At 71.0% G+C, this 67,033-nt stretch overlaps 2 protein-coding genes across 2 annotated transcripts; one reads left to right on the top strand and one right to left on the bottom strand.

Moving 5' to 3' along the window:
- Positions 1–11,357: 11,357 nt before the first annotated feature.
- MUC2 (mucin 2, oligomeric mucus/gel-forming) lies at positions 11,358–35,250 on the bottom strand (the record flags this gene model as incomplete). Its single annotated transcript, XM_084249791.1, has 51 exons — positions 11,358–11,571; positions 11,699–11,825; positions 11,985–12,024; positions 12,110–12,238; positions 12,534–12,680; positions 12,861–12,983; positions 13,124–13,164; positions 13,264–13,368; positions 13,477–13,654; positions 13,776–13,807; positions 13,906–14,003; positions 14,102–14,171; positions 14,282–14,460; positions 14,720–14,942; positions 15,090–15,273; positions 15,592–15,839; positions 16,127–16,301; positions 16,558–16,775; positions 16,861–17,307; positions 17,599–17,699; positions 17,868–21,698; positions 21,832–22,305; positions 22,386–26,553; positions 26,671–26,946; positions 27,149–27,192; positions 27,373–27,520; positions 27,837–27,968; positions 28,103–28,259; positions 28,654–28,893; positions 28,974–29,153; positions 29,230–29,340; positions 29,501–29,639; positions 29,715–29,866; positions 30,028–30,128; positions 30,358–30,410; positions 30,502–30,757; positions 30,840–30,966; positions 31,055–31,149; positions 31,325–31,489; positions 31,560–31,697; positions 31,781–31,850; positions 31,940–32,050; positions 32,134–32,272; positions 32,379–32,496; positions 32,847–32,972; positions 33,091–33,301; positions 33,378–33,484; positions 33,559–33,649; positions 33,744–33,858; positions 34,356–34,626; positions 35,175–35,250. 51 exons carry the CDS (start codon positions 35,248–35,250, stop codon positions 11,358–11,360), a joined length of 15,501 nt encoding a protein of 5,166 aa, XP_084105917.1.
- On the top strand, positions 35,249–53,968 carry MUC6 (mucin 6, oligomeric mucus/gel-forming; the record flags this gene model as incomplete). The annotated part of the gene is made up of 31 exons (XM_084249749.1): positions 35,249–35,348; positions 35,828–36,073; positions 36,287–36,366; positions 41,932–42,017; positions 45,123–45,367; positions 46,479–46,541; positions 46,716–46,956; positions 47,035–47,161; positions 47,819–47,909; positions 48,002–48,111; positions 48,233–48,440; positions 48,577–48,699; positions 48,972–49,092; positions 49,191–49,329; positions 49,405–49,509; positions 49,619–49,691; positions 49,765–49,902; positions 50,003–50,164; positions 50,265–50,359; positions 50,434–50,566; positions 50,652–50,901; positions 50,982–51,034; positions 51,106–51,212; positions 51,534–51,685; positions 51,773–51,914; positions 51,987–52,097; positions 52,256–52,441; positions 52,520–52,759; positions 52,874–53,030; positions 53,104–53,247; positions 53,679–53,968. 31 exons carry the CDS (start codon positions 35,249–35,251, stop codon positions 53,966–53,968), a joined length of 4,518 nt encoding a protein of 1,505 aa, XP_084105875.1.
- Between the last annotated feature and the right edge of the window lie 13,065 nt (positions 53,969–67,033).

The following is a 67,033-nucleotide window of genomic DNA, read 5'->3' as shown; positions in this document are numbered from 1 at the left end:
TCATCGGGGGCTCAGGGGCCGGATCTGAGCACTGCTCCGTGGGGCCGTCCATCTTCTGCAGGTTCCCGAACTCCACAGGGTTCACGCTGATGTCTGAGGAGGCACAGCGAGGCCGCTGCAGGCCCTGCGCCCCACCCCGCCCCCTGTGCCCTGCCCCGCGCCCCATCCCGCACCCCCTCCCGCCTCGCAACCAGGCTAAGCTCCAGGACACACAGGGCAGCTTCCCCTAGGGCGGGAGAGAGCCCAGGGGCTCCCCCAAGGGCCTCGCGGTCTGCAGAGTAGGGCCAGGGGCTCGGACGGGAGGGGACGGGAGCCAGGGCCGGAAAGGGAGCTGGGCCGGCGGGGCGCGTGTGGGGTCAGAGGGGTTGCCGCCCATGGCAGGTGTAAGGGTGCACAGCGGTGGAGGGCGCTGCGTGGGCCTTACTGTGGGAGAGGAGCCCCCCGAGGCCGGGGGCCCCGTCGAAGTCTCCACAGAGCCCGCAGGTCCGGTTGGCGTATTTGGCGTCCAGCTCCAGCTGGAGAAGACACGCGTCAGGGGCTTCCCGGACGGGAAGGACAGTCCCAGACCCGGGGGACTCGGCCCACGGACCCTCCATCCACCACGGGGCCCTGAGCCCACACCGGCCGGTCAGCAGCCCGCCCCCCCCACCGCCTGTGCTCGCCGGGGCCCCGAGCCCCCACCTGGAGGCTGTCGTCCCGGTTCCACATGAAGACGAGACCCAGACGGGCCACCACCTTTAGGCGGCTGCTGCTGCGCTCAATGGCCACCCCCGACCGGCTGAAGGGCAGCTGGACTCTGCAGGCAGGGCCGGACGTCAGGGAGGGTCCCCCAGACCACGGGATGGGGCCCCGGAGTGCTGTAGGCTGCCGCAATCCCTCCTGCCACCCGCTGGCCAGGCCCTGACTCACGGGCTGCCGTTGACCAGCACGGAGGTCTTGGTCAGCTGCACGACCACGCCGTCCAGCTTCAGGGTGACCCCGCTCAGGGAGGCGGCGCCGTCCAGGCCGCGGCGCAGCTGCACGTTGAAGTCCTCGTAGGCGGCCCCGCAGTGCGCGGAGAACACGTAGTTGCAGCGGCCGGGGAAGCGGAAGACGTCGCCGTCGAAGGTCTTGTAGTGGAAGTCGCCCCAGGCGCTGCACACCCGGCCGTGGTGCGCGGGGTTCAGGGCTGCGGGGCACGCAGGCATCTGAGCCCCAGCGCCAGGCAAGACCCCACCTGCACCCGAGCCCGCGGGAGGCCCCGGGCGCCCAGGCTGGGCTCACTCACCTCGCACCACGGGCACGGTCCTCAGAGGCGGGAGGAGGGTCGCCCCGCGCACAGGGTCGCCTGTGGGCACAGGGGCAGGTCATGTGTGGGACCCCCCAGTGCTGCCCCTTGGGGCTGGCAAGGCTCCTCGAGCTCCTAGGCAGGGCTCCCCGAGGGCCCGCGTGGCCTCACCCACTGCCCGGGGCTGTTTGCCCCTGGGGGTCAGGGGTTCCAAACTGGCCGATGGGGCACCGGGCAGTCCGGCCCGGGCGCAGGTGGCCCCATGAGTCGTGCCTGGGCTGCCCCACCCTGGGGGCCAAGGAGCCTCCCGCCCCGGCCCAGCAGGGTGGTTGCGATGCTCCTGCCGCAGCACCCAGAGCTCGGCCGGGAGCACAGACGCCTGCCGGGCCGGGTCTCCAGCCACCGCCCCCCCCGCCCCACCAACGGGGCACCTCGGGCAGCCTCCAGGTGATCCCAGGCCCCAGCCCCAGTGATGACCCCGGGGGTGCCAGCTGGGAGTCATCAGTGCCCCTTGGGGGCTCCTTGCTCTGTGAGGGCAGGGCGGCTCTGACGGCCGCGGACTCACCGCCAGGTCTGGGGGGCGCGGGAGGGAGGTCCGGGTGGCCAAGGTCCGCGGTGCCGAGCTGGGCCAGGCCTGCGGGCGCAGAGGGTGTGGGCTGAGCAGGGGCCGCTGTCTCTGGGCTGAGCCGCCCCCCAGAGTGTGAGTGGGGCCCTGAGCAGCTGGGGTGCCCAGCCCTGACCGGACGGGGGCTGTTCCCTGACCCATCCAGACGTGGTTCGGGTGGCCGCGGCCTGGTGAGGTCGAACGGGGCAGCGCAGGTCACCGTGGCCCATGAGGAGGGGCCGGGCTCCGGGCCGAGGTGCGTGGGGCCAGGCCGGGGCCGGGACCAGCAGGAGAGAATGTCTGGGTCCTCAGAGGCAGGGCCAAGGATGGGGCAGCCCCCGGCACCTGCAGGGCCCCGGGCCCCACTGCCCCGGGCCTCCGGGAGCATCTCCCACCCGCTCTGACCACCTGTCCCCCAGGAGGGGGGCAGGGAGCCCCGTCCCCCTCCAGCTGAGGCTGAGACGCCCCTGAGGCCCAGCGAGGCCCAGTAGGCTGGGATCCTGAGGAAGCCCAGGAGCAGGTGGGCAGCCCCGATAGGCTGGCTGGGTCCTGGGGCCCCGGAGGGCAGGGCCAGAGGACAGTGAGTGGCAGAGGGGCCCAGGTGGACCAGACCCTGGAGCCAGGGAGCAGGCAGGCCCGGGGCGCTTAGCCGCCTGTGTACCCCAGGGCCGGGCCTCGGGGCCTCACCTGTGTGCTGGGCACAGGCCAGGGCCAGAGCCAGGACCCAGAGAGGGACCGGCGTCCTCCGGCCGACACCCATGGTGGGAGGGCGAGTCCGGGCAGCCTCTAGGAGGGCCCTGAGAGGGCAGGGGCCTTTTGTAGCCAGCGCTGTCCCCTCAGAGCACGCCTGGAGGGTGGGGCGGCCCAGCTCCCCTCGGCAGGTAAACAGTGGGCGCCGCTCCCACGAGGAGGGCAGGCTTGCGGGTGGGGCCTGGCCCTGGGCCCATCCTGCTCCTGCCCAGGGTGCACCCCTTCCAGCCTGACCCCACATCCCCCGGCCTGAAGGGCCACAGCACCCTGCGGCCGGGGGGCCACCCAGGGGCCTGGGGCAGCCCAAGGCCAAACCCCACTGTCAGTGGCCCGTGGTCACAGGCAGCTGAAGCCACTGGCCTCCGGCCGCCGTCTCATCACCCTGTGGGGTGACCCCTGTGGGTTACCCATCGCCCCATGGGGTCCCAGCTCCCCGGCCCGAGCCAGTGCCCACACTGGAGAGGCGTGGCAGCTGGGGGCCCAGCAGAGCACCCCAGAAGCAGGGCCTGGGGCATGAGCTTTGTCTCTGCCTCTTGGGGGCCAACCCCAACTTCCTGGGTCCCCTGATGCAGGAACCTTCCCACCCTGGCCCCCGCCCAGGGCCTGAGGGGTGGCTGCACGTGGCACGGGCCACCTGGGGGGGCAGTGAGGGCTGAGCATGGGGTGGCATGTCTCACAGGGCAGTGGATAGCACGGGGCAGGTGGGTCCCCATGCCCAGTGTCCAGATGTGTGTCCCCAGACCAGGTGACCCCTTTTCTGATGAGAAAACCAAGGCTCAGAGAGGCAGCCCCCGGCCAGCCCGGTCCATGTGGCCCTCGTTGAGGATGAGGGAAGCTGCCTAAGGGGGACGCCCCAAACTGGGGCCTGGCCTGGAGGCACCTCATGGGGGGCCGCGTGGACCAGCAGTGGGCTGGTCAGTGGACACTTCCTCGCCTCCAGGCCCCTGCCCAGCCTCAGCGCTGGACACCAGATCCCGGGGCAGCGGGGTAAGGCGGGTGCCAAGGGCCAGGTTCCTGGGCCCAGACCCTGTGCTGGGGAGGCCTCGAGGGTCAGCAGGTGGGTCAGCACTCATCCCAGGTGAGGCTGGGTGATGGGACGTGTCCCCAGAAGGCTGGCAGGACACCCCCGTCCGCCCGGCCTGTGCCTGCGGAGACCCCGCTGCTGTTGGCCTGCATGTGGGCCCTCTGCCCCCCATGAGGGGCCTCCAGGCCCCTGCCCCCCAGGCCCCAGTTTGGGGCGTCCCCCTTAGGCAGCTTCCCTCGTCCTCAACGAAGGCCGCGAGGACCAGGCTGGCCGGGGGCTGCTTCTCTGAGCCTTGGTTTTCTCATCAGAAAAGGGGTCACCTGGTCTAGGGACACACAGCTGGACACTGGGCATGGGGACCCAACCCAGCCTCCCCCCAGATCTGACAGCAAATGTGCTCATGGGAGACCAGTGCAGCCCTGGGGGGCCCTGAGGCCTGAGGGGGTCACCAAGGCCAGGGGGACACTGAAGCCAGAGGGGACCCCAAGGCCCTAAGGGGGGCACTGAGGCCTGAGGGGGACACTGAGGCCCGGGGGGGGCACTGAAGTCCTGGCAGCGCCCCAGGGCTGGCTCCAGCGGCCTCCAGGTTATCGAGGGCACTGACTCACTCAGCAGCGCAGATTGGGAACAGGAAGTGGCATCTGATAACCCTGTTTGTCATGGCAACCGGACCAAAGCCAAGGCGGGCAGGATGGACAACTGGCCAGCCCAGGGCCGGCAGCCCAGAGCACTGGGCGGGTGTCCACACACGGGGCAGCACCTGGCCCTTGGGGTCTCCCCGTCTGGGCAGCGCCGCCGGCCAGCACCCCATGTCGTCTCCCTGCTGCCCCAAGGGGTGTCGTGGGCAGGCGGCACTGCGGCCCGTGGCTGGGGCCCTGCCTTCCCGCCCCAGGCTGCAGGCCCAGCCCTCCCTCCACCGACAGAGGGAGCAGGGACAGCCCTGCCAGGAACCCGCCCAGACCCAGCAGTGCCCTCAGGCACCTGGAGGGGCAGCTGCAGAGTGGACGCGGCCCCCGTCGAGCAGCCTCCGGCCCAGGGCTGACACCTGCACCCCGAATGTCACAGGCCCCGACTGCCCAGCCCCGCAGCCCTACGGCCCCTGCTGCCCTCCTGCGTCTCAGGCTCCGCTCTGGGAAAGGGGTTACGGCCCCTGGCTCAGAGCTGTCACCCCAAGAACACGAAGGCCGGGGGCTCCCGCCCCCCCAGACCTGGCCTGCTGGCAGGGTGGGGGCCCGCATACCCGGCGGGAAACACCCGGATGTCCAAGGCGGGCGGGCGGGCAAGGAGGGTCAGAGGGCAAGTTTGGTTTTACGGCGGGGCCCTGAGTCAGGCTCGCTGTTTGTCTACTGAGTCACTGGGCAAACGGATTCCTCCCAGGGCTGCAGCCCGCGGCCCGGCGCGCCCGCGCTGACCCCGCGCCCAGCCTCCAGGCCGCCCCGACCAGACCCTCTGCCCAGGCCAGGGTGGGCACCAAGACGTCTCTGCCCGGGCCCGAGTCCCGGGTCTCCCGGCTCCTGCCGGGCTCTCCCCACGGGGATGCCCTCGGGGGCTTGGGCCTCTGGAGTCAGTTTCTGCATCAGATGCGTGACTTTCTGTCTCTGCTTCCCCAGCAGCGTCGGCGCCGCCCGCTGAGTGGACAGGCCGCCCGCAGAGCCTCGATTCTAAGTCACCCCCGCCCAGATAGAGGCCCAGAGCCTGTGCGCCCCCAGGCCCGGGCAGCGTCTCCACCGACCTCCCCCTCCGCCAGCCGCCGCGAGCGTGTCCTCTGCGTCCCCAGGCTGTCGCCTCGGGAATATTCTCTGGCCTTTGCGGCGGGCTCTGTCCCCTGGCACCACTCTGGCACCCCGTCCCGTCCGCAGAGCGACCCGTGCGGCCCACTCAGCTCGCGCCCGGGAGGCCAGTCTCCGGCCTCTCGGGCCTTCCGAGAACCGCCAAGGCCAGGCTGCCAGGTCCCCAGGGCCGTGCTCTGGTGCCGGGGCTCCTCAGCTGCGTCCATGCCCGTGTGCTCGGCTCCCCCCGAGCTGACCCGTGCTCTGTGCAAGACTGGACAGGCCAGCGGTCCAGCACCTCGGCAAGGAGATGGCTGCTGCCCACTGGCCTGTCTGCGGGGGTCCCCAGGCCCTGTCAGCCTTGTCCTTCCACCCCAGAGCCGGGCCATCGTGGCCACACAGGACGCTCGGAACCAGGCACGTGCTCTCGCCCTGCCCTCACCCTGACCCCTGACCAGCTCCCGGGGCCACTTCCTGGAGTGCCCGTGAGGACGGTCTTGTCTGCGTCGGCAAATGCCGTCGCTGGGGCCTCAGGCACGGGGCGGCGGGCATGCGAGTCTAGGGCACTGACACCCTGGCTCCGGCCTTCTGCTGGGTGGGCTCTGTGACCCCTCATGTCAGGGTGCCCATGGCTGCCCTAGGCGGCCCGTCCCTGCACCTGGCACCCCCTTCCAGGTAAAGGCACCCCGCGTGGCCCCTGTGGGCATCTGCAAATAGGCCGGCTTGGTCCCTCCCGCGGGCGCCTGTTCCCTGGTCCCGCCTCCTCCGGGGCCGAGCGGCTGGGCCATCTTCGTTGCTCTGGGGCCGGAGGGGCGCCCGCCTCGCACTGCCAAGGTGGAAGAGACAGGCACACCCGGCCCGAACCCCAGCCCCCTGGGCCTGGGTCCCCACCAGGGGCTCAGGACAAGCAGGGGACGTTCGCGAGAAGCAGACCTGCCCGAGGCGCCCAGGCCTTCGGACCCAGCCGGAGCGGGGCCAGCGCAGCCTGAGTGTGGCCTGGCCTGGGAGCCCGGCTGAAGCGCCGTGGGCGGCCTGGGGACACCCCCACCTGGCCCGCCAGCCCCGCCTGGAGCGACATCCTGGCCGCGACGCTCATGACCCGCTTCTCTGAGGGTCGCCCGGACCCCCAGCCTCCTGCTGCTCTGCCAGGGACTCCGCCCGCAGGACACCGTGGGCCCTGCTGACCACGCAGGGTCCTCGCTCACCCACCTCCACCCACCCACCCACCCCCTCCCGCTCCAGCCTCCTCCTCCTCCTTCACCCAGGTCCAGCCGGGCCTGCTCCGGCCCTGCGTGTCCCGGCCCGGGTGGTGCGTCACAGGGCGGCACCGCCACCACCCTGGAGGGACAGTCCAGGGCCGACCCGGAGTCACGAGCTCTGAATCCAGGAGCTTATGGCCACGGAGGGGCGGGGCAGGCGAGTCCTGCATCCCGGGCAGGTGAACCCTCCGCCCTAATAAGTGAGTCCTCCACATCCAGGAAGGTGAGTCCTCCCCCCCGGACAGGTGAGTCCTCCACCCCTGGGCAGGTGTGTCCTCCCCCCCGGACAGGTGAGTCCTCCATCCCTGGGTAGGTGTGTCCTCCCCCCAGGCAGGTGAGTCCTCCCCCCAGGCAGGTGAGTCCTCCCCCCAGGCAGGTGAGTCCTCCCCCCAGGCAGGTGTGTCCTCCCCCCAGGCAGGAGAGTCCTCTGTGCCCTCCAGGAGGCTGGGGGCAGCCATCGCAGCCCAGGGCCCGAGCAGAGGCCGTCTCCTCGGAGTGCCCACCATGCCCAGCAGGCAGGCAGCATGAGGGCCTGGCACACCCGGCACCCAGACCCTTGAAGACAGTGACTACGGTCACCGAACCCCAGACCTCGGGCCGGTGTGGGGGTGGCCCGGGGGACTGACCCGAGTGTGCTGGAGAGGGCGGGAGATGGCGGGAGATGGCGGGAGAGACAGGCGGGGCGGGGGGTGGTGAGGGGGCACAGTGCTGGCTCCTGGCACAGGACAGGGCTGCGTGGCCCAGGGTGAGGGGCTGGGGCCTTTCTGGGGCTCAGAGGACACGCCCGGCCCGCGCGGTGGGCCTCCCCTTCTCGTGTTGGGCCGGGCCCAGCCCACCGACGCCCAGGGTCCAGGCAGCCCCGCTGAGAGGCCCGGGACGAGCGGCCTGCAGGCCTGCGGATTAGTGGGCAGCCGCGTCCCGAGGGCGCCTGAGGACGCCGCGGGGGACAAAGGCCAGGGTGGCCGCCCCGCGCTAATCCAGGATGTTGCCGGCAGTTCCGGGTTCTCAGGGACGCCTGAGTCACGCTGGGCAGCGCAGCGGCGCAGGGGTCACGGCCTGTGGCTCGGGGGTCAGGGAGAGCCACGCTCCCCACAGGAAGGGGCTCCCCCTCCCTCCTCCCTGGGAAAACACCGCTATCGCAGCTGGGGCCCGGTGACTCAGCCCGCCAGCCCCCAGCTGGGCCAGGAGCCCGAGGGGACGGCCGCAGCCCTCAGGCACTGGGGCCGCCGCCGGAGCCCCTCGTCTGCCCCTCTGGGCGCCCGGGCTGCGCTGCAGAGCCAGGGAGCGGGCGCCAGGCTCGGGCAGGGTGTTCGCTGTCTGTGGGGTCTCAGGCCACTCCCAGGCCCGCGGTGCTCCCGGGGCCTCGGCTGGCTGCTCGGGCTGTGGGGCTGGGCGGCAGCCACCACGTGGGGCAGGCGTCTCTGGCCTCCGCGCCCCGGGCTCTGCAGGCTTGGGGGTGCCCCCCTGGGACCTCTCCGCTGGCGCACAGGGGCGCACCCTCCGGGACACTGGCACCGGCGGGTGGCAGACAGGAGGCGCCCACAGGGGCGCTGGAGGGGAGGGGGGCTGCGCGTGGGGTGCGGGGAGCAGAGGGAAGCCAGGTCCTGCAGGGCTGTGGCCTTCACTGTCCACTGAACCCACCCGTCCACAAGAGGCGCCTACCCGCCCCGTGCCCCACACCAGCGGGACCCCCCGGAGGGCAGGAGGGGGCCTGGGGGCAACACGGGCCCCCCTCCACTCGCTGCCCAGCAGACCGCGAGGCCCAGGCGGCCGTCTCCCTGTGCCCCACAGCGGCAGGGCACTCTGGGGGGCCGCCGGGCATGGGCAGAGGGGCGGCGGGCCGCAGTCGGGGCTGCCCGGCTCCCTGCCAGAAGCATGTCTGGCTTTAGCTAAAAAGCAAAAGCTAGAAAACTCCAGGGCATCCTCCCCGGGGGCACGTGGCCACAGCCCCTGCCCCTCAATGGAGGGCGCCCCGAGTCTCCACGCGGCCGCCCCCAGGGCCTGTGTGTCTGCGGCCACGGCCCCCGCACTGGGATCTGGCAAGTCCCCGGCATCCCAGCCCGCAGCAGCAGGGCCTGCCCGCCCGGCGGGCCCCCGCGACCCCCAAGGCCACGCCCCTGTCGCCCCTCCCCCACGCCTGCCCCGCGACCGGCTCCCCTCCCCTCTGGCCACCACGGGGTGGGCAGCAGAGAGCCTAGGAGGCCTGGGGCTTCAGGGCCCCCATGGCCAGGCTGCTTCCATTGCCCCTTGGGGAGGACACAGGGTGGAGACACATGCCAGGACGCGGGTGGCCTGTGCCCTCACAGCCCCGCTGCCCTGACTGCCACGGAGCCCTTGGGCGCTGCTTGCTGACATTTGGGGCTGGCCGGGCTGCCCTGTTTAGTTTTGGGGTTCATGGGGTTGTGATGAAGCCCCGTAACCACGTGCTTCTGCTGAGCACCTGAAGGGGACGTGGCCAGAGGCAGGGGCGGCCACGGGCGGCCTCGCAGGGTGCCCGGGCAAGGCAGCCAGCGAGGCTAGGGCAGAGTCCACCTCGCGGGCACAGCTGGACAAGGGCCAGGCGGCCTCCGGTCTCCCCCTCGCCATGCTCCTGAGCCAGAGCCCTGAGCCCCCAGCCCGGAGCCCCCAGCCCAGCCCAGGGCAGGAGGGGCTGGGGACGTCCGCCGGTCAGGGAGAGGGTGGGAGTCCTGGAGCCGCGCGGAGCCGAGGGCAGAGGTGGCCAGCAGGGGCCTGTCCTGGTTCCAGTTGATCAATTTGTTGTTGCTGTTGTTGTTTGGTGTTTTAAGGTTTTCTGTCTTGTTGACCACATTTATTGGACGGGCTGGAGAAAAATACAATTGCCATGTGGCTTGAGACCGCGCGCGTTACCTGCCGATCAGCTCGGCCCAGCAGCGGAAGACCCCGCGGGCATTTCTTCCGGTCAGAGCCTGCGGGGGCCTCCCGCGCGCGCATCCTGCTTGGGAGGCGCAGGTGGGCGCCCGCGCCGCGCCGGGGAGACTCTGCCCCAGCAGCGCCCAGCAGCGCCCGGCGGCGGCACCGCGCGGCGCCCCCGACCAACAGCGGCGGGATGTGCCCTTGTGCTGACTCGTGGATTTCTTCACAGGTTTCCTCATCCGTTCCTAGCGCGGCTGCGGTTTCTTCACGTCTCCCAGCAGCGCGTTTACATGCAGATCATGAGCCTGGCACCTGCTCGAAGCCGTCATTGCTCATTTTCACAGAAATTCGCTCGTCCAAGCTGAGCCTGACGAGGTCGGGGGTTCTTCTACAGCGCGCGCCGCCGTTTGTTGCTGGTCCACCTCGTCCGCCGTGTTTCCAGTTTTTCAAGATTTCTTTATTGATGCACACAAGAGCTGGGGCGCAGGCCAGAGTGCGGGGGTTTGAGAACTCCCCAGAGCCAGAGCGGGGAGCAGAACAGGCAGACTGAGTGAAACACACTGCTGAGGGGAGCAGCGGGGAGACGGGAGAGTCTGCCGCACCATGTGGGACCCTCGCCGGCCGGCCGGGATCGAACCCGCGCTGCAGAGGCTGCGAACAGCTTCCCAGTGCGGCGCTCAACCCGCTGCGCCACCAGGGAGGCCCTTTCAATTTTCATTTTTATTTATTTTATTTTTTTTTAAAGATTTTTATTTATGTATTTGTTTGTTTGTTTGTTTGTTTGTTTATACATGCACTGGGCACAGTCAGAAGCGCGGGAGGGGGAGAGAATCCACCAGAGCCAGAGCGGGGAGCAGAGCAGGCAGAAGGACCGAAGGACACTGCTGAGGGGAGCAGCGGGCGGCAGGAGAGGTCTGCGCGCCATGGGGGACCCTCCTCCGGTGGCCGGGGAGCAGCCGGGGATCGAACCGGCGCCGCAGAGGCCGCGGGCAGCTTCACAACCCAGCGCTCAACAGCTGCGCCCCCGGGGAGGCCCCCTTTCAATTTTTAAACAGACTTTAATGGAGAGAAAAATATTAACGTGGTAATGGAGGTAATTTTCCACAAGACCAGTCACGTGTCCTGAGTCTGGTGACTCTGGGGGTGCCCCCCACAGACCCCCTCGCTCACCGGCAGGGGGAGGGGCGTCATAGCTGCCCAGCCTCAGAGCCACGTGGCCGTGTCCCAGGCCTGTCCCAATCCCCGTCCCGGTGCCGGCGGCCGGGCCTCCCCTGAGGCCTCCGAGGCTGCTCACCGGCCGCGTGACGGCCTTTGGGGTCCTCTCCCGGGCGCGGGGAGCCCCTGCCCGAGTCTATGAGGCCCCGGCCCCTTGCCCCGGAGACGCTTGCTGCCTGGCGGGGCCAAGACTCTCCCTCCTCCCCGCGGCAGGCGCACTCACATGTACGTGTGCACACGCAGCTCACACGTGCAAACACGCCCACGCGCACCCACAAGCGCACACACAAACACCCCGGCGGGAGCTCGGGCCCCGGGGAGGCTTTGCATGGGGGCCTGCAGGCTGCCCTGTGGGGGGCCCGAGCAGGGGGCACCCACATTCGCTGAACTGGGCCAGGCCATGAGGGCAAATTCCTGTGGGCAGAGCCCAGTGGCCAGGCCATGGGGCCCTCTGCCCCTCTGCCCCCGAAGCGCCCCCGGACCCCGGCCCGCAAGCACACCAGCCAGCAGTCTCTGCACACGTTTATTTTCAGAAAGCGAGGAAATGAACAGTTTCAGAAATAAATATTGGCGGCGAGAAGCGGCTGCGGCCTGCTCAGGCCTGGCCGGGCCCCCTGGCACCGCGGCGCGTGCGGCGGGCCGGCAGGGGCGCGCAGGACGAGTCCTGGCACTGGCAGCTCTCGATGTGGGTGAAGGTGTGGGCCAGCAGCCCGCCCGTGGGGCAGCGCAGCGTCACCTCCCGCTGGCGGGTGCGCTCTTCCTTGCAGCACGAGCAGCGGCGGTCCAGAGCCTGCGCCTCGGCCGAGTACCTGCCACGGGCACCGGGGGTGAGGGCTGGGGGCGGCCAACGGGGGGCGGGGGGGCGGAGGAGCCGGGGGCGGTGAGGGCGCCTGTGGGGTCGCCCAGGCGGGGAGGGAGGGGTGCGGGGGGCCTCACATGGCGAAGGTGCCGCAGGACCCGGCGCAGTAGTTGGTGGTGACGTTGGCGACGCAGCCGGCGTGGGAGATCTCCTTGGTGACGGGGATGGTGGAGCAGGGGACCCGGGTCTCGTTGCGAGAGGTGCCTGGGGAGGGGCGAGGCTCGAGGACCCTCCACGTGCGGGGCCCCAAGTGGCGCCCAGCCGTCGGCTCCCTCCCGCCTCTCCCGCAAGGGGGCGCGCCCCCAGGGGGCCAGGGGCGGCCGGGGACACCCCCCAGGACACCACCCCCTGAGCTGTACTCACAGGTCTTGCAGCAGCCATTGGGCGCGAGGGTAATCGTGCCCTGCGGGGAAGGGGAGTCAGCAGGAGCCGCCCCGCGCCCGCCCCGCGCCCGCCCGGGCCCCCCAGCCTGCACCCTGGGCGCTCACTGGGACGCAGTCGCTGGGGTCAAAGCTGGGACAGGTGATGTTGGAGACGGACGAGATGAGCTGGTTGTGGATCTTCACGCAGCTGAAGAAGGTGCAGTTGCTCCCCGGGTCGCTCTTCACTTCCCCGGGCTGCGGGGGGGCAGCGGGTGAGCCGGTGCGCGCAGCCCCTCCACCAGGGCCAGGACGCAGGGCCCCGGCGCCTCACACCCTGACCCCCGCACGCTCGGCCCTACTGGGGAGGCGGGATCCCCGGGAGGCGGTCACCGAGGGGTCTGAGGCAGGCCCTGGGGGGCGGTGGAGGGGACGGCCGCGAAGGGGCCCCCAGCCTTGCAGGGAGGAGCCCGTGAGCCCTGGGGTGGGGCACGACATCCCGCCGTGCCTCGGGCCCAGGCGGCCCCCAGGGTAGCACCCTGGCCCAGCGCACCTTGAGGACGAGGTACTGGCCCCCCGGCCGGTGGATGACGCAGCGCGTCTGCTGGCACTTGCCGCAGCACTCCCCGGGGACAGCCACCAGCTCGAAGCCCTGCAGGCAGGGGAGGCGGTCAGCGGGGTGCCGGGGTCCAGGGGGAGGCTGGGGGCAGGGGAAGGCGGGGGGGGGGGGGGGGGGGGGGGCAGGGGGGGGTCAGGGGAGGTGGGGGGGCAGGGGTTTGGGGGAGGGGAGGGGGGAGGCCGGGTGTGTGTGTCTGGGGTGGGGGCGGGCGAGGTGGGGGGCAGTGCGGCCGGGCAGGTGGGGGGCTGGGGCGGCGCTCACGGGGCTGCAGGTGGCGGTGCAGGGCACGCGGCTGCAGGCGACCACGTGGAGCTGGGTGGTGCTGTTGCGCTGGCTGGTGCACTGGCAGCTCATGCACTTGGAGGAGTAGACTGGGGAGCCGGGCTGCAGGGGCGCGTGTGAGCCGGGGGTGCAGAGCCCCCCCACCCCTCCAGCCCCCGCCCCTTGCGGACCCCGCCCCCGCCCGCCCCTTGCGGACCCCCGCCCCCGCCCGCCGCCCGCCCGCCGCCCCCGCCGCCCCGCACCTGGTACTCGGCGCTGTCCACGACGCACACGCCCTTGGGCACTGGGGGGGGGAAGGAGGGCGCGGTCAGGCCCGCCCGGCGCCCGCGCAGGGGGGGGGGGCCGGGGCGCCCCTCTCGCGCGGACAGCCGGGCGCACTCACCGCAGGAGTGGACCGGGCAGCACCTCCCGGGCACCATCTCGCTCTTGGCCTCGAAGCCCAGCGGGCAGGAGCGCGGCGGCTCCGGGCACAGGCTGACGTTGCACTCTGGGGCGCAGGGGAAGGCGAGGTGACTCGGGGCGGGCGGAGGGCGCCCCACCCGGGTCCCCGGAGGCCGGCCGGGCGGCAGGCTGGGGGGCGGGCGCCCCGGCTTACTGCAGGTGGTGACGTTGCAGCAGGGGTCCGCGGGGTCCACCTCGGTGGCCGGGTAGGTGCCGTCCTCGGCGCAGGTGGGCGCGGACGGCCCGCGGCACGTCTTGGGGTGGCACACGATGCCGCTGCCGCCCTCCAGGCACACGCACTCCTTGCAGTCGAACTCGAAGTGCTCCCCAAACTGCAGGGGCGCGGGGTGAGCGGGGGCGCGGCCGAGCCCCAACCCCAGCAGCCCGCCCCCCCAGCCTCTGGGGTCGCGCCGGCCCTGCCCGCCCCGAGCCCCGGCTCCGGGCACGACCCACCTCTCTGGGCACGTTGTCGGGCCCCACGCATCCTGCGGGGAGAAGGAGAGCGTCAGCCGGCGGGGGGGTGGGGGGGGGTCCGCGGGGGGAAGGGCCGCGGCGGGGGCCGGGGTTCCGCGGGGGCGCCTACCGCAGGCCTCCACACACACGTCGAAGCCGGGCGCGTAGCTCGTCGTGCCCTCGGGGCAGAAGCAGCCCTCCACCGCGCTGCCGTTCTGCGGCGGGGGGCTGCGGGGGGCGGGGGGGGCGGTGAGACGCTGCTGCGGGAGGGGGGCCGCCCCCCGCCCCCCCGCGCCCCGCCCCGCCCCGCCCCGCCCCGGGCCTACCTGGTCTTGCAGGTGGGCTCCTCCGCGGGGCCGCAGGCCCGGTACTCGCGGTGCGACGGGCAGGTCACGGCTGCGGAGGGGCCGGGGCGTCAGGAGGGGGGCCCCGCGCGCCCCGCCCGCCCCGCGCGCCCCGCGCCCCCGCGCCCCCCGCGCCCCCCGCGCCCCCCTGCCCGCGCTCACCGCAGGCGCCCCCGGTGAGGTTCCGCCAGTCGACGCAGACGCCCTGCTGCGCGCACAGCGCCGCGTAGGTCTGCAGGCTGGCGCACTCCAGGCCCGCGCCCGGCACGAAGCAGCTGTCGAACACGCAGGCCTCGTAGTAGTGCCGGGGCGGCGCCGCGGCGTGGCAGGCGGCGAACGGGCTGCGGGGGCGGCGGGTTAGCGGGCGCCCTCTCCGGGGCCCCCCACCCGCCGCAGGGCCGCGCCCCCAGCGCGCACCCCGTGGGGTCCCCCCAGCCCCCCAGGCGGAGACCAGACCGCACAGCCCGGGCCGCCCGCGCGGAGCGCACCCCTGTGGGCGCCCCAGCCGCCTCCCGCCACCCCCAGCCGGCGCCCCGCCAGCCCTCGGGGGCTCGCGGAGGCCGGGCCTGCCCCCCACCCAGGCCGAGGGCCCGGGGTCACCTCTGCAGGATGAGCTCGCACAGAGGGGACCCGCAGCTCTGGCCGGGGGGGCTGCTGCCCCCGGGCGTGGTGGTGGCCGGGCGCCTGGTGGTGGAGCCCGCCTGCGGGCAGTGCGGCTTGGAGGGGTCGTTCACCACCCACTGGTCGGCGGCCACCTCGCAGTCGGCAGCCAGCTCCCCGCTGGGCAGCATGCAGTCGTCGGCCGTGCTGTTGCTGCAGGTGCCTGCGGAGGAGGCGCGTTGCCGCCAGGCCGCCCCCTACCCGCCCAGGCCCCCGCCCGCCCAGGCCCCCGCCGCCCCCAGGCCCCTCAAGGCAGCAGCAGGGGGAGGGGGCAGCAGGGGGCCGGCCCGCCAGCCGCGGGAGCACTCACCGCACTGGCCCTTGGTGTTGTGGCCGAAGAGGCTGAAGGGCAGCCGCACGGAGAAGGCCAGGCCGTTGTAGTTGATGACAGCACCCAGCTCGGGGATGCTCACCACGTAGTTGATGCCCGACGCAGACACCTCCAGCCCGTACTTCCTGTAGGGCAGCGCCACCGCCTGCCCGTTGACCTGCACCTGCAGCCCCAAGCCAGTCAGCTGGACGCGGGAGACCAGCCCCGCCCCCGCTCCAAAGGCGCCCCAGGCGCCCGCCCGGCCGCCAGGAGAGCTGGCCTTGGCCTTGGAGAGCCGCGCAGGCGGCGGCGGCAGAGCCCGGTACCTGGCGGCCTCCACCCACCCCTCCCCGCTGCCCCCCACTGCTCTGGACGGCGCCTCGGTGCCTTGGAGCCCGGCAGGGCCGCCCCGGCCCGGCCGGCCTGTCTCGGGGTGGGGCTTCTGCGCCGGGTCAGCGGCCCAAGGGCCCGGCCGCCTGCAGGAAGCTGGGCCCGCGCCTACCTGCACCCGCAGGGGCTGCATCTGCACGGTCTTGAGCAGCACCTCCTGGGTCTCGTGGCGCACGATGATGGTGCGCGGGCAGGACACCTGGTCACTGGGGTCGCAGTGGTAGTTGTCGATGTACACCCCGAAGTTGTCCACCTTGGGGGTGATCTCCTCCACCAGCACATAGGTGCAGTTGCCCTGGTAGCTGTAGTAGAGCCCGTCGAAGGTGACGAAGTGGGGGTCACCCCAGCCTGAGCAGTAGCCTGTGGGGGGAGCGGGCTGAGCTGGCGCCCAGGGCCAAGGGCCAGGCGGGAAGGGCCAGCAGGGCTGAGGGGACGAAACGTGGGCTCCGGGCTCCAGGCCCAGGGGCGTGCAAGCGGGTCTGCGTCCGCTGGCCGCGTAACCCCGGTGCCCCTCCTGGCTTCAGACCCCAGCTCTGCTCCCCGGAGCCTGGAGGCCGCCCACCCCACTCCCCTGCCGGGCTGGGAGGACGGAGGGGCGCCACAGGCCCAGCGGGGAGGGGGTGCGGGAGGGGCGATGGGGGGCTTACAGTCGCACTCCCAGTGCCAGCAGCAGCCGTCGGGGTCCATGACGCGCACGGGGGCCAGGTTGTTGGAGCAGGTGGGCATGGGCGGGGGCTCGCACTCCACCTCCACCAGCTCCACCGTGTTCCCGTGCTTGCACACGGCCTGCGTGCAGTTGCACAGCCACCACGTCTCGTTCTCCTGCGGAGGGCCGGGGTTCAGGGCGCCACGGGGGCACCTGGAGCCCTTGGGGGAGCCGGCAGGCGGCAGCCCCGCCTGGCAGGGACGCCAGGGCCTCGCCCACCCGCGACCCGGTGGTGGGAAGGGGCGGGTCCCAGAGGGGCTGGGGCCTCCCGGGGCAGGATGGCCGCACCCGGCCGGACCAGCGGAGAGGGGCCCCGAGGCCTGGGACGCCCCCGGAGGGGCCGCCCGGGCGACAGCCACCCCCGCCCCTGACCTGTCTGGGAGGATCGAAGTCGGGGCAGCCGGGGGGCGCCGTGCCGGGCGGCTTCGGGGGCGTGGGCGGGCTGGGCGAGGACGCGGGGGTGGGCGTCGGGCCGGGCGTCGGGGTCGGCGTGGACGGGCACGACCAGTTGAAGATCTGGATGGCGCAGTCCAGCGAGCAGTTCACGTAGTAGCAGGTGTTGCCGTGCGTGCCGTTGTACACCAGCTCACCTGCGGGGGCCGCCGTCAGGGCCCGCCCCCCGCCCCCCGCCCCGCCCGGCCCGGCCCGCCCCGCCCGCCCCGCCCGCCGCGGTACCCGGCGCGTAGTAGGTGCCGTTGACCTCGCAGCAATGTATCTGGGTGGCGGTGGAGGGCCTGGTGCCGGTGCTCATGCTGATGCTGGGGGGGGGCACGGGGGTGGGGGTGAGCGCGGGCGCGCTGGAGGCCGCGGTGCTGGAGGCCGCGGTGCTGGAGGCCGGCGCGGTCGTGGAGGGGCGCCCCGGGGTGGGGGCCCCGGTGGTGCTCGTGTGCACCGCGGTGGGCGTGGGTGTCGACGAGGCGGGCCCCGACGTCGGCGGGCCTGGAAGGAAAGGGGCGCACTGAGGGCTGGCGGCAGCCGGGGGGTGCCGGCCCTGGGGCGCGGCGGTGGCACAGAAGGGCCTCTTGCCCACCAGGCTGGGGGCAGAGCCAGCAGGGCTGCAGTCTGCCCGGGGGTCCCGGGACCGCGGCGTGAGGGCCGCCCAGAGCCCCAGAGCTCGCGGGCCTGGAGGACGGGCACCCCGGACGAGGGCCCATCCGCGGGGTCTGGCCAGCGGGTTCCAGGGCAGGAGCGGGGAGGGCGGCGTGGGGGAGGAGGGGTGCCCCCTCCCCATGGCCCACGGGCCCCGGCCGCCCCACAAGAGCCCTGGGCGGGGCGGGCACAGCTCTGGAGGGGGACGGGGCGGCCGGGCTGGCCGGCGAGCAGGCAGCGGCCGGCAGCGGGAGGCAGATCCGGGGCCCTGGCCAGGCAGAGCAGGGGCACCGGCCGGGCGGGAGGGGCTCGCGGGGGGCATACCTGGAGGGGTGCTGCCGGGGGTGGGCGGCGGGGGCGTGGAGCCCCGCGTTGTCACTGGCGGGGTGCTGGGCGTCTCCTCGCCGGCTGGTGTGGTGGTGGCCCTGGTGGAGGAGGGCGAGGGGGATGGAGAGGTCGGCGGGGAGGACCCCGGCGGGGAGCCGGGCACCGTGCCCGTGGGGGTGGCACTCTCCGGGCGGGTCGTGGTGGTGATGGTGGGGGTCGGGCTGGCTGTCTCTGTGGCGGTGGTGCTGCTGCTGCTGGGGGGCGACGGTGGGGTCTCCCTGGTGGTGGATGATGGAGTCGGGGTCTCGGTGGAGGTGGTGGGGGTGGGGCTGGGGGTCTGGGTGGATGTGGTGGTGGTGTAGGTGCTGGGGGTTGGCGTGGGGGTCTCAGTGGTGGTCCCTGTGGAGGTGGATGAGGCCGTGGGCGTCTCCGTGATGGTGGTGCTGGTGGTTGGGGTCCCTGGGGTGGTCGAAGTTGGCATTGGGGTCTCAGTGGTCGTCCCTGTGGAGGTGGATGAGGGCGTTGATGTCCCCGTGATGGTGGTTGGGGTCCCTGAGGTGGTGGATGATGGAGTTGGGGTCTCCGGTGACGTGGTGGTTGGAGAGGTGGTGGTTGAGGTGCTGGAGGTTGACGTCCCTATGATGGTGGACGTTGGGGTTGTGGTCTCTGTGCTGGTGGTGCTGGTGGTTGGAGACCCAGTGGTGGTGGATGATGGAGTCGGGGTCTCAGTGGAGGTGGTGGGGGTGGGGCTGGGGGTCTGGGTGGATGTGGTGGTGGTGTAGGTGCTGAGAGTTGGCGTTGGGGTCTCAGTGGTGGTCCCTGTGGAGGTGGACGGAGTTGATGTCTCCGTGATGGTGATGCTGGTGGTCGGGGTCCCTGAGGTGGTGGATGACGGAGTTGGGGTCTCTGGTGACGTGGTGGATGGAGAGGTGGTGGTGGTGGTGGCTGTTGAGGTGCTGGGGGTTGACGTGCCAATGATGGGGGAGGTTGGGGTTGTGGTCTCTGTGGTGGTGGTGCTGGTAGATGGGGTGGTGGATGATGGAGTTGGGGTGCCTGAGGTGGTGGATGATGGAGTCGGGGTCGCAGTGATGGTGGTGCTGGTGGTTGGGGTCCCTGAGGTGGTGGATGATGGAGTTGAGGTCTCCGGTGAGGTGGTGGTTGGAGAGGTGGTGGTGGTGGTGGTTGAGGTGATGGGGGTTGACGTCCCTGTGATGGGGGAGGTTGGTGTTGTGGTCTTCGTGATGGTGGTGCTGGTGGTTGGAGTTCCAGGGGTAGTGGATGATGGAGTTGGGGTCTCAGTGGAGGTGGTGGGGGTGGGGCTGGGGGTCTGGGTGGATGTGGTGGTGGTGTAGGTGCTGGGGGTTGGGGTCCCTGTAGTGGTGGATGATGGAGTTTGGGTCTCCGGTGATGTGGTGGTTGGTGATGTTGTAGAGGTGGTGGTTGTAGAGGTGGTGGTAGTGGCTGTTGAGGTGATGGGGGTTGACGTCCCAGTGATGGGGGATGTTGGGGTTGTGGTCTCCATGATGGTGGTGCTGGTGGTTGGGGTCCCTGTGGAGGTGGATGATGGAGATGAGGGCGTTGGCGTCTCAGTGATGGTGGTTCTGGTGGTTGGGGTTCCTGTGGTGGTGGATGACGGAGTTGGGGTCTCTGGTGATGTGGTGGTTGGAGAGGTGGTGGGGGTGGTGGTTGGTGATGTTGTAGAGGTGGTGGTTGGAGAGGTAGTGGTGGTGGCTGTTGAGGTGCTGGGGGTTGATGTCCCAGTGATGGGGGAGGTTGGGGTTGTCTCTGCTGAGGTGGTGGTTCTGACGGTGGAGGCCGAGGTTGGGGTCTCCTTTGTTGGGGTGGTAGGTGTGGTAGTTGGTGTCGGGGTGGTACTGGAAGTCAGGCTTGTGGTCTCGCTGGTGGTGGTGCTGGTAGTTGGGGTGCCAGGGGTGGTGGATGATGGAGTTGGGGTCTCTGAGGAGGTGATGGTGGGGGTTGTGCTGTGTGGCGGGGTTGGCGTCCTAGTGGTGGTGGTGGTGCTCGAGGTTGTAGACTCCGCACTGGTCCCTGTAGTGGTGGATGATGGAGTTGGGGTCTCAGTGGAGGTGGTGGGAGTGGAGGTGGGTGTCTGGGTGGATGTGGTGGTGGTGTAGGTGCTGGGGGTTGGCGTTGGAGTCTCAGTGGTGGTCCCTGTGGAGGTGGGAGTTGACATCTCAGTGATGGTGGTGCTGGTGGTTGGGGTCCCTGTGGTGGTGGATGATGAAGTTGGGGTTTCTGGTGACGTGGTGGTTGGAGAGGTGGTGGTGGTGGTGGTGGTTGTGATGGGGGTTGACGTCCCTGTGATGGGGGAGGTTGGGGTTGTGGTCTTCGTGATGGTGGTGCTGGTGGTTGGGGTCCCTGAGGTGGTGGATGATGGAGTTGAGGTCTCGGGTGAGGTGGTGGTTGGAGAGGTGGTGGTGGTGGTGGTTGAGGTGATGGGGGTTGACGTCCCTGTGATGGGGGAGGTTGGTGTTGTGGTCTTCGTGATGGTGGTGCTGGTGGTTGGGGTGCCTGGGGTGGTGGATGATGGAGTTGGGGTCTCAGTGGAGGTGGTGGGGGTGGGGCTGGGGGTCTGGGTGGATGTGGTGGTGGTGTAGGTGCTAGGGGTTGGCGTGGGGGTCTCAGTGGTGGTCCCTGTGGAGGTGGATGAGGGAGTTGGCCTCTCAGTGGTGGTGGTGCTGGTGGTTGGGGTCCCTGAGGTGGTGGATGATGGAGTTGAGGTCTCCGGTGAGGTGGTGGTTGGAGAGGTGGTGGTGGTGGTAGTTGAGGTGATGGGGGTTGACGTCCCTGTGATGGGGGAGGTTGGTGTTGTGGTCTTCGTGATGGTGGTGCTGGTGGTTGGGGTGCCTGGGGTGGTGGATGATGGAGTTGGGGTCTCAGTGGAGGTGGTGGGGGTGGGGCTGGGGGTCTGGGTGGATGTGGTGGTGGTGTAGGTGCTGGACGTTGGCGTGGGGGTCTCAGTGGTGGTCCCTGTGGAGGTGGATGAGGGAGTTGGCGTCTCAGTGATGGTGGTGCTGGTGGTTGGGGTCCCTGTGGTGGTGGATGATGGAGTTGGTGTCTTTGGTGATGTGGTGGTTGGGGAGGTGGTGGGGGTGGTGGTTGGTGATGTTGTAGAGACAGTGGTTGGAGAGGTGGTGGTGGTGGCTGTTGAGGTGCTGGGGGTTGATGTCCCAGTCATGGGGGAGGTTGGTGTTGTGGTCTTCGTGATGGTGGTGCTGGTGGTTGGGGTCCCTGTGGTGGTGGAAGTTGACGTTGGGGTCTCAATTGTCGTCCCTCTGGTGGTGGATGAGGGTGGTGGTGTCGCAGTGATGGTGGTGCTGGTGGTTGGGGTACCTGGGGTGGTGGATGATGGAGTGGTGGTCTCCGGTGATGTGGTGGTTGGAGAGGTGGTGGGGGGGGTGGTTGGTGATGTTGTAGAGGTAGTGGTTGGAGAGGTGGTGGGGGTGGCTGTTGAGGTGCTGGGAGTAGACGTCCCTATGATGGGGGACGTTGGGGTTGTGATCTCTGTGGTGGTGGTGGCACCGGTGGTTGGGGTGCCTGGGGTGGTGGATGATGGAGTCGGGGCCTCAGTGGAGGTGGTGGGGGTGGGGCTGGGGGTCTGGGTGGATGTGGTGGTGGTGTAGGTGCTGGGGGTTGGCGTTGGAGTCTCAGTGGTGGTCCCTGTGGTGGTGGATTCAGGCGTTGGCGTCTCCGTGATGGTGGTGCTGGTGGTTGGGGTCCCTGTGGATGTGGAAGTTGGTGTTGGGGTCTCAGTGGTGGTTCCTGTGGGGGTCGATGATGGGGTCTTCCGTGGTGTGGTGGTTGGAGAGGTGACGGCGGTGGTGGTTGGAGGTGGGATCTCAGTGGTGGTGGTGGTGGTGGTGGTGGTGGTGGTGGGTGTCGTGCTTGGGGTCTCTGTGGTAGTGGGTAGACATCGATTGCAGCAGTAGACATTGATCTCATAGTTGAGGCAAAAGGGCATGTTGACTACTCCCCCTGGCTTCTGCTCTTGGTTTTTGCACTCCAGGCCGATGGAGAGGTTACACGCCACCTTCTGTCCCAGGTCCTGGAGAGGAGTGTCAGGAAACTTGGCAGCTCTACAGGAAATGTTGACTGGAATGCTGCCAGCTTCACAGGCGTTGTCAATAGATTCTTTGTCACCTCCTCCTGGTTTGCCATAATTTGGTTTACCAGAATCCAGCCAGCCGGTCCACTTGCAGTCATCCACACATGGAGTGGTCAGTGTGGAGATACCAGGGGTGGTGGCTGATGAGGTGGTAGTGGTGGCTGGTGAGGTGGTCAAAGTGGAGGTTGGTGAGGCGGTCGAGATGGTGGACGAGGTGGAGGTTGGTGAGGTGGAGATTGGTGAGGTGGTGGTCTTTGAGGAGGTAGAGACCGTCGTTGGTGAGGCAGTTGAGGTGGAGGCTGGTGAGGTGGTCGAGGTGGAGGTCGGGGAGGTGGAGGTAGGTGAGGTGGTGGTCGGTGAGGTGGTGGTCTTTGAGGAGGTGAAAGTGGTCGTTGGTGAGGTGGAGGTTGTCGTTGGTGAGGCTGTTGAGGTGGAGATCAGTGAGGTGGAAGTCGGGGAGGTGGAGGTAGGTGATGTGGTGGTCGGAGAGGTGGTGGGGGGGGTGGTTGGTGATGTTGTAGAGGTAGTGGTTGTAGAGGTGGTGGGGGTGGCTGTTGAGATGCTGGGAGTAGACGTCCCTATGATGGGGGACGTTGGGGTTGTGGTCTCTGTGGTGGTGGTGGTGCTGGTGGTTGGGGTGCCTCGGGTGGTGGATGACGGAGTCGGGGCCTCAGTGGAGGTGGTGGGGGTGGGGCTGGGGGTCTGGGTGGATGTGGTGGTGGTGTAGGTGCTGGACGTTGGTGTTGGGGTCTCAGTGGTGGTCCCTGTGGAGGTGGATGATGGAGATGAGGGCGTTGGCGTCTCAGTGATGGTGGTTCTGGTGGTTGGGGTTCCTGTGGTGGTGGATGACGGAGTTGGGGTCTCTGGTGATGTGGTGGTTGGAGAGGTGGTGGGGGTGGTGGTTGGTGATGTTGTAGAGGTGGTGGTTGGAGAGGTAGTGGTGGTGGCTGTTGAGGTGCTGGGGGTTGATGTCCCAGTGATGGGGGAGGTTGGGGTTGTCTCTGCTGAGGTGGTGGTTCTGACGGTGGAGGCCGAGGTTGGGGTCTCCTTTGTTGGGGTGGTAGGTGTGGTAGTTGGTGTCGGGGTGGTACTGGAAGTCAGGCTTGTGGTCTCGCTGGTGGTGGTGCTGGTAGTTGGGGTGCCAGGGGTGGTGGATGATGGAGTTGGGGTCTCTGAGGAGGTGATGGTGGGGGTTGTGCTGTGTGGCGGGGTTGGCGTCCTAGTGGTGGTGGTGGTGCTCGAGGTTGTAGACTCCGCACTGGTCCCTGTAGTGGTGGATGATGGAGTTGGGGTCTCAGTGGAGGTGGTGGGAGTGGAGGTGGGTGTCTGGGTGGATGTGGTGGTGGTGTAGGTGCTGGGGGTTGGCGTTGGAGTCTCAGTGGTGGTCCCTGTGGAGGTGGGAGTTGACATCTCAGTGATGGTGGTGCTGGTGGTTGGGGTCCCTGTGGTGGTGGATGATGAAGTTGGGGTTTCTGGTGACGTGGTGGTTGGAGAGGTGGTGGTGGTGGTGGTGGTTGTGATGGGGGTTGACGTCCCTGTGATGGGGGAGGTTGGGGTTGTGGTCTTCGTGATGGTGGTGCTGGTGGTTGGGGTCCCTGAGGTGGTGGATGATGGAGTTGAGGTCTCGGGTGAGGTGGTGGTTGGAGAGGTGGTGGTGGTGGTGGTTGAGGTGATGGGGGTTGACGTCCCTGTGATGGGGGAGGTTGGTGTTGTGGTCTTCGTGATGGTGGTGCTGGTGGTTGGGGTGCCTGGGGTGGTGGATGATGGAGTTGGGGTCTCAGTGGAGGTGGTGGGGGTGGGGCTGGGGGTCTGGGTGGATGTGGTGGTGGTGTAGGTGCTAGGGGTTGGCGTGGGGGTCTCAGTGGTGGTCCCTGTGGAGGTGGATGAGGGAGTTGGCCTCTCAGTGGTGGTGGTGCTGGTGGTTGGGGTCCCTGAGGTGGTGGATGATGGAGTTGAGGTCTCCGGTGAGGTGGTGGTTGGAGAGGTGGTGGTGGTGGTGGTTGAGGTGATGGGGGTTGACGTCCCTGTGATGGGGGAGGTTGGTGTTGTGGTCTTTGTGATGGTGGTGCTGGTGGTTGGGGTGCCTGGGGTGGTGGATGATGGAGTTGGGGTCTCAGTGGAGGTGGTGGGGGTGGGGCTGGGGGTCTGGGTGGATGTGGTGGTGGTGTAGGTGCTAGGGGTTGGCGTGGGGGTCTCAGTGGTGGTCCCTGTGGAGGTGGATGAGGGAGTTGGCCTCTCAGTGGTGGTGGTGCTGGTGGTTGGGGTCCCTGAGGTGGTGGATGATGGAGTTGAGGTCTCCGGTGAGGTGGTGGTTGGAGAGGTGGTGGTGGTGGTGGTTGAGGTGATGGGGGTTGACGTCCCTGTGATGGGGGAGGTTGGTGTTGTGGTCTTCGTGATGGTGGTGCTGGTGGTTGGGGTGCCTGGGGTGGTGGATGATGGAGTTGGGGTCTCAGTGGAGGTGGTGGGGGTGGGGCTGGGGGTCTGGGTGGATGTGGTGGTGGTGTAGGTGCTGGACGTTGGCGTGGGGGTCTCAGTGGTGGTCCCTGTGGAGGTGGATGAGGGAGTTGGCGTCTCAGTGATGGTGGTGCTGGTGGTTGGGGTCCCTGTGGTGGTGGATGATGGAGTTGGTGTCTTTGGTGATGTGGTGGTTGGGGAGGTGGTGGGGGTGGTGGTTGGTGATGTTGTAGAGACAGTGGTTGGAGAGGTGGTGGTGGTGGCTGTTGAGGTGCTGGGGGTTGATGTCCCAGTCATGGGGGAGGTTGGTGTTGTGGTCTTCGTGATGGTGGTGCTGGTGGTTGGCGTCCCTGTGGTGGTGGAAGTTGACGTTGGGGTCTCAATTGTCGTCCCTCTGGTGGTGGATGAGGGTGGTGGCGTCGCAGTGATGGTGGTGCTGGTGGTTGGCGTCCCTGTGGTGGTGGAAGTTGACGTTGGGGTCTCAATTGTCGTCCCTCTGGTGGTGGATGAGGGTGGTGGTGTCGCAGTGATGGTGGTGCTGGTGGTTGGGGTACCTGGGGTGGTGGATGATGGAGTGGTGGTCTCCGGTGATGTGGTGGTTGGAGAGGTGGTGGGGGGGGTGGTTGGTGATGTTGTAGAGGTAGTGGTTGGAGAGGTGGTGGGGGTGGCTGTTGAGGTGCTGGGAGTAGACGTCCCTATGATGGGGGACGTTGGGGTTGTGATCTCTGTGGTGGTGGTGGCACCGGTGGTTGGGGTGCCTGGGGTGGTGGATGATGGAGTCGGGGCCTCAGTGGAGGTGGTGGGGGTGGGGCTGGGGGTCTGGGTGGATGTGGTGGTGGTGTAGGTGCTGGGGGTTGGCGTTGGAGTCTCAGTGGTGGTCCCTGTGGTGGTGGATTCAGGCGTTGGCGTCTCCGTGATGGTGGTGCTGGTGGTTGGGGTCCCTGTGGATGTGGAAGTTGGTGTTGGGGTCTCAGTGGTGGTTCCTGTGGGGGTCGATGATGGGGTCTTCCGTGGTGTGGTGGTTGGAGAGGTGACGGCGGTGGTGGTTGGAGGTGGGATCTCAGTGGTGGTGGTGGTGGTGGTGGTGGCGGTGGTGGGTGTCGTGCTTGGGGTCTCTGTGGTAGTGGGTAGACATCGATTGCAGCAGTAGACATTGATCTCATAGTTGAGGCAAAAGGGCATGTTGGCTACTCCCCCTGGCTTCTGCTCTTGGTTTTTGCACTCCAGGCCGATGGAGAGGTTACACGCCACCTTCTGTCCCAGGTCCTGGAGAGGAGTGTCAGGAAACTTGGCAGCTCTACAGGAAATGTTGACTGGAATGCTGCCAGCTTCACAGGCGTTGTCAATAGATTCTTTGTCACCTCCTCCTGGTTTGCCATAATTTGGTTTACCAGAATCCAGCCAGCCGGTCCACTTGCAGTCATCCACACATGGAGTGGTCAGTGTGGAGATACCAGGGGTGGTGGCTGATGAGGTGGTAGTGGTGGCTGGTGAGGTGGTCAAAGTGGAGGTTGGTGAGGCGGTCGAGATGGTGGACGAGGTGGAGGTTGGTGAGGTGGAGATTGGTGAGGTGGTGGTCTTTGAGGAGGTCGAGACCGTCGTTGGTGAGGCAGTTGAGGTGGAGGCTGGTGAGGTGGTCGAGGTGGAGGTTGGGGAGGTGGACGTTGGAGAGGTGGTGGAGGTGGAGGTCGGGGAGGTGGACGTCGGAGAGGTGGACATCGGAGAGGTGGTCGAGGTGGAGGTCGGGGAGGTAGAGGTAGGTGAGGTGGTGATCGGCGAGGTTGTGGTCTTTGAGGAGGTCGAGATGGTCGTTGGTGAGGTGGTTGAGGTGGAGATCGGGGAGGTGGAGGTCGGGGAGGTGGACGTCGGAGAGGTGGACGTCGGAGAGGTGGACGTCGGAGAGGTGGTCGAGGTGGAGGTCGGGGAGGTGGAGGTAGGTGAGGTGGTGGTCTTTGAGGAGGTGAAAGTGGTTGTTGGTGAGGTGGAGGTCGTAGTTGGTGAGGTGACTGAGGTGGAGGTCAGTGAGGTGGAGGTCGGGGACGTGGAGGTCGGGGAGGTGGTGTAGCTGGTGGTGGGCGGCGTGGGGCACTGATCCATCGGCAGACAGCAGTTGACTCGTATCTCGTAGTCATAACAAAGCCCGAACAGTCCGTTCGCAAACTGGGCTTCGTTGTTGCAGATGAACCCCACGCTGACGTCACACTGGGCCACCTGGCCGAGCTCCTCCCAGCTGAGGTGCGGCTCCGTGGCCGACCTGCACTCGATGTCCTCCGGGGCCTGGCAGACGCTGGCAAACGTCTCCCGGTCGCCACCGTCGTTGCCGACCGTCGGGCGGTCGTCGTTGATCCAGTCAGACCAGAAGCAGCACAGCTCTGGGGACGGGAGGGCGGCGCGTCAGCTCTGCCCGAGGCCGCCGCCGCCCAGAGGTGTCCGCCCCAAGCGCCCTGGCCCGCACGCTGCCAGGCCAGGGCAGGTCCGCGAGCGCTCACCTGGGCCGTGGCTGGTGGTGGTGGTGCTGGAGGTGGCGCTGGAGGTGGCGCTGGAGGTGGCGCTGGAGGTGGCGCTGGAGGTGGGGGTGGGGGTGGGCGTCGAGCTGGACGGCGGCGACGGGGTGGACGTACAGACGTTGAAGTGCTGGTGCACCGTCCCGTTGGGGCCGCAGACCTCCCAGTAGCAGAAGGAGCCGTCCTGGGTGTAGTTGAGAATCTTGCCTGGGGGCAGGGAGGGCGACGGCGGGTTGAGGCGAGCCCACGCCCACGCCCACCCTCACGCTCACCCTCACCCGTCGGGCAAGGGGCGGCCCGTGTGCCCCCCCACCCGTGGGCGCAGCCAGTGCCCCAGGGCGCAGGCCGGCCAGCGCCCGCAGCCGCCCCGGGGAGCGCAGACGCGGCCGGCTGCCTTCCCAGGGTCTGCCGCCCCCCAGAGGCGTCCTGGGCCGGGAAGGGCCCCGGCACCCGGCCTGCTCACCGTCATCCGGCTGGCAGACGACCTTGGAGTCATTGGCGCAGAGGCTGCAAGGAAGGCAAGGCTGCAGCCAGGCCCCGCCCCGGAGGCCCCGCCCCCACCAGAGGCCCCGCCCCAGCAGAGGCCCCGCCCCCAGCAGAGGCCCCGCCCAATCAGAGGCCCCGCCCAATCAGAGGCCCCGCCCCGGAGGCCCCGCCTTCCAGAGGCCCCGCCCGCGAGCCCCGTACCAGGCCTGGCAGACGTGCGCGGGGGGCACGGCCGCCCCCGGCGGGTAGTGGGTGTCCTCCACGTAGCAGCCGCACTGGTCCGCGGGGACGCACTTCTTCTGGTCCTCGTCGTAGATGGGCTTGCCCTCGGGGCACCGGGGGTAGCACCCTGGCGGCACAGGGCACAAGCCTGGACCCCCACGGAAGACCCCGCAGCACCAGGCCCTGCCCCCCGGCCCAGCCGCCGCGCCCGCCCCGCCCCGCCGCGGGGACACTCCCGGGAGAGCCGGGCCCGAGGGGCAGGGGCCGCCACCCCTGAGGGACAGCCGGGCCGCCCTCCGGGGGCTCTGGGCAGAGGCGCCCCCGCCCTCGGCACCTCCCGCCCCCCTCGCTGGGTGGGGCCCGCGGCTCGGCGAGTGAGGTCATTCTGCAGCAAGGTGAGCCTGGACCTGGCGCTCGGGGTCCCCCACAGGCCCCCCGCTCACCCTCCAGGTAGGACACGGAGATGTTGGAGTGGAGGCCGTTGACGGAGCGGCAGGTCTCGAAGCTGCGGTTCCCGCAGGGCTCGTAGTGCCACTCGCACTCGTCGGGGGGGTTGTAGTAGTCGCAGAACACGGCTGTGGGGGGAGGGGAGGGCCGTCAGGGGGCCGCCGGCCACCCCAGGCGCCGGGCCCCCCAGGGGCGGGGCGGCCGCCATGGCCTGGGGACGGAGCCGCCCGCGCCCACCCGCGGCCCCGGACGGGGCACTCACGGCACAGGTCGGGGGTCCTCCAGAACACACAGGCCCCCTCCTTGGTGCACTCCTGGGCGTAGGCGGCCACGGCCGAGCAGAAGCACTCGCAGTCGCCGCCCGAGTCACAGGCGCAGGAGTCGCTCACGCAGGCCTCGAAGAAGGGCTTGGGGTCCACCTGGGGAGGAGCCATGGTGGGCCTGGGTCCCGCCACCCTCTGGGGCGTCCCCGGGGCGCCCCCTGCTCCTGCCACAGGGTCGGGTCACAAGGCCACTGACAGCGGAGGCCAGAGCCCGCCGGGCAGGGTCTGCCCGCCCCCTGGAGGCCCCGGCCCTCGAGAGCACAGTCCCAAGCCTCGCGCCTCGCCCTGCCACCGCCTGGGAGGGAGCAGGGCCGCGGGTCCGGCCAGGGGTCTTAGAGGGGAGGCTGGCCACCCGGTCACGTGTCCAAAGGACATAGGACGGAGGTGAAACTTGAGGACAGTGGCCTCGCAGTGATGCAGCAGGACGGCTGGCTCAGAGAGGCCGCCGGGCCCGCACCCACCTCGCCGGCCGCCCCGCCCCGATGCCCACCTTGCTGTGGCAGACTTGGAAGATGTCACTCTTGATGATGCTGCACTGCTTCTCGGCCCAGGCCCGGCGGTGCGGGTTCTTGGAGCAGGGATCGGGGGTGCTGCCCACGTCGGGGCAGGTGGGGGCCTCCTTCCAGCTGTTCCCGAAGTCCAGCTCGCTCTCCACCACCATGTGGTCTCGCGTGGTGAAGTCGTTGTTGGAACGCTGGTCGAAGTTCCCACACAGGCCACACACGGAGCCCTGCGGAGACCAGCGCGTCAGGGAGGCCAGGCCGGGCCTGGGGCGGGGGGGCGGGGCGGGGCGGGGCGGGCGCCGCGCACCTTGTAGGAAGGCGCCAGCTTGATGAAGATGGTGGTCCTCTTGTCCCAGATGACGATGACGCCCAGGCTGGCCTCCACCACCAGGTACTGGCCCACCTCCCGCGTGGTGTAGGTCACGTGGTGGCCCTGGTCGCGCTGAATCACCATGCGGTGTTTGTCCTCCAGCTTCAGCTCGGTCCTCTGCCAGAGGAGAGGCCCCGTCACCGGTCGGCTCCGAGGGTCCCTGAGGGCCCCGCGCCCGGGAGGGCCCGCTCACCCCCAGGAAGATCTTGATGGCCTTGGAGCAGGTGACGCCCGTGGTGCCGCAGGGCACGTTCTCGGTGACGATGCTGAAGGAGCCCCGCGAGGCGTTCTGGCCGCAGTAGTCCTGGGTGGGGTCGTGAGCCCGGTCATCGGGCGCCCGGCAAGCGGGGCCCCCTCCCCGGAGCGGGAGAAGGCCAGCGGCGCCTTCCCGCGCCACCCCCAGGCCGCGCTGGGCCTCCGCGCTGGGCGGAGGGGACGGGGCAGGCCCCAGCCCCTGGACCCACCTGGGCCGCGACGTAGGAGCAGTGCCCGTCGAAGTCATAGTGCTTCCCGTCGAAGGTGACGTAGTGGCCGCTGCCGTAGACGGCGCAGGTGCCGTGGCACGCGAGCTGGGAGCACGCCCAGCGGCCCCGCCGGCAGGTGCTGGGGCGGACACGGGCAGTCAGGGGAGCCGCCCGCCCCGAGGCCGCGCCCACGCCCGGCCGCGCGCCGCCTCACCAGGTGTTGCAGTCCACCTTGACCTCGTCCCCGGGGGCGAACAGCTCCTTGTTGTGCACGCACGGGCAGGCCTCCTCCCGCACGCAGCCCCCGCGGCCGTCGTCCATCAGCCCGTCCGGGCACACGCAGCCGCTGACGCACTCCGTCTGGTACTGGGGCGCGCGGGGGGCGGCGTGAGGCCCCGGGAGACCTGCCGCCCCGCCTTCTCGCCGGCGCGCCTCTGCCCCCGCCCCTCCCCGAGGCCCCCGGTGAGGGCGGCCGCCCAGGGCGCCCGCGGGCGGTGGACACCCCCCCAGCCCAGCCCGCCCCGCACCTGGCTGGCGGCCAGCGTCTGGCAGCTGAGGGGGCGCGGGGTCCGCACGGCCAGCGCGGTCAGGTTGTTGCAATCCACGTGGACCTTCGGAGCGGCGCAGCCTGCGGGGGCGGGGCGCTCAGGGGGGCGGGGCGCGCGGGGGGCGGGGCGCGCGGGGGCGGGGCGCTGGGGGTGCTGGGGGGCGAGGCGCTGGGGGGGCGCTCGGGGGGTCGGGGTGCTGAGGCCGGGCGCTCAGGGGGGCGCGGCGCTGGGGGGCGCGGCGCTGGGGCGCTGGGGGGGGCGCTGGGGCGCTGGGGGGGGCGCGGCGCTGGGGGCGGGCGGGTCACTCACTCTGGCCGAGCAGCTTGACCTGCGTGCAGCGCAGCCTCCCGCTCCGGCACACGCTGCGGGGAGGGAGGGGCAGGGTGAGCGCGGCCGGGGGTGCGCGCCCCCGCCCCCCTCGCCCCCCGCCCCCGCCTGCCCCGCGGCACCCACCAGCGCTGCTCCTGCCGCAGGACCACCTCGCCCGGCTCCAGGTAGAGGCCGCGGTGGTAGCAGGAGCACTTGGCCAGCGGCACGCAGCGGCCCTTCTCGTCCAGGAAGGTGCCGTCGGGGCAGCCGCAGCCGTCCACGGGCGCGAAGCCCCGCAGGCAGTGCGCGTCGGGCTCGGCCAGCGAGCGGCAGGTGCGCTGGCAGGCGGTCAGGTTGTACAGGAAGACCTGCGCGCCCGGGCAGGAGCCCACGTCCTTGTCTGGGGGGCGGGGCGGGCGGCGGTGAGGGGGGGCCGCGGCGCCCCCGCCCCCGCCCCCCCCCGCCCCCGGCGGGACACTCACTGCAGACGCGCTCGCGCCAGCCCCACAGCATGACGCCCCGGGCGGCGCAGGCGCGCGCGTAGGAGGACAGCGCGGCGCACAGGCAGGCCTCGTCGCCCTGGCAGTTGCACGTGTCGTACTTGCAGCGCTGCGGGCACAGGCGCGTGAGCGGGCGCGGCCGGGGGCACCGGCTCTCGCGGGCACCGGCTCTCGGGGGCACCGCGCTGGCCACCCACCTTGTAGTACTCCGCGGGGTCCACGGCCGAGTGGCACCTGCCGAAGGGCGTCTCCGCCTTCCTGAGCAGGGAGCACCAGTGCTCCGCGTAGTTGGCTGGAGGGGCGAGGGCCTCAGCGGGGCGCCCCATCGCCGGAGCAGGGCCCCCCTGCGGCCCCCGCCCAGGCCCCCCCCTCCAGGTCCGGGGGGCACTGGACCGGCCCCGCCCGCCCTCGCCTCTGGGGCCGCCCGGCAGAGGGGCCGCTGCGCCCCAGCCCGCACCCCCGCTCACCGCTCTCCACGTTGAGGGCGCAGGGGTCGTCCAGCCACTCGCGCTTGTCGTGGCAGCTGGCCTGCGCCTTCCAGGTGTTGGCGAAGCCGGCGCCGGTGGCCTCCACCAGCCCGCCCGCCGTCCTGAAGTCGTCGCCCTCCAGCCCGTTGAAGTTCCCGCACAGGCCTGCGGGGAGCCAAGCGTTGGGCAGGGCCGGCCGGCTCGCGGGGCCCCCGGGCGCCGGTCGGTCACTCACCCTGGACACGGCCCTGGGCGGCCTGGTCCATGGTCACAAAGAGCTGCATGACGGGCACCAGCTGGACCTGCAGCCGGAGGCCGAAGGCGGTGCTCACGATGATGTGGTAGGAGGAAGGTTGGAAGATGGAGAAGCTCGCTGCAAGACAGGGCCGCTGAGCACGGGGCACCCCCCCACCCACCCCTGGGCACCCCCCCCACCCCGGCAGCCGCGGGACTCACCGGTCACGTGGGGCAGGTTCACCTCCAGTTCATTGAGCAGCACGCTGCCGTCGGACTTGAAGGCCACCACCTGCAGGACAGGTCAGCGGACGCGGGGCTCAGGGGGGCTGCAGGCAGGGCGGGCGCGGGGGGGCAGACCAGGGGCGGGGGGGCACCCACATTCTCCTTCCGGTCGGCCAGCAGCACCACCGTCTTCAGGCAGGTCTGCTTGTCCGTGGAGCCGCAGGGCGCCAGCTCCCCCAGGAGGGCGTAGGAGTCGTTGTGCTCGCCCTGTGGAGAGCGGGAGGTCATGCTGTGCCCGGCCCCTGCCACCGGGCGCACCCCCCCGCCCCCCGCTCGCCGCCGGGCCCCACCCTGGTCAGCAGGTAGTAGCAGTCCCCGTGGAAGGTGTACTTCTTCCCGTCGAAGGTGGTGATGTGGGAGCCGCCCTCCAGGGCGCAGGTCCCCGGGCACGGCAGGTCCTTGCACACCCAGCGGCCGGCTCGGCAGACGCTGTGCATGGGCAGGGGGAGGCTCAGCCGCTCGCCCCACCCACCCCCAGACACCCCCACAGCCCCAGGCCGGCCCCCAGGCGCCCCACCGCCCCCCACCAACCTACCACTGCTCGCAGGCGGTGGTGACCTGCCGGCCGGGCGCGTACAGGTGTCCGTGCAGCTTGCAGTGACACTGGTCGGCGGGGACACAGCCGCTGCCCGCGATGTCATCATACACGGTGCCTGGCAGAGCACAGGTGACGTCACCCGCGGGAAGGGCAGGGGCACGCGGTGCCCCCGGTGTCAGCCCGGGACTCGCCTCCAGGCTCAGGGCCGGTGGGGCAGGAGGTGTGTCCAACAGGGGAGAGGCCCCCAGGCGTCCTCGCAGAGGCCCCTCTGGAGCCACCCCTGAGGGCGTGGCAGGCCGCCCTGCCACCTGGACCCGGCCCCCGATTCGGGGGGCACTGTCCCTCCCTTCCCGTGCCATTGCCGTCCCCCAGCCTCCTGGGGGGCACGCTTGGTACCGCCGCGAGCCCAGGCCCAAGGCGTGCAGGCCACGGCGGGGGCCACAGCCCGGGCCCCGGGACACTCACCTTCCGGGCAGAAGCAGCCGTCCATGCGGTGCTCCTCGCACAGGCTGCTGACCGCCAGGTGGGAGCAGGTGTCCATGCAGGGCGAGCCGCTCTCCAGGTACACCATGTTCCCCGGGCAGGTCTTGGCTACAAGGACCGAAGCAGGCACTGAGCCGCGGGAGGGGCGGGGGCCGCGGGACCCCCCAGGTCGAGGACCCCACGCGCGGCCGCCCGAACGGCCCCCTCCGGCCCGCCCCGGGCTTACGGCAAAGCGAGGCGGTCCTCCAGTTGCCGGGCCGCCCCCCGGCGTGGGAGCACTGGCGGGAGAACTCGGCCAGGGTGCTGCAGGCGCAGGCGGTGCCGTGGGGGCAGCCGCAGCGGTCCTCCACGCAGGCCCTCACGTACAGCTCCAGGGGCAGCAGCCCGCGGCAGCCCGCGAAGGCCTCGGCCGACAGCAGCCGCTCGCACTCCTCGCGCTGCGGGCAGAGGGGCGGTGGGGACAGGCTCCGGCCACTCCCCGCCCGCCCGGCCAGCGGGCGCCCAGCCACTCACGTGCTGGGAGCAGGACTTGGGGGGCTCCTCCTCGGGGTCGTCGCAGGCTGCCTCGGGCCTGTTGATCTTCTGCAGGTTCCCGAACTCCAGGGCGCTGAAGGCCACGCCTGGGGACAGGCTGGTCAGGGGCCGGCCCGCGCCCACCCTGCCCGCCCCCCGCCGCCGCCCGCCCGGGCCTCACCGTCCGCGAGGAACTCGGAGTAGGTCTGCAGGCCGTTGTAGTCCCCGCACAGGCCGCAGGTGTGGTTCCGGAACTTGCTGTCCAGCTCCAGCTGCGGGCGAGGGGGCCGGGGCGGGAGGGTGCGGTCAGCGGGCGCGCAGGGGCTGGCGGGGCGGGGCGGGGCGGGGCGGGGCGGCGGCACCCACCATCAGAGAGTCCTCCCGGTCCCACATGAGGGCCAGGCCGGCGCGGGAGTACACCTTGGTGTAGGCCTCGTTCTTCTCGATGAGCAGCCCCGGGCTGTAGTGCGGGGTGCTGACCCTGGGGTGGGCAGGCAGGTCACCCACGCGGCCGCCGCCTGGCTGGGGCTGGCGGTGTGTGGCGCCGGCCCGCTCCCCTGCCCTCAGGGCAGCGCCACAGCCCCCCACCCCGGCCTCTGTCCCGGGGGGTGCCCCGCGCCCGAGAGCGTCCGCTCGGCCCTGCAGGCTGCGCCGTGCTCACGCTGCTGGGCTCCCCGGCCAGGTGGGGGCTGGCCTCAGCCGCCTTGTGCAGGAAACAAAATCCCCCGCTCAGGCCGGGGAGCCCCGCAGGTGCCCCCACCCCCCAGGAAGGCCTCAGTGCCTCATTGTTCCCCAGACAAAGCCGGACAATAGGGGGGGCTCCCGTGGCCCCCCCGTGGCTTCTGTAACCCGAGCCGGCCCGGCCTCCTCACCCGCACGGCCCCGCCCACCCACCCGGCAGCCCGCCCGCCCGGGGGTCCCCCGCCCGGAGTCCGCCCGGGGGTCCCCCGCCCGGAGCCCGCCCGCGGCCCCACGCACATGGCCCCGTTCACCACGGCCAGCTGGCGGGTGAGGTAGATGGTGTCGTCCTTGATGGTCAGCAGGATGTACTCGACCCGGGGGTGGCCCCCCCCGCGGCCCGGGCCCCGCCGCAGGTGCACAGCGAACTCCTTGTAGGAGTCCCGGCAGTCGGACGCCAGGTTGTAGTCGCACAGGCCGGGGAAGCGGAAGACGTCGCCGTCGAAGGTCTTGTAGTGGAAGTCGCCCCAGGCGCTGCAGACGTTGTGGCCGTGGTCTCGCGTCCTGCCTTCTGGGGGGACGGTGTGAGCAGCCCCGCCCATCCCCGCCGCGGACCCGCCCGACCCCCCCACAGCCCCCCCACCTTCTGCAGCTGTGCCGGGCCTGGCCTGGGGGGCCGCCCGGCGCCCCCCCCGGCCACTGCCACCCGGCCCCTCGGCCCCCCCTCACCGTTCTGGCCACCCCTCACCCGCAGCAGGACGAGAGGCCACGGGGCCGGGCCCCCGGAGCGTGGCCCGGACGGACGGCCCTTTCCCCACCGAGTCCCGCGGTTCTGGCCACAGTGGCCCCCCCGGCAGGTGGCCGCCCACCTCCGAGCCCGGGGCCGTGCTGGCCTCGACCGTCGGGCCGGCCCCCCGCCTCCCTCGGCCCACCGGCCGGCCGTCCTGCCTGCCCCGGCCGGGACCGCGGCCCTGGCGTCTGCAGAGCGCCGCGGCGCCCCCGGGAGGACGCGGCCAAGCCCTCCGCCCTCTGCCCGCCTGGGCGGCCCGCCCGGGCAGGGGTCGCCTCACCCTCCCAGGCAGGACGGGCCCAGCCCGGGTGTGGCGCCCGCCCCCTCACCTCTGAGGAGCTCCTCGCCCCCGGCCGAGGCCAGGGCCAGGCAGAGGGCCGCCAGGCGGGCCAGCGGCAGCCCCATGGCGGCTGGGAGGGCGGGCAGGAGAGCGGCCAGCGCAGGGGTCCCGGCCTTATATGCCCAGCGGGGCCGTCAGAGGGCGGCGGCAGGGGAGGGGCGAGGTGGGTGGGGCATGTGCCACGCGCCCAGAAAACAGCTGTGGGGGCTCCCGTGGGGAAATATTGATTCAGGTTATCTGAGGTTTATCTTTTTATTGCACCCGGGTAAAGTGAGCCTCCTTAGGACACAGGACCCCGATTACCCCGATTCCAGCACACACCCAGGCCAGCCTCCTGTGGGGCGGCGGGGAGGGCCGCCGAGGCACGTCCTGTGGGCTGCGCTGGCTGCCCCGGGCGCCCCACGGACCCCCGTCTGCTGTGCCCCGCTCTGCGGACCCGGCCGGGCCGTCCCTGGGCGCAGCCTTCCCAGCCAGGCCCGGTGCCTGGGGTGGGACCCAGGGCCCCCTGCCCGCCTGCACCCCGCCCCCCCGGCAGGGGGCCCTGGGACGGGGTGACGCGGGCCTCGGGGGGCCCGGGGCCCCCACCGGCTGCTCAAGAGCTCCACAAGGCCCCACTGGGCCTCTAATCCCCTCTTTTCCCAGCTGAGCCAGTCTCTGGAATTACATGTAATCGGAACTTGGGGAGCCCGGCCAGGGGCCAGAACCAGCCCTCTGGGGCACAGGGGAACCGGCTGCAGGCCACGGCGGCCGCCCAGGCAGTGGGGCTGGGCTCTGGCCCGGGAGGACCGTGCCCCGGGCCGGGGGTGGCTGCAGGCTCTCCCGGGCCTGTGTGCCCCACGGCAGAGGCCCTGCCCGCCCGACGGAGCCTCCGAGTGCAGCCTGGGGCCTGTGAGGATGCCGGGAGGAGCCCGCCCGTGCGTTGGCTCCCGGGTCCCGCTGCAGCCCGGCCCGCCACTGCCACAAGCGCCCCTGAAGGCGGACGCGACCCGAGGGGCCCGGCGGGGCGTGGACCGCTGTGGACCCCGAGCTGGCGGCCAAGGGCGAGGGTCATCCCCACCAGGGGTCTTCCCCGGGCCCCCCCTGAGCACCCCGGGGTTCCAGGCGTGCTGCGTGGCCTGTGCACCCCGCGACAGCAGCAGGCCCGCCCCATGAAACCCGGGGGCAAGGACTCGGGGGCCTGGGTCTGTGCCCCAGCTGGGCCACGGCTCCTGGGGCTGAGGGGGACCCCAGGTCCTGTCCGGCCACCAGCCAGCCCAGGGCCAGGCCCGGCCGGGCGGCGCAGGGGAGCCCGTGTGACCTGAGCTGGGCACAGGGATTAGGAACCAGAGCTGCGGCCATTGTGCACTTCCCCGTGGGCGGGCAGCCGGCCCCCCCGGCGGGAACCCCAAGACCGCCGGTGATTTTCCACACGGGCCCTGCTCCGAGGGGCCGCGGCCCAGGACTTGGGGTGGGGGCCGGCCCGCTGCCCCCGCAGTTCGGGCTGCACCTGTGTCCACCACGGGCCCGGCCGCACTGGATGGCACCACTCTCCCCGCACCCCCGAGCAGCAGTGGGGTCACGCTGCCGCCGCACCCCTCGGCCCAGCCCCAGCCCAGCCCCGCCTGCCTGACAAACACTGTCCCGGTGACACAGGGTTTACGGCCGCGGCCACAGGGAGGGGGCCGCAGGCGTCACGCAGCTTCCTAGAGTGACTGTGCCTCTGTCCACATCTGCGTCATCAGCGCGGGGGCCACGGGGCAGGGGGAGCCCCCGAGGGGAAGGGGCGCCGTGGGAGGGGCGGGACTAGGGGGAGGGGAGGGGAGAGAGAGGCTGGGGGGAAGGGAGGGCCCCAGGATGCAGCAGCCTCTGCTGCTGTCCTGCTTGTCCGGCCAGGCGCCTCCTGGCCTGGTCCTCAGCGCCGGCCCGTGGCCAGAGGCCCCTGCGGTGCTGCAGTGAGAGGCCTCGCCGTGGGCCCCACAGCCGGAGCCCGAGGCCCGCGGAGGGGGGAACCTCACGCCTCGGCCCCCCGTCCACGCTTCCCGCGGCCTGCAGGACCCGCCCGGGCAGCCTGGCTCTCCCCGCCCGTCTGTCTCCACGCGCTGCTCTCGGGCCGGGCCCAGCCAGGCCTCCACTCGGACCAGGCCCCGGGGTGGGTGAGGGCGGCCGGAGGACGTGCGGTTCCCGGCCCTCTGGACCCCCGAGGGAGACCCCAGCCGGGGCAGCAGCTGAGGATTTGAGGCCGGACAAGCCAGACGCTGACCCCCGCCTGCCTCTCCGTGGCCCCGACATCAGCGGGGGAGGCCTGGGCACGTGGGCCCAACCGCGCCCTCCTCCGCCCACAAGGCTCCAACGGGGGACTTTGCTACACGCCCCCCGCGTGTGTCCAGCGTGGGCCCCCCTTGAGGGTGCAGGCCAGCCACCCCGCCTCCTTGGGGGGCCCCGCGCTGCTGGAGACCTCAACTGCCGGCCGGCGCGTCACGCCCCTGCCTGGCACTGTCCTGGCTACCTGGCAGGGCCGCAGCTGGCTAGCATGCGGGCACCTGAGGGCAGCAGCTTGTGGGGGCCCCTCGGGGCCAGCCTCAGTAGATGTGCTCAGCTTGGGGGGCCTGGGGGAAGCAGAGGGAGAGGCGGAAGATGGGTGGTAAGCAGTGGGCGTGTGACGGGCGGGCGGGGCTGGGGCCGGGCGGCCAGATCAGCGCCGCAGTCTCTTGAGATGGTGGGGTTCGCCACAGAGCTCCCACCCCCCGAGAGCTTGTGGTGCACGCAGACGGCTGAGGGTCCCGTTCCCACCTCACTAAACCCCGTCAGCCTGGGCAGCAGCTCACCCTCCAGGCCAGAGCCAGGAGACTGAGGCCAGGAGGGAGGTTGCCCCTGGAGCCCCCAGCCGGCCCTCCTGCCCGCGCTGCCCTGCCCGGCCCTGCCCCGTGGTCTGACGCAGAAGCCACTCCTGGCACGGGAGGCCCCTCCCGGCGGGCCCAGGGCCAGCTGTCCCAGCAACCACGCCTGGCAGGCACCTTTGCCCCGCCCCCCGCAGGCCTGGGCTCCGCGTCGAGGGTCCTGCCCATGCCCTGGGTTCTCGGGGGCCCTCCTGCATCACAGCCCCGGGCCGCCCCGTGGGCCAGGAAAGCGCAGGACGGCGCGTCTCAAGGCCCGAAAAACTGCTTCACGAGGCGAAACCCACGCGGGGGGGCGAGTCAGGGAGGCTCTGAGCTACGGGGCCTTGACGGGCCTGAGAGCCACCCGCTGCCCCTGCTTCGCCACGGTGCCATGGCTGCCCGCCCGGTGGGAGCGCCCGTGTGACCGGGCGTGGGCCCCCCACCCACCGGCCCTCCCAGGACCCGGTCAGCCCCCTGCAGCGTCCTCGCCCACCCCGGCCGGCTGCGGGCCTGGGGTGCCACCCTGGGGCGCACGGCCGTGGCTGGGGGTGCTGAGGGCCACACGCCACTTTCTGGGACGCCCACCCAGACCGGTGCCCTGGAGCCAGCCGGAACGCGCCGGGGCTCACGGGCGGCTCTCCCGGGCCAGGGCTTCTCCCACCGCGGCGCGTCCTTTCAGCCTCTCAGCAGCGGCTTTTGAAGGACAGTGTCCACCTTCGTGCTGCTCCCTGGTGCGCGAGGGGCGTCTGGGCCCCGAGGACGAGTGGCCTCTGCCTGGCCCCAGGCGCCCTCCCCTCCGGTCAGGGCTGTCTTTTTTTTTTTTTTTTAAAGATTTATTTACTTATTTTATACAAGCCCGGGGCACAGTCAGAGGCACGGGAGGGTGAGAGAATCCACCAGAGCCAGAGCGGGGAGCAGAGCAGGCAGAAGGACCGAAGGACACTGCTGAGGGGAGCCGCGGGCGGCAGGAGGGGTCCGCGCGCCATGTGGGACCCTCCTCCGGGGGCCGGGGAGCAGCCGGGGATCGAACCGGCGCCGCAGAGGCCGCGGGCAGCTTCGCCACCCAGCGCTCAACCGCTGCGCCCCCGGGAGACCCTCGTTTTTTTTTTTTAAAGATTTATTTATGCACAAGAACTGGGGCCCAGGCCAGAGGTGCGGGGGTGAGAGGACTCCCCAGAGACAGAGCGGGGAGCGGAACAGGCGGATCCGCTGAAACACACTGCTGAGGGGAGCGGCGGGGAGACAGGCGGGGTCTGCTGCGCCTGGCCGGGGTCCCTGGTGCTGCAGAGGCTGGTGAGAGCGCAGACTGACCCCTGCGCGCCAGAGAGGCCCTGGGCTGTCTGTCTTGTCCAGGCTTCCACCTGCGCCTGGTTACTGTTTGCAGGGCTGGGGGTGGCGGGGCGATGGCTGCTGGGACACCCCCCCACCCCCCGCAGGCCTCCCTTCTGCCCATGGCCTGCCCGCGCCTGTGCCGGGCAATCGGCTGCTGCCCCCACGGCCTCCCGGGTCCGGCCTCTCTGGCGCTGGAGTCGCACTCGCGTGCGGGGAAGCACTAGCTCAGCCGAGGCAGCGCAGGAGGCCCCGTCCGTGCTCGCGACACCTGCAGCCCAGTCCTGGGAGTTGCCAGGCGCGCGGCGCGCACTTGGCCAGTGCTTGCTGTCCACTCTCCCCTGGGGCCAGCAGATGAACCCGGGCGCCTGTAGGGGGCCTGCGCGCCGCCGCCTTTACAGACTGGGGCGCCTTCCCGCCACGGCCATGCCAGGCCACCCCCAGCCGCGCCCATCCTGGGGTGCTCATTCTCCTCGGCCTGTGGCGACGCCGGCGTGCGGTGTGCTCACTGGGCCTCAGCAGAGAAACGCACTTTAAAAACGTCTCGGCTCCCAGGCCCGACGGCAGGACATGAAGGCCGCGCCCTGCCGCTGGGGGGCCGCCCCGTCCGCGCTTGCGGCAACCTCTGGGGCGGCCTGGAGAGGGTCGGGCATCCAGGGTCGGGCATCCCGCCCCGGGCGTGGCCCCGGTGCCCGCTGGACGAGGAGGCCGCGTGTGCGGCCGAGCGGGTCTGTCTCTTCCAGTCTGTTCTCCCCACTGCGGTGAAGCACGGGCACACCCCGGGCCCTCTGTGCCGGGCCTGCGTCCGGAGCCCCCGACCGAAGCCCCCGCATGAGGGCGCTGCCCCCGCAGGCGCCCACCTCCAGCCGTGGCCTCGCTGCACGCATGCGGCGTGTCCGGCGGCGCCCGCCCTCCCTCCCTGCGGTCTGGTCCCAGAGGTGGGGCCGGGCGGAGGGCGCCTGCGTGGGAAGTCCATGGAGGACGCCGCGCTCCCGGCCCGCCCGGCCCCGTCCTCCTGTGTGGCGATCCCCGGCGGGCGTGAGGCCCCGGCCAGGCAGGCCGTGGAGCCTTGGCCTGGGCCCGCCGGGCTTGGCTGGACGCCGTGAGCCAGGGTGGGCCCCAGCGGCCGCTGTGTGAAGGAGGCTGAGGCCGGGTGCCGGGTCCAGGCCTGTCCCGGGATGGGGAGCCTCACGGCCTCCTGCCCCTAGACACTGTCCAGGTCCCTGGCCCGCAGCTGCGGCCCGGACACACCTGTCCCGAACCCGAGGGCCCCGCCCGCCCTCCCGAGCCCGGCCCCGCTCCGTGAAACGGGAACTGCTTCTGCTCAGGATTGAAAACTGAAACAAACAACGGGGCCGCGCCCCGCCCCTCCCCAGGGCGCCCCCCCCGCCCCCACGCCCCCCCGTCCAGCAGCGGGCGCAGCCCGAGCCCTGCAGGAGTTGGGGCGCCTTCCAGGAACAAACAGACTGTGCGCCCCTGGGCAGGGCCGACAGCTGGGGGCCAGCGGGAGCGTCCGGGCCGCGGCCGCTTTATGGCCAGGTCCTGGTGCGGGCCCGGGGCCAGGCCGCGCCCTTCCTGTGCTTCCCGGAGCCGGGGCGTGAGGTGGCGCCGGCGGGAGGGGCGGCCGGACCCCAGTGGGGCAGCAGGGGCAGAGGCGCTGCCCCAGCGCCCAAGATGTGTCCGGTCAACGTCCACAGTGGCCGAGAGGGCTGCCGGGCACACTCGGGGGCTGCCCCACGGGCACACGGCGGCCTCCTGCGCCCGAGGGTTGGGGGAGGGAGGATAAAGAGACTTGGGGGGGCCGAGAGGGGCGGTCAGGGCAGGCTGGGGCTGCAGCCCAGTGTTTGGGCCGGACCCTGAGTGGGGGCGGCTGAGGCACTCTCGTGGGCAGCCGGGGTCCCCAGTGGCCAGCACCCGGGTTCCCCCAGCATCTGGGCCGACAGTCGGCACCCAGACCGCCAGGGGGGCTGCCAGGCAGGGCTCCTGCGTGGGGAGAGGGCGGGGGGTGGGGGAGCACACTGCTCCTGCCAGGGGGCGGGGGGCCGGGTGGCCGATGGGCAAGCCCTGTCCCCCCACACCACGCCCTCGCTGGGCTCTGTCAGTGCAGACCAGGGCACATTTGGGGGTGGCAGTTGGCACCCGGATTTGGGGCCTGTGCCCTCGAGAACCTGGAGGTGAGTGGGGATAGGTTGTGGCACCCCCACTCTGCACCTGCTGCGCCCCACCCTCATCCCCCAAACCTGGGGGCCTGGGCGCGAACCCCCACTTCACTGCCTCTGGGCACAGGACAGCCAGGCAGGGCCAGGGTCAAGTCTGGGGGACACAGCCCCCCAGGGAGCTGGGGAGGGGCTGTGGGGGCAGAAGAAAGGCAGGTTGGGGGCACTCGGGAGCGGGTACTGAGGGATCAGGGTCCCCAGTCACTCGGTCAGGCCATCCTTGCAACCTTCAGGAGGCCGGAGCACCCCCGGGGAGCCTGGGGCTGGGCTGTGACCCCCTGCAAGGCTTCCGGAGGGTGCAGACAACGGGACCGGCCCCCGCCACCTGCCCCCCCAGCCCCCGCAGGTTCCAGAGGCGGCGCACACTGATGCCGACCCCTACCAGCAGGTGGCGCCCGGCGCCCACGGGATCCCCAAGGTTCCAGGCAGGGTGTGGGTGCAGGGTCCCCCCCGCACACCGTGCTCCTGCGTGGAGACGCCCCTCGCCGGCCCAGGCTGTGCGCCAGGTGCCCGTGCATCCTGGGGGCCCCGCGGGCGTGCCTGGGCTCCCCGAGCCTGGCGCAGGGTCTGGCCGCCCTGCTCGGCCTGCACCCGCGGGGCCGCACCAGCGACTGGGCGGGGTGACCGGGCAGCCCACACCGCAGCCCCGCAGTGCACCCCGCACCCGTCCTGGAGGGTCCGGCTGTGGCCACCTGTTCCGGGCACACAGAGTAAAGGGGGTCCCCATGCAGGAGTGTGCCCCCAAACTCCCAGTATGTTGACACAGAAGCCAGGGGGGACAGCCTGGCCCACGCGCACTGACCAGCAGGGTGCGGGCACCAGGCCACCACCTCGAGCGGAGGAGAGGGGGACCCCTGGGATTCGGGGCGCCCCCAGAGAATGAGAGGGAGGTCTCTCCACCTCCCCAAGGGAGCCCCTGCACCCCCCCCACAGCACACACACACATCACTGGGGCTGTGCCCATCCCCCCCGAGGGACCCCCTTTTCCTGTAGGAGACGCCAGGCTGGGGTCTGGCCAGTCCGTGGGGCCCCCAGAGGCACCCCGAGCTGGACGTGGACAGGGGCAGTGACACAGTGGGGTGGCGGCGGCCGTCCACATGGCCGGGCCTGGGGTCACACTCCTGTCCAGGGTACAGGGGCAGGCCACAGCGCCCAAGAGCGGCCGGCGGGGGTGAGCGCTGGCCTGAGGGGCGGGGCTGTGGCAGTGGCCGCATGGAGCCCCCTGAAGCCCAGCTCAAGAGGCGCCGCTGGCCCCGGGGCACAGGGGTGCGGTGGTGCCGCCCCGGGCTGAGGCTGTGGCCTGAGCAGGCTCGGGTGCGGTCGCCCTTCGCTGAGACGGCACAGGCCTGTCCGCCCGCGGGCAGGGCTGAGGCTACCCCGCAGCCGCGCAGCTGTCGGGCCCTGGCCTGCAGGTCCTCCCGGCCAGAGCGGGGGCCCTGTCCCGGGGGCCCTCGGGGCGCAGTGGCAGCGCTCGGGGCGCTGGGTGGGCCTGTGCTCACAGACGCTTGCTCCCCTGGCCTGGGTTCCCCCGAAGGGCCCTGGAAAAGAACGCAGAGGCCACAGCTGTGGCGGGTGGGCAGGGCACCCGCCCCCCCCACTCTGCGGCTCCCGACCTGCCCCGGCCTGGGGCCGGCCAGCGGCCACCAGGGCCCGCTCCAGCCGCCACCAGCACGGTCTGTCCGCCCGGAGGCCAACGATGGGCCATGGTGAGCGGTCAGCGCGGGGCTGGCCCGCAGACTAAGCCCCCGAAGAGGGCGGGAGCAGGAGCTGCCCACGAGTGCCCCTCTGGGGAGGCCTGGGTGCGGGAGAGGTGCCCCGAGCTCTGGCCACCGAGCAGCCGTGGGCGTGGGGAGGACGGGAGGCTGCGGCCGGGACAGGGTGCGCAGGGACAGGCCTCCAGCGGCCCCGAGACAGCCACAGCTCCAGGCAGGGTGCGCAGGGGCGGGGAGGGGTGCAGCGCACGGGGGCAGTGCTGGGAGTGAGCGGGGTGGCAGTGGCTGGAGGACATTGGGCTTCACGGGGTGAGGACCCAGCAGCCGGGCCGTGGGGGCCTCCGTGGAGAGGGACTCACTGCCCTGCCGGCCACTTGGGTTTCCTGGCGAGCACTGGCAGCCCCAGCTGAGCCCACGGCGCCCACCGCCCGGCCCCAAGTGGGCAGGGGCCTGGCCGCGTGGACACCATCCCTTATGCCCCGGGCACCCCTCGGTTTGTTCAATCGTTGATCCCGGGGTGCCAGGCACCCAGGTGCAGCCCGCCTGCCCCCCAGAGCACAAGCTGCCGGCAGGCGGCCAGGCAGGCGGCCAAGGTCCAGCTGCCCAGGGGCCGGGCTCCACCGCAGGGAGCCCCGCCAGGTCCTGGCCCCAGGCCCAGCCAGGCGCAGCACTCCCTGGGGGGTCCGAGCCGGACAATGGCCTCTTGTCCCCAGCCCCCACCCCCCCTGCGGTGCTTATCTCCAGCGGACGAGGCGGCGGCTCCTGCTGTTTGCTCGGCCCCTCGGCGGGCGGCAGCCCTGAGCTCCGGGTCCCTGACCCGCGCGGCACACCTTGGGCAGCCCCAGCACACGCGTGCAGCCAGGCACACCCGTGTACGCGCCCGCAGGCACACTCGTGCAGGCACACGCGGGCACATGCACACTCCCGCGGGCACACGCGGGCTCTCCCGCACACAGTGGTGCACGCTCACGCATGGACTCGCGCCCCTGGCCACTGCAGACCAGGCGGCGTCAACCACACCTGCACCCCTTGAGCTGCAGACGGGGTGACGCTGGGGCCCCCACCTGTCCCAGCCCATCCCTCCCGGGCCTTTCAAGTCCCTGTGTGTCAGGCGGCCCCGCCCCTGCCCCAGCAGGCCCATGACGGGGGAAGAAGCTGCCCTGGGAGGGCCTGGGGGCGCTGGTGGGAGGCACGTCGCTGGGGAGCAGCCACCGGCCACAAGGGCAGCCAGCCCAGGCCCGTGGTCAGGGGTGGGCGCTGAGCCCGGGTGGCATCCACTGCAGCTCGGTCTAGACAGAGGGACAATGCGATGGGAGACCAGGACAGTGGGAGGGCCAGGGCAGTGCCCGGGCAGCAACCCGGGACGCCCGCCCTCCCGCCCCTGGCCCCTGCCCTCCCAGTTGCTGCTGAGTGGCCCCCATGGGGACAGCCGCACCCCTGCCTCATCTTGGGTGCAGCTCCTGCCCCTCTGCACCCCAGGGCACGCACAGCCCGCACGGCTCGGCCCCTGGCCACGGCACCGTCGGCTGCTGCCCCCTGCTGCAGCCCGGCATGCGGCCTCCCCCACGCCCCCACGGATCCCCTAGACCCCCCCCCAGGCCCTGATCCCTCCCCGACCCCCACCGACCCCCCAGACTCCCACCCCCAGACCTGGGCCAGCACCAGGAGGGCTGAGAGTGCCCTCAGGACAGTCTTGGCCCGGAGCCTGCGGGCAGCTGGGGGTGCAGGCGGCCAGCCCCCACTCGGAGGCGTGATAATGAGGTCCAAGAACTTTCCAAAAGCCAAGTCCTGATAAAGCAGGGCCCCGGATCCTGTTTGGCCACAGTGGCACCGTGCTGACGGTGGTCACGGGGGCGGCCACACTACATAAGGGCCGCTGTCCAGCGGCGGCAGAGCCAGATCTGGCGGCCACCGCTTCTGCCAGAGCCATGCTGGCGGCCTGGCTGCTGCTGCTCCTGACCTGCGGGGGGGCCCTGCCGAGCGCCGGTGAGTGCGGCCACGCCCGGCTCAGCATCCAGCTGCCCGGGTCAGCGTTCCGCCGCCTGGCTGCGCTGCTCCGCGAGTGGCCATGTGGGCACTGAGGGAGAAGAGAAGAGGCCGGAGGCCTGGCTGGCCAGCAACCACCTGCACTGGCCGAGGCCGGCGCCCGCCCGGGGCACTGGAGCCTTCGACAGGGGAGCTGCGGGTATTCCCGGGCTCACCCTCCGCCTCGGCCAGGCCTGAGGGCTCCGGGGTCCCAGTGTGGGGTGTTGGGGCTGGGCAGGAGCTCGGTAGGGGCTGGGGCTCTGCAGGCCCCCACCTGCCAACAGAGCAGCCCTGAAGTGGGCCCTGGGCCTCAGTTTCCCCGACTGCAGAAGCGGGAACAGCTGGCACACGGCTGCCACGCGGCATCGGCTGGGGCGGGGGCACGTGCGGGCGCCGGCTATACAGGAACTCCCAGGGGCTCCCCTCACGGCCCCCCGCCGCCCAGCACGGAGGCCACAGCCAAGGTGGCCACCGGTCACTGGAAGGCCCTGGCGAGGGCGCGGCTGACCGCAGCACAGGCTTCCGGGGGCCGAGGGGCCTCAGGGCTGCTCTGCCCGTCCTCCCCGCGCCTCCCCCCTCCACGGCACGCCGGGCCTCGTCCCCAGCCGACGGGGCCCCTGGACCCGACTGTGCTGGGCCAGGAAGGGACACGGGAGCCGCGGGGTGGGCGGGGCCTGGGCACTGGGGCGCCGCGGAGGGCGGGCAGCGGCTGCGCTGGGCAGGAGGACCAGGAGGCAGGTCCTGCCCCGGGGACCAGACCCCCAAAAAGCAGGAGCACAGACCCCAGGCTGGGGGGCCCTGCGGCTGCTGAGTGGGGCGGCGGCGCGGGGGGCACCCTGTCAGGCGCAGGCAGCTGAGCCCACGCGCGGGGCAGCCCTTGGAGCTGGTGTGTCCGGGCAGGGACGCAGCCAGAGGACCTGCAGGTGGGCGCCGGGCCAGGGAGCTGGAGAGCACACGGACGCCCGCCTCGGCCAGCAGCCGCCCCAGCCCCGCACGGCACGGCCTCCGGCCATCCCGAGCGCTGGCCCCCTCCGGTGGCGGCGGGGGTTGTGGAGGCCGAGCGAGAGGCGGGGGCGCGGGCGGGGGCGGCCCACGCTCTGGGGCAGGCTGAAGTAGGGCAGCAGCACCCGCACTGACCCCCGCTCTGCCCCCATAGGCACGGACAGCGCCTCCTCCACCCACCCTGGACCGCAGAGGCCGCAGGGCTCCCCACACTCAGGTGAGAGCCACACCCCGGGCCTCGGCACACGGCGTGGGGGGGGGGCAGAGGGGGTGGGGGTGGCCCCGCGGTGCTGGGGGCGGCCCTGGCCCTTCCCAGCCCTGGAGGCCCACGGTGGGGGCGGGCACCCCGGCCCTGCCCGCGGGCGGCTCGGGACCAGGCGCTCTCCCGCAGCTCCGGGCAGAGGCTGGTGCTCCACGTGGGGGGCCGGCCACTTCTCCACCTTCGACGGCCACATGTACGACTTCTCCGGGACCTGCAACTACGTCTTCGCTGCCATCTGCAAGGACGCCGCGGCCACCTTCAGCGTCCAGCTGCGGCGCGGGCCCGGCGGGGCCATCTCGCGGGTCATTGTGGAGCTGGGGGCGGCCATCGTCACTGTGCAGGACGGTGCCATCTCCATCAAGGACGTGGGGTAGGGGCGGCGGGCTGGGGGGCGGGCGGGCGGCGGGCGGGCGGCGGGCGGGGCCGCGCTGACCGCTGCTGCCCACAGGGCGGTGGCTCTGCCCTACACCGGCAGCGGGCTGCAGATCACGCCCTTCGGCCAGAGTGTGCGGCTGGTGGCCAAGCAGCTGGCGCTGGAGCTGGAGGTCGTGTGGAGCCCCGGCACCCACCTCATGGTGAGGGCACGGGTGCGGGCAGCGCCGCGCCCCCGGGCATGGACGCGGGGCGCCTGCTCCTGGCGCGCTGACCCCGCCGGGAGCGCGGGACCCTCGGGCGGCCGCTTCCCGAGCTGAGGAAAAGGGAAGCCCCAGGAGGGAGGGGGGCTCCACCTCGCCCACTCCCCCAGTCCTGAACCCCCCACCCACCTTGCCACCCCCCATAACCACCCCCAGGTCCTCCCACCTGCCCCAGTCCCCGCCCAGCCCAGGCCCCGCCCCTGCCCCAACAAGCCCCGCCCACCTGAGGCCCCGCCCCAGGCTTTCCCCCAAGGTCCCGCCCACTGGGGGGGCGCCAGAGGCCCCGCCCACCAGGGGGTTCGCCCGAGGCCCCGCCCACCAGGGTTCGCCCGAGGCCCCGCCCACCAGGGGGTTTCGCCCGAGGCCCCGCCCACCAGGGAAATCTCCCTGAGGCCCCGCCCACCAGGGGGGTTCGCCCGAGGCCCCGCCCACCAGGGGGTTCGCCCGAGGCCCCGCCCACCAGGGGGTTCGCCCGAGGCCCCGCCCACCAGGGTTCGCCCGAGGCCCCGCCCACCAGGGTTCGCCTGAGGCCCCGCCCACCAGGGGGGTCGGCCGAGGCCCCGCCCACCGGGGCCCACGCCAGCGCCCCGCCCGCAGGTCCTGGTGCCGGAGGAGCTCGGGGGCTGCCTGTGCGGGCTGTGCGGGAACTTCGACGGCGAGGAGACCAACGAGTTCCTGGGCGAGGACGGTGGGTGCGCGGGCCCGGGAGCCGCGCAGCGCGGTCGGCCCCACGGGGCGCTGACCCCGCCCGGTGCTGACCCCACCCATCCGCGCCCCCAGGAAAACTCCTGGAGCCCCGCAAGTATGCGGCCATGCAGAAACTGGACGACCCCACGGAGATCTGTGCCTACGAGGCCATCCCCGGCCCCCGCGTCCCGCAGCCGGAGCACGTGAGTGGCCCCTGGGCCGGGAGCCCGTCGGCCACGGTGGGCCGGTCCCCAGGGCCGGACAGGGTGCTCAGGAGGGGTCGGGGCCTGGCCTTGCCCCGTGACCCAAGTGCCCTCTGCCCAGGCCCGGACCTGCGCCCAGCTGCTGGCCCTGGTGTCCCCCGAGTGCGTGGTGCCCCGGGAGCCTTTCGTGCTGAGCTGCCAGGCGGACATGGCCGCGTGCTCCCGGCCGGGCCAGCAGGACTGCAGCTGCGCCACGCTGTCCGAGTACTCGCGCCAGTGCAGCATGGCTGGGCAGCCTCTGCGCCAGTGGCGGGGCCCCGGCCTCTGCGGTGAGTCCCAGGGAGAACACGGGCCCGGGGCCCCCAGGGGCAGTGGGCCTGGGCTGGGGGCCGGGCGGGGCGCGCGGGGTGGGCCGGGCAGGGCCGGCGCCCCGCGGCCCGCCCCCTCACCCTCCCGGGGCCGCAGCTCTGGGCCGCTGCCCGGCCAACCAGGTGTACCGCGAGTGTGGCGAGGCCTGCGGCAGGACCTGCTCCAACCCGCAGCACAGCTGCTCCAGCTTTTGCACCTTCGGCTGCTTCTGCCCGGAAGGTGAGGCTCCCTCTCCAGGGCCCCCTGAGACAGGCCCCCAGGCTGGGGCACAGCTCTCCTGGCCGCCAGCCCCCCAGGGCAAGCTCGGAGGCTCCCACCTCCTACAGCCCCACAGAGCTGCCGGGCCGCAGCTGGACCAGCCTCAGGTCTGGGCCGGAGCAGGAAGGGGCGGAGCTGGGGCCGCAAGGGGGGCTCGGGGCGGAGTGCAGGACAGGACCCCGCCGGGCCGGGGGCTGAGCCGTCCCCAGCATGCCCCAAGCCCTCTCCTGCAGGGACGGTCCTGGACGACATCTCCGGAAACCACACCTGCGTGCCGGTCAGCCAGTGCCCCTGCGCGCGCGGCAGGGTGGTCTACACCCCAGGGGAGGTCACCTCTGACGCCTGCCGGACCTGGTGAGCACGGGGCAGCGCTGAAGGCCTCATGGGCAGGTTGGGGACAGAGGGGCACAGGGGGCCTTGGCCCTGCGCCCACCACCTCCGTGCCCCCGCAGCCGGTGCACCGCGGGCCACTGGGACTGCACGGAGCAGCCCTGCCCCGGGCACTGCTCCCTGGAGGGGGGCTCCTTCGTCACCACGTTCGACGCCAGGCCCTACCGCTTCCACGGCACCTGCTCCTACGTCCTCCTCCAGGTAGGACCCGCTCTGGGAGGCCCTGGGGGGCGGTGCAGCCCAGGGCCTCTGCTGAGCCACGGTGCCTCCCCACAGAGCCCCCAGCTCCCCGACGGGGGCTCCCTCACCGCCGTGTTCGACAAGTCGGGGTACTCACACTCGGAGACCGCCCTCACTGCAGTCATCTACATGTCTGGCCAGGTGAGGCTGCCCCCCACCATGGGTGTGCCCCCGCGCCAGCTCTACCCTCCTGGCCGCACGGGGCAGGCCTCCCGGCCCGACCCCCGTGACCAGGTCACCGTCTCTCCAGGACAAAATCGTGATTTCTCAGAACGACGTGGTCACCAACAACGGAGAGGCCAAGCGGCTGCCGTACCTGACCCGTAGGTCCCCAGCCCCAGAGCCCGGGTCTGCAGGGCGGCCCAGAGCAGCCTCCAACAGCCCCTGTCCCCCCAGGCAACATCACCGTCTTCAGGCAGACGTCCACCCACCTCCAGATGGCCACCACCTTCGGGCTGGAGCTGGTGGTGCAGCTGCAGCCCGTGTTCCAGGTGTACGTGACCATCGGGCCCCAGTTCAGAGGCCAGACCAGAGGTGGGTCCCCCAGCCCTCCCCCGGGGGGGGGGAGACCCGGGGAGGGAGCAGGCGTGCGGCTGGAGGGGCATGGGCTGCCCCCTCACGCCCGGCCGTGCAGGGCTCTGCGGCAACTTCAACGGGGACACGACGGACGAGTTCACCACCAGCATGGGCCTGGCTGAGGGCACGGCCACCGTCTTCGTGGACTCCTGGCGCGCGGGCAACTGCCCGGCCGCGCTCCAGCGGGAGATGGACCCTTGCTCCATGAGCCAGCTCAACAGTCAGTGCCACACGGGCGCCGGGCGCTGGGGGAGCGCGGGGTGCAGAGGGGCGTGGGGGCGCGGGGGCGCGGGGTGCGGTCCCAGCCTGTGCCTCCCCAGAGGTGTGCGCGGAGACCCACTGCTCGGTGCTGGTGAGGACAGGCTCGGTGTTCGAGAGGTGCCACACCGTCGTGAACCCCAAGCCCTTCTACAAGGTGGGTAGGCGGGCGGGGGGCGGGGGGCGCACGCTGGGGCCCCGGGGCGGGCACCCACATGCTGTCTGCCGCAGAGGTGCGTGTACGAGGCCTGCAACTACGAGGAGACCTTCCCCCACATCTGCGCGGCCCTGGGCAGCTACGCCCACGCCTGCGCCTCCAGGGGCCTCGTGCTCTGGGGCTGGAGAAGCAGCGTGGACAACTGCAGTGCGTGCGGGGCGGGGGCGGGGCCGGGGCGGGGCGCGGGGGGTGCCCCGTGCTGCCCTGACCCCTGACCCCTGGGTCCCCGCAGGCGTCCCTTGCTCGGGCAACCAGACCTTCAGCTACGATGGCCGCGCCTGTGACCGCACGTGCCTCTCGCTGTCCGACCGCGGCGCCGAGTGCCACCCCAGCTCCGTGCCCGTGGACGGCTGCGGCTGCCCCCAGGGCACCTACCTGAACCACAAGTCCCAGTGCGTGCGCCGCGCCCAGTGCCCCTGCCTCCTGGACGGCCACAAGCTCCTGCCAGCCGGCCAGTCCACCATGGTCAACGGCACCCTCTGGTGAGCGGGGACGCCCACGGGGCTGTCGGGGTGTCCTGGGCAGCCCACCCAGCCACACTCACAGGGCTTCTCCCCCACAGCTACTGTGTCAGCGGGCGGCTGAGCTGCCCCGGGCGGCCACGGAGCTCCCAGGGTACGTAGCCCGGCCGGGTGTGACCTGCTCAGAGCTGGCCGGCGCCACCTGACCCGCGCCTCTCCCCGCAGCGTCCTGCACGGCCCCCAAGACGTTCCAGTCCTGCAGCCAGTCCTCGGACAATTTCGGGGCAGCCTGTGCCCCCACGTGCCAGAGGCTGGCCACTGAGACCCCTTGCGTAAGGCGGGGGCAGAGGGCGGGGAGCCCCCCGACAGCCACCCGATGACCCCCCAGATGTTCATTCCCACACGGGATGCCCCGACCTCGGGGAAGCTGGTGGCTGCCTCGTGGGACTGCACCAAGCAGCGTGGGGGCGGGGCCCGGGCGGGCGCTGTCTGGGGGCTGCTGGGGCCTGCAGGTGGGGCCCTGCTGCCTCGGGGGCCACAGAGGCAGCTGGACCTCCCCAGGGAGGAAGCGCCCCCAAGAGAAAGGCGAGAGCAGTTCTGGGGGTGCTGGGCCCCAGGGCTGGTGTGACGCGCCCGGTGTAACCCGCCTGCAGGTGCCCACCAGGTGCGAGCCCGGCTGTGTCTGTCCCGAGGGCCTGTACGAGGATGCCAGCGGGCGGTGTGTGCCACCCGGGGAGTGCCCCTGCCAGTTTGGGGGCGTGTCCTACCCCCAGGGGTCCTGGCTCCACACTGGCTGCAAGACCTGGTAAGCCCCACCCGGCCACGGCCCCCGCCCTGGGCCTGGGGTGCCTGGGGCTGGCACCTCCGGAGCCCACACCCTGCTCCCGTGCAGCACCTGCTCCCAGGGGACCTGGGCCTGCCAGGAGCGCGCGCCCTGCTCGTCCACCTGCTCCCTCTATGGGGAGGGCCACATGGTCACCTTCGACGGGCAGCGCTTCCTCTTTGAAGGCAACTGCGAGTACATCCTGGCCACGGTGAGGCGCGGGCCACGGGCTGGCGGGCGGGCATGGGGCCCGGGGCGCCCCCTGAGCACCATCTCCCCACAGGACGGCTGCGGGACCGAGGAAGCCCAGCCCATCTTCAAGATCCTGACCGAGAGCGTGGTCTGCGGGAGGTCAGGGGCCACCTGCTCCAGGGCCGTCAGGCTGCTCCTGGGGGTGAGCCCGCGGCGTCCCCTACACCTCTCCCGGGGGCTGGGGCCTCTGTCCCGGAGGGCACCCCGGCCAGGGAATGGCCCGCCGGCCCTTGACAGACAGGGCCGCCCCAGAGGGCTCGGGCGCCCACCGGGCACATGGCCAGTGGTGGCCTCCCACAGGACGTGTCCGTGGTGCTAGCAGACCGGAACTACACGGTCCGCGGGGAGGACCCGCGCGTGCGCCTGCAGGTGAGGGCCAGCTCCCTGCACCTGGTGCTGGACGCCGCCATCGGCCCCAGCTACAACCTGACCCTCGTCTGGAACAAGCACATGACGGTCCTCATCAAGGTGGCCCGGGGCTCCCAGGTACTGCGGCGCGGGCGGGCCCCGGGCGGGCGGGAGGGCGGGCGGGCGGCCGCCGAGCCCCTGACGCGGCCCCCGTAGGACGCGCTCTGCGGCCTGTGCGGCAACGCCAACGGGGACGTGAAGGACGACTTCGGGACGCGCAGCGGGTACGTGGCGCCCGGCGAGCTGGAGTTCGTGAACTCGTGGAAGGAGAGCCCGCTGTGCGGGGACGCCGGCTCCGCGCGGGACCCCTGCAGCCTCAACGCCTTCCGCCGGGCCTGGGCCGAGCGCAAGTGCGGCATCATCGGCAGCCAGACCTTCGCCGCCTGCCACAGCCAGGTGCCCGCCCGCCCCGCCCCTGCGCCGCCCCCGCCCGCCCCGGCCCCACGCCCCCCCACCCCGCCCCGGCCCCACGCCAGGCGCCCGGCCGGCACAGACTGAGGGGCTCCGCAGGTGTACCACCTGCCCTACTACGAGGCCTGCGTGCGCGACGCCTGCGGCTGCGACACCAGCGGGGACTGCGAGTGTCTGTGCGACGCCGTGGCCGCCTACGCCCAGGCCTGCCTGGACAGGGGCGTGTGCGTGGACTGGAGGGCCCCGGACTTCTGCCGTGAGTGTCCGGCTGCCGGGGCGGGGAAGGCCCGTGGGGAGGCCCGCGCGGCTGACGCTGCCCGCCCCCGCAGCCATCTACTGCGACTTCTACAACAGCCACACGCGGGCGCGCGGGGGCCGCTACCAGTACACGGCGGAGGTCAACTGCACGTGGCACTACCAGCCCTGCCTCTGCCCCGGGCAGCTGCAGAGCGTCCCCGGCACCAACACGGAAGGTACCGGCCCCGCAGCCCTACCCAGCCTCCTGACCGGCAGGGGAGGTGCCACCCCCCGGGGCACGGGAAGGCGGGTCTGAGGCCAGAACAGGTGTGAGAAGGACTAGACAGGCCCCAGGCAGAGCCAAGCAAAGCCCTGAGGCGGGAGCAAGCCTGGTGCGGAGTGAGCAGGGCACCAAGGGGCGAGGCGTGCGGGGCGGGGGCAGAACGGCCCGGGGGGATCCAGAGGGCTCAGCATCAGGCCAGCTGGGGGCCTGGGGCCTCTGGGCCAGCAGGGGTTTGGTGCGCAAGAGGCGCCAGGTATGTGGGGCGGGACAGAGTGGGCTGACGGGCCTGGGGTCCAGGCTAGGGCTGGGGTGAGCAGGGAGGGTGGCTGGAAGCGGCGGGAGATGTGGGCAGCAGGCACTGAGGCCTGGCACTCTCCACCCCAGGCTGCTACAACTGCTCGCAGAACGAGTACTTCGACCACCACGAGGGGACCTGTGTGCCCTGCAGTAAGCGCCCTGCCCCACAGGCGCTGCGGCCGGGCGGCCCTCAGCCAGCAGCACCGCCCAGGCGGCCAGGCCCCAGACGGCCGGCGCGTAGCACAGTGCCCCGGGAATGCACCTCTGCCAGGCTGCAAAGCAACCGAGGCGAGCACTGGACACTGGACGCAGCGGCCAGACACAGTGTCCTGCAGGCCTTTCACCCTGCCCGGCCCTCCCACACCCGGGGGGTGTGAGAGACAGGCCTGCACCCCAGTGTTCAGGCCTCAGCTCCTAGACAGCACCCCGGGTCGGGCCCTGGGGACACGGGGCTTCCAAAGGTCCACCGGGTGGGGCCAGGCAGGGAAGCCACCCAGCCCCAGGGCCGTGCCGGGAGGTGGGGCCGTGCCACTGGCGCCGAGATAGGGTGGGCTCTCCCCGAGAGCAGACGACGGCGGCGGCCACGTACCTGGGGGAGGGACAGGGACAGAGGCCACAGGGACCTGGGTGTGGATGGCAGGACCCCAGGGGGGACCCCAGCCACCACGCTGCCGCCACCACCCCAGCACACAGGCAGGGCAACGCGAGCCCCCGAGAGCCAGGCCACCAGGGCTCGGAACCCGCCTCCCGCCCACAAGCGCCCTGTCCCCACCAGGCCCGCCCACCACGGCCGCACCCGGCACCACCAGGCCCGGCAGCTCGGCTGGCACAGCGGCAGCCTCCTCGCCCACTCCTGCCCGCCCCAGCCAGACACCGCCCACAGCCGCAGCCCCCACCTCCACGTGGGCAGGTAGCGTCACCACGAACAAGGGCCCCCACAGACCATCCCGGCCGCCCACGCCCGCGAGGGGGGAGATGGGTCCCAGGGCCGGGGGCGTCGGGGCTGCCAGGCCTGCGGTTGGCCCACCCCCAGGGCACGGCGGCCCCGGGGCCCAGCAGGAGGGGCGGGAGGCGCGGCCGGGCTGCACACGGGGCTCGCCTGGGGCGCAGGGCCGGAGCGAGACCCTGACCCCGGAGTCGGGTCTGCGGGCGGTGGGGGGGGGGGCACAGGGAAAAGCGGGCGGCGGGACGGCACGTCACGCAGCGCCCTCCGCAGCCACCTCCTCCATCACCGCGTGGGCAACACCGGCCACAATACACACGTCCACGGCCGGGGCCACGGATGCGGGACCCACGGAGACCCGGGCGACTACGCGGCCGGCAGCATCAGCCCCCGACACCACCACACGCTCCACCGCCCGCCACACAGCCCGCACCTCGGCCGCGCTGCCCACCCTGGAGCTGACCGAGACGCCCCCAAGTAAGCACCTCGCGGGTAGGGGCACCCTCCGCAGCACAGGAGGGACCAGGAGGGAACCATGGCCACGACCCGCGAGCGAAGTGTGGGGAGAGGGGACACTCCAGGCCCACAGAGGCCACCACCAACCAACGCCTGCCGATCCCCAGACATGCCAAGCAGCCCCCGCGGGCCAGGAGGCACCGTCAGCCAGGACACGGCGCTCACAGCACAGACCCTCACGGCCCAAGGCAGCACCCAAACCACCAGACCGCACCCCCACACGGCAAAGACAACCAGACCAGGCGGGGGCCCAACGCAACGGACCACAACCTCTGTGTCCCCCGCCGCTGTATCCACCACGCCCAGGACCACAGGCCCGCCCCCGGGGACATCACTCAGAACCAGCAGCACCCCGAGAGCCCCGTCAGCCCCCAGGACCTCCCTGTCCACTCACGAGCCTCCTATTTCCACCAGTGCCGTGACCCCCACCTCCCTCGGAACTATCACCCTAACTCAGACAGAACACTGGCCATCGGCCTCCTCGGCCAATAGCCGGCCCACGGGACCCTCGTCCTGGTCCACGCAGCACCCCGAGTCAGGCTCTCCTCCCACACACTCGGCCTTGCCGTTACCCACCTCCTCCAGCGGCTCCACACGGGCCCCGGTATCGGTCAGCACCCCCAAGACATCCGCAATCCAGGGTTCTCCCGCGTCCCCCACCGGGCTGCGCGCGACCACTCTTGCCACACACACCACTGGGTCCCCAAAAAGCACCACTGAGGCCTCTGAGACGCCCGGGACCAACACCCAGAGCCCCAGCAGGCCCCACACTCTGTCCACTACGGCCTCCGGCTCCCCCGCCTCTGTGTCCACCTCCCCCGGGACCACAGGCCCGCCCCCGGGGACATCACTCAGAACCAGCAGCACCCCGAGAGCCCCGTCAGCCCCCAGGACCTCCCTCTCCACTCACGAGCCTCCTATTTCCACCAGTGCCGTGACCCCAACCACACTGAAAACCGAACACCCGACCCAACCAGCAAACTGGCCTTCGGTCTCGGCCAGCAGCCAACCCACAGGACCCAACACGGCGTCCACGCAGCACCCCGACTCAGGCTCACGGCCCACCCACTCGTCCCCACCTTTGCCAACCTCCACCAGCGGCTCCACCCAGGCCCCGGTTTTGATCAGCACCCCCAAGACGTCCCCGGCACAGGGTTCTCCAGCGTCACCCACCCACCTGCCCACGACCTCTCCTGCCACACACACCACTGGGCCCCCAAAAGGCACCACTGGGACCTCTGAGACGCCCAGGACCAACACCCAGAGCCCCAGCAGGCCCCACACTCTCTCCACTACGGCCTCCGGCTCCCCCGCCTCTGTGTCCAGCTCCCCCGGGACCACAGGCCCGCCCCCGGGGACATCACTCAGAACCAGCAGCACCCCGAGAGCCCCGTCAGCCCCCAGGACCTCCCTGTCCACTCACGAGCCTCCTATTTCCACCAGTGCCGTGACCCCTACATCCCTCGGAACTGTCACCCTAACTCAGACAGAACACTGGCCATCGGCCTCCTCGGCCAATAGCCGGCCCACGGGACCCTCGTCCTGGTCCACGCAGCACCCCGAGTCAGGCTCTCCTCCCACACACTCGGCCTTGCCGTTACCCACCTCCTCCAGCGGCTCCACACGGGCCCCGGTATCGGTCAGCACCCCCAAGACATCCGCAATCCAGGGTTCTCCCGCGTCCCCCACCGGGCTGCCCGCGACCACTCTTGCCACACACACCACTGGGCCCCCAAAAAGCACCACAGGGGCCTCGGTGACTCCCGGGACCAACACCCAGAGACCCAGCAGGCCCCACACTCTCTCCACTACGGCCTCCGGCTCCCCCGCCTCTGTGTCCACCTCCCCCGGGACCACAGGCCCGCCCCCGGGGACATCACTCAGAACCAGCAGCACCCCGAGAGCCCCGTCAGCCCCCAGGACCTCCCTCTCCACTCACGAGCCTCCTATTTCCACCAGCGCAGTGACCCCAACCTCACTCAGAACCGAACCCCCGACCCAACCAGCAAACTGGCCATCGGTCTCGGCCAGCAGCCAACCCACAGGACCCAACTCCGCGTCCACGCAGCACCCCGACTCAGGCTCACGGCCCACCCACTCGTCCCCACCTTTGCCAACCTCCACCAGCGGCTCCACCCAGGCCCCGGTATCGGTCAGCACCCCCAAGACATCCGCAATCCAGGGTTCTCCCGCGTCCCCCACCGGGCTGCCCGCGACCACTCTTGCCACACACACCACTGGGTCCCCAAAAAGCACCACTGAGGCCTCTGAGACGCCCGGGACCAACACCCAGAGCCCCAGCAGGCCCCACACTCTCTCCACTACGGCCTCCGGCTCCCCCGCCTCTGTGACCACCTCCCCCGGGACCACAGGCCCGCCCCCGGGGACATCACTCAGAACCAGCAGCACCCCGAGAGCCCCGTCAGCCCCCAGGACCTCCCTCTCCACTCACGAGCCTCCTATTTCCACCAGCGCCGTGACCCCCACCTCACTCAGAACCGAACCTCCGACCCAAACAGAAAATTGGCCATCGGCCTCCTCGGCCAGCAGCCAATCCACAGGACCCCCCTCCGCACCCACGCAGCACCCCGACTCAGGCTCAAAGCCCACCCACTCGTCCCCACCGTTGCCAACCTCCACCAGCGGCTCCACCCAGGCCCCGGTTTTGATCAGCACCCCCAAGACGTCCCCGGCACAGGGTTCTCCAGCGTCACCCACCCACCTGCCCACGACCTCTCCTGCCACACACACCACTGGGCCCCCAAAAGGCACCACTGGGGCCTCTGAGACGCCCGGGACCAACACCCAGAACCCCAGCAGGCCCCACACTCTCTCCACTACGGCCTCCGGCTCCCCCGCCTCGGTGTCCACCTCCCCCGGAACCACAGGCCCGCCCCCGGGGACATCACTCAGAACCAGCAGCACCCCGAGAGCCCCGTCAGCCCCCAGGACCTCCCTGTCCACTCACGAGGCTCCTATTTCCACCAGCGCCGTGACCCCAACCACACTCAGAACCGAACCCCCGACCCAACCAGCAAACTGGCCATCGGTCTCGGCCAGCAGCCAACCCACAGGACCCAACTCCGCGTCCACGCAGCACCCCGACTCAGGCTCACAGCCCACCCACTCGTCCCCACCTTTGCCAACCTCCACCAGCGGCTCCACCCAGGCCCCGGTTTTGATCAGCACCCCCAAGACGTCCCCGGCACAGGGTTCTCCAGCGTCACCCGCTCACCTGCCCACGACCACTCCTGCCACACACACCACTGGGCCCCCAAAAGGCACCACTGGGACCTCTGAGACGCCCAGGACCAACACCCAGAGCCCCAGCAGGCCCCACACTCTCTCCACTACGGCCTCCGGCTCCCCCGCCTCTGTGTCCACCTCCCCCGGGACCACAGGCCCGCCCCCGGGGACATCACTCAGAACCAGCAGCACCCCGAGAGCCCCGTCAGCCCCCAGGACCTCCCTGTCCACTCACGAGCCTCCTATTTCCACCAGTGCCGTGACCCCCACCTCCCTCGGAACTGTCACCCTAACTCAGACAGAACACTGGCCATCGGCCTCCTCGGCCAATAGCCGGCCTTCAGGACCCTCGTCTGGGTCCACGCAGCACCCCGAGTCAGGCTCTCCTCCCACACACTCGGCCTTGCCGTTACCCACCTCCTCCAGCGGCTCCACACGGGCCCCAGTATCGGTCAGCACCCCCAAGACATCCGCAATCCAGGGTTCTCCCGCGTCCCCCACCGGGCTGCCCGCGACCACTCTTGCCATACACACCACTGGGCCCCCAAAAAGCACCACAGGGGCCTCGGTGACTCCGGGGACCAACACCCAGAGACCCAGCAGGCCCCACACTCTCTCCACTACGGCCTCCGGCTCCCCCGCCTCTGTGTCCACCTCCCCCGGGACCACAGGCCCGCCCCCGGGGACATCACTCAGAACCAGCAGCACCCCGAGAGCCCCGTCAGCCCCCAGGACCTCCCTCTCCACTCACGAGCCTCCTATTTCCACCAGCGCAGTGACCCCAACCTCACTCAGAACCGAACCCCCGACCCAACCAGCAAACTGGCCATCGGTCTCGGGCAGCAGCCAACCCACAGGACCCAACACGGCGTCCACGCAGCACCCCGACTCAGGCTCACGGCCCACCCACTCGTCCCCACCTTTGCCAACCTCCACCAGCGGCTCCACCCAGGCCCCGGTTTTGATCAGCACCCCCAAGACGTCCCCGGCACAGGGTTCTCCAGCGTCACCCACCCACCTGCCCACGACCACTCCTGCCACACACACCACTGGGCCCCCAAAAGGCACCACTGGGGCCTCTGAGACGCCCGGGACCAACACCCAGAGCCCCAGCAGGCCCCAGACTCTCTCCACTACGGCCTCCGGCTCCCCCGCCTCTGTATCCACCTCCCCCGGGACCACAGGCCCGCCCCCCGGGACATCACTCAGAACCAGCAGCACCCCGAGAGCCCCGTCAGCCCCCAGGACCTCCCTGTCCACTCACGAGCCTCCTATTTCCACCAGCGCCGTGACCCCCACCTCCCTCGGAACTGTCACCCTAACTCAGACAGAACACTGGCCATCGGCCTCCTCGGCCAATAGCCGGCCCACAGGACCCTCGTCCTGGTCCACGCAGCACCCCGAGTCAGGCTCTCCTCCCACACACTCGGCCTTGCCGTTACCCACCTCCTCCAGCGGCTCCACACGGGCCCCAGTATCGGTCAGCACCCCCAAGACATCCGCAATCCAGGGTTCTCCCGCGTCCCCCACCGGGCTGCCCGCGACCACTCTTGCCATACACACCACTGGGCCCCCAAAAAGCACCACAGGGGCCTCGGTGACTCCCGGGACCAACACCCAGAGACCCAGCAGGCCCCACACTCTCTCCACTACGGCCTCCGGCTCCCCCGCCTCTGTGTCCACCTCCCCCGGGACCACAGGCCCGCCCCCGGGGACATCACTCAGAACCAGCAGCACCCCGAGAGCCCCGTCAGCCCCCAGGACCTCCCTCTCCACTCACGAGCCTCCTATTTCCACCAGCGCAGTGACCCCAACCTCACTCAGAACCGAACCCCCGACCCAACCAGCAAACTGGCCATCGGTCTCGGGCAGCAGCCAACCCACAGGACCCAACACGGTGTCCACGCAGCACCCCGACTCAGGCTCACGGCCCACCCACTCGTCCCCACCTTTGCCAACCTCCACCAGCGGCTCCACCCAGGCCCCGGTTTTGATCAGCACCCCCAAGACGTCCCCAGCACAGGGTTCTCCAGCGTCACCCACCCACCTGCCCACGACCACTCCTGCCACACACACCACTGGGCCCCCAAAAGGCACCACTGAGGCCTCTGAGACGCCCGGGACCAACACCCAGAGCCCCAGCAGGCCCCACACTCTCTCCACTACGGCCTCCGGCTCCCCCGCCTCGGTGTCCACCTCCCCCGGGACCACAGGCCCGCCCCCCGGGACATCACTCAGCACCAGCAGCACCCCGAGAGCCCCGTCAGCCCCCAGGACCTCCCTGTCCACTCACGAGGCTCCTATTTCCACCAGCGCCGTGACCCCAACCACACTCAGAACCGAACCCCCGACCCAACCAGCAAACTGGCCATCGGTCTCGGCCAGCAGCCAACCCACAGGACCCAACTCCGCGTCCACGCAGCACCCCGACTCAGGCTCACGGCCCACCCACTCGTCCCCACTTTTGCCAACCTCCACCAGCGGCTCCACCCAGGCCCCGGTTTTGATCAGCACCCCCAAGACGTCCCCGGCACAGGGTTCTCCAGCGTCACCCACCCACCTGCCCACGACCTCTCCTGCCACACACACCACTGGGCCCCCAAAAGGCACCACTGGGACCTCTGAGACGCCGAGGACCAACACCCAGAGCCCCAGCAGGCCCCACACTCTCTCTACTACAGCCTCCGGCTCCCCCGCCTCTGTGTCCACCTCCCCCGGGACCACAGGCCCGCCCCCGGGGACATCACTCAGAACCAGCAGCACCCCGAGAGCCCCGTCAGCCCCCAGGACCTCCCTGTCCACTCACGAGCCTCCTATTTCCACCAGTGCCGTGACCCCCACCTCCCTCGGAACTGTCACCCTAACTCAGACAGAACACTGGCCATCGGCCTCCTCGGCCAATAGCCGGCCCACGGGACCCTCGTCCTGGTCCACGCAGCACCCCGAGTCAGGCTCTCCTCCCACACACTCGGCCTTGCCGTTACCCACCTCCTCCAGCGGCTCCACACGGGCCCCGGTATCGGTCAGCACCCCCAAGACATCCGCAATCCAGGGTTCTCCCGCGTCCCCCACCGGGCTGCCCGCGACCACTCTTGCCATACACACCACTGGGCCCCCAAAAAGCACCACAGGGGCCTCGGTGACTCCCGGGACCAACACCCAGAGACCCAGCAGGCCCCACACTCTCTCCACTACGGCCTCCGGCTCCCCCGCCTCTGTGTCCACCTCCCCCGGGACCACAGGCCCGCCCCCGGGGACATCACTCAGAACCAGCAGCACCCCGAGAGCCCCGTCAGCCCCCAGGACCTCCCTGTCCACTCACGAGCCTCCTATTTCCACCAGCGCCGTGACCCCCACCTCACTCAGAACCGAACCTCCGACCCAAACAGAAAATTGGCCATCGGCCTCCTCGGCCAGCAGCCAATCCACAGGAGCCCCCTCCGCATCCACGCAGCACCCCGACTCAGGCTCAAAGCCCACCCACTCGTCCCCACCGTTGCCAACCTCCACCAGCGGCTCCACCCAGGCCCCGGTTTTGATCAGCACCCCCAAGACGTCCCCGGCACAGGGTTCTCCAGCGTCACCCACCCACCTGCCCACGACCTCTCCTGCCACACACACCACTGGGCCCCCAAAAGGCACCACTGGGGCCTCTGAGACGCCCGGGACCAACACCCAGAGCCCCAGCAGGACCCACACTCTCTCCACTACGGCCTCCGGCTCCCCCGCCTCTGTGTCCAGCTCCCCCGGGACCACAGGCCCGCCCCCGGGGACATCACTCAGAACCAGCAGCACCCCGAGAGCCCCGTCAGCCCCCAGGACCTCCCTGTCCACTCACGAGGCTCCTATTTCCACCAGCGCCGTGACCCCAACCACACTCAGAACCGAACCCCCGACCCAACCAGCAAACTGGCCATCGGTCTCGGCCAGCAGCCAACCCACAGGACCCAACTCCGCGTCCACGCAGCACCCCGACTCAGGCTCACGGCCCACCCACTCGTCCCCACCTTTGCCAACCTCCACCAGCGGCTCCACCCAGGCCCCGGTTTTGATCAGCACCCCCAAGACGTCCCCGGCACAGGGTTCACCAGCGTCACCCACCCACCTGCCCACGACCACTCCTGCCACACACACCACTGGGCCCCCAAAAGGCACCACTGGGGCCTCTGAGACGCCCGGGACCAACACCCAGAGCCCCAGCAGGCCCCACACTCTCTCCACTACGGCCTCCGGCTCCCCCGCCTCTGTGTCCAGCTCCCCCGGGACCACAGGCCCGCCCCCGGGGACATCACTCAGAACCAGCAGCACCCCGAGAGCCCCGTCAGCCCCCAGGACCTCCCTGTCCACTCACGAGCCTCCTATTTCCACCAGTGCCGTGACCCCCACCTCCCTCGGAACTGTCACCCTAACTCAGACAGAACACTGGCCATCGGCCTCCTCGGCCAATAGCCGGCCCACGGGACCCTCGTCCTGGTCCACGCAGCACCCCGAGTCAGGCTCTCCTCCCACACACTCGGCCTTGCCGTTACCCACCTCCTCCAGCGGCTCCACACGGGCCCCAGTATCGGTCAGCACCCCCAAGACATCCGCAATCCAGGGTTCTCCCGCGTCCCCCACCGGGCTGCCCGCGACCACTCTTGCCACACACACCACTGGGTCCCCAAAAAGCACCACTGAGGCCTCTGAGACGCCCGGGACCAACACCCAGAGCCCCAGCAGGCCCCACACTCTCTCTACTACGGCCTCGGGCTCCCCCGCCTCTGTGTCCACCTCCCCCGGGACCGCAGGCCCGCCCCCGGGGACATCACTCAGAACCAGCAGCACCCCGAGAGCCCCGTCAGCCCCCAGGACCTCCCTGTCCACTCACGAGCCTCCTATTTCCACCAGCGCCGTGACCCCAACCACACTCAGAACCGAACCCCCGACCCAACCAGCACACTGGCCTTCGGTCTCGGCCAGCAGCCAACCCACAGGACCCAACTCCGCGTCCACGCAGCACCCCGACTCAGGCTCACGGCCCACCCACTCGTCCCCACCTTTGCCAACCTCCACTAGCGGCTCCACCCAGGCCCCGGTTTTGATCAGCACCCCCAAGACGTCCCCGGCACAGGGTTCTCCAGCGTCACCCACCCACCTGCCCACGACCTCTCCTGCCACACATACCACTGGGCCCCCAAAAGGCGACACTGGGGCCTCGGTGACACCCGGGACCAACACCCAGAGCCCCAGCAGGCCCCACACTCTCTCCACTACGGCCTCCGGCTCCCCCGCCTCGGTGTCCACCTCCCCCGGGACCACAGGCCGGCCCCCGGGGACATCACTCAGAACCAGCAGCACCCCGAGAGCCCCGTCAGCCCCCAGGACCTCCCTGTCCACTCACGAGCCTCCTATTTCCACCAGTGCCGTGACCCCCACCTCCCTCGGAACTGTCACCCTAACTCAGACAGAACACTGGCCATCGGCCTCCTCGGCCAATAGCCGGCCCACAGGACCCTCCTCTGGGTCCACGCAGCACCCCGAGTCAGGCTCTCCTCCCACACACTCGGCCTTGCCGTTACCCACCTCCTCCAGCGGCTCCACATGGGCCCCGGTATCGGTCAGCACCCCCAAGACATCCGCAATCCAGGGTTCTCCCGCGTCCCCCACCGGGCTGCCCGCGACCACTCTTGCCATACACACCACTGGGCCCCCAAAAAGCACCACAGGGGCCTCGGTGACTCCCGGGACCAACACCCAGAGCCCCAGCAGGCCCCACACTCTGTCCACTACGGCCTCCGGCTCCCCCGCCTCTGTGTCCACCTCCCCCGGGACCACAGGCCCACCCCCGGGGACATCACTCAGAACCAGCAGCACCCCGAGAGCCCCGTCAGCCCCCAGGACCTCCCTGTCCACTCATGTGCCTCCTATTTTCACCAGCGCCGTGACCCCAACCACACTCAGAACCGAACCCCCGACCCAACCAGCAAACTGGCCATCGGTCTCGGCCAGCAGCCAACCCACAGGACCCAACTCCGCGTCCACGCAGCACCCCGACTCAGGCTCACGGCCCACCCACTCATCCCCACCTTTGCCAACCTCCACCAGCGGCTCCACCCAGGCCCCGGTTTTGATCAGCACCCCCAAGACGTCCCCGGCACAGGGTTCACCAGCGTCACCCACCCACCTGCCCACGACCACTCCTGCCACACACACCACTGGGCCCCCAAAAGGCACCACTGGGGCCTCTGAGACGCCCGGGACCAACACCCAGAGCCCCAGCAGGCCCCACACTCTCTCCACTACGGCCTCCGGCTCCCCCGCCTCTGTGTCCACCTCCCCCGGGACCACAGGCCCGCCCCCGGGGACATCACTCAGAACCAGCAGCACCCCGAGAGCCCCGTCAGCCCCCAGGACCTCCCTCTCCACTCACTTACCACCATTTTCCACCGGTCCCGTGACCCCCACCTCACTCAGAACCAAACCCGCGACCCAAACAGCAAATTGGCCATCTGTCTCGGGCAGCATCCAACCCACAGGACCCCCCTCCGCGTCCACGCAGCACCCCGACTCAGGCTCACGGCCCACCCACTCGTCCCCACCGTTGCCAACCTCCACCAGCGGCTCCACCCGGTACCCAGGATCGGTCAGCACCCCCAAGACGTCCCCGGCACAGGGTTCTCCAGCGTCACCCACCCACCTGCCCATGACCACTCCTGCCACAAACACCTCTGGGCTCCAAAAAAGCACCACTGAGGCCTCTGAGACGCCCGGGACCAACACCCAGAGCCCCAGCAGGCCCCACACTCTCTCCACTACGGCCTCCGGCTCCCCCGCCTCTGTGTCCACCTCCCCCGGGACCACAGGCCCGCCCCCGGGGACATCACTCAGAACCAGCAGCACCCCGAGAGCCCCGTCAGCCCCCAGGACCTCCCTCTCCACTCACGAGCCTCCTATTTCCACCAGTGCCGTGACCCTGACCACACTCAGAACCATCAGCCCAACCAAACCAGACAAGTGGCCTTTGGTGTCCTCATCCAGCAGCCAACCCACAGGACCCCCGTCTGCTTCCACGCAGCACCCCGAGTCAGGCTCACGGCCCACCCACTCATCCCCACCGTTGCCAACCTCCACCAGCGGCTCTACCCGGGCCCCGGGTTCCATCAGCACCTCCAAGACGTCCCCCGCCCAGGGCTCTCCTACGTCCCCCACAAGCCTGCCTGAGTCCACCCCTGCCAGACCCACAACCTGGACCCCCAACACCACCAGTAGGGCCACCGTTTCCCCCACAACCAAAACCCAGAGCCCCAGCGGGCCCCCCAGTCTCTCGACTATGGCCTCCAGCTCCCCTGACTCCCTGTCCACCAACCCCAGGACCTCAGGCCCACCCTCAGGGTCGTCCCTCTCTAGCACCCCTCTCGTCCCCGGTCCTCCGAGCAGTAGCCCCTCTCCGTCCCCAGCGACCAGCACCACCCCTGTATTGTCCGCTGCAATATCAGAGTCGCTTACCCAGCATCCCCTCAGCACCACAGCCACTCTGACCACCCTCCGGGCCACGGCCAGCGCTCCTACCTGGTCTACCTCCTCTCAGTCCACCACCTGGCTTTCCACTCCCCTCACGTCCCCCTCCCGTCCTCCCGGTCTCCTTTCGTCCACTTGGGGTGTGACATCCATTCCAAGCGCACCCATCACCAACCTTACTACCCAGCTGCCTGGCACCACCGGCCCGCTGTCCACTGGGGGGCTGCCCAGCTCTATGTCCTCGCCTTCCCTAGGGCCTCACCCCACCGGGGGTTCTCCCGCATCTACCCTCATCACGTCTCCTCCCAGCTCTCCAGGTACGTGACGCCTCCTTCTTCAGCACGCTCTAGCACCTGCGGGTGTCCAGCTCCCCCTCGCACCTGCCTCGATCGCTGTGCTCGGGCCTCCTGCCCGCTGCCCCCTCAAGGAGCTGTCCTGGCCTCCCCCGGGGGTGACGCCTCACAGCTTTCATGCCGCGTTTCCGAGTCTCAGCGGGTCAGCCACCCGCTCCCCACAGACCTGCCAGGGCCTGCCCACTGCCTGGCCCAGGCTGCAGCTGCCAGCGTCCTGGCAGGTCCTGCAAGCCGCCCCGATGGAGGTGGGCAGAGCTCATTCCGGCCCTTGACCCAGAGACACTGAACGCCTCCCTGGTCCCCCCACAGGTTCTGGGCCAGCAGACCAGACACAGCTGCGCGCACAGGGCTGAGTCGCGCAGGGCCCTGGGAGCGGGCTGGAGGCAGCGCAGAGCAGAAAAGCTGCATCTGCCTCTGGGAACACCCCGGCCCCCAACGTAGCTGAGCTCCAGGGCACTGTCAGCGGCCAGCAGGCTGTCCCCCGCACAGCAGTGACGTCTGGCTCTGTGCAGCCAGATGGGGCGGACGCTGGGTGGGCAGGGAGACCCCGCAGGCAGGGCAGAGGTCGCAGCGGGCCTGGCTGTGTCTGACACCCGCGCCCCCTTGCAGAGACCTGTGGCGTGAGGGAGCGTGTGGAGGAGATCACGTACCGAGGCTGCACCACCAATGTGACGCGGACCCACTGTGAGGGCGTCTGTGGCTCCTCAGCCAGGTGAGCACGGCACCGGCCCGCAAGGGGAGGGGGGGACCCGCCGAGGGCACGGCCAGGGGTGGGCATGGCTAGGGGTGCGGCCCGCAGCGCGGCATGCCTGCCGGACAGCCCGAGCCCAGCCTGGGGCCTCCTTCCTGGAGCAGTGTCCTGACCGGCCCTTCCACCCACCCCATGC

The sequence above is a fragment of the Talpa europaea genome, assembly GCF_964194135.1.
Source record: "Talpa europaea genome assembly, chromosome: 1".
NCBI lineage: Eukaryota > Metazoa > Chordata > Mammalia > Eulipotyphla > Talpidae > Talpa > Talpa europaea.
Note: the sequence above shows the minus strand (reverse complement) of the source record. Positions and strands in the feature narration are given on the sequence as shown.